The following is a 72,089-nucleotide window of genomic DNA, read 5'->3' as shown; positions in this document are numbered from 1 at the left end:
AGAATGTTGAAGCTCAATTAAAGAGGGATTGAGTGGAGGAAAAAAGGAATTTAAGTGTGAGTCAAGGCAATAAGACAAAAGCCCAGCTATCTGGAGAGAATAATCTTGTTGAAAATTCCAGGGAAGCTGCAATGTGATGGATATGAGGGAGCCTAGGGCTCAGTGCATTCTAGCATAAGGGGCTGCAGATAGGCCACCCCACTTAGAAACCCCTTGTGCCTCAGCAGTTGGTGCCAGAGCCATGTGGTGAGCAATGATCCAGTTTCAGCAAAACATCATCATCTCTCACATTAAATTAATGATGTTAATTTGAATGTTATTGCTTTTGTAAGCCTGCTTATAATTAATTTGTAAATTTGTTTTGGTTTTATAACTGTAAACGAGTACTGATCATAAGGAGTTTATACCTAATTTTATGTTTCTTTATATTTGAGTAGCAATGTGATAAAAAAAAAATAGAATCAACCCTGAGGGGGTCCCTTTGTTTTTTAAAAGTGGCTGTATTTTCCAATTCAGGCTGGAGAAGTGTTGCTCAAGTTTGATCTCACTGAGTTGGCTCTTGGGCCCTCAAGAGTGTACACACACACACACACACACACACACACACACACACACACACACACTCGTGCCCTGACTGACCTCATCTTATTAGGCTTTAGTCCTAACGATCTATTTCATTTCAATTCTGTCATCCAAAAGATTGCCTCCCTGCAAGTTTCATGCCTTGGTAGATTTGAAAAGCATGCTACCAGTCAATGTTCTTAGTTGCAAGCAATCAAATCAACTTTTGCTAAGTTCAGTAGAGAAGTAATTGCAAAGATTGGGGAAGGAGGCGGGCGTGCCTCAAAGGCTCAGGAGGAAGGCCATGGGTCCCTGGGCTGAGGCAGGGAAAGGGCAATATGAGCTGCCAGAAGGATGCCATCCCAATGCAGCCTGCACATCCTGAATGCGGAGGATGCCGTTGCCTCTTGTGCCTGGATGGCACAGCCGTCCAGGCCTCTAGCCCTGGCCTAGGGACACCTGCCCGGCAGTGCCTGCACTGCCCGGAAACACAGAGCTGCTGCCTTAGCCCATCTCCTGCCACCAGAGGAATTTGCCCCGGTCACTTTTCTAACTCCCTTCTTCTGGTTGAAAGTTGGCTGTGTATGAGCCTTATTAGCTGGGCCAAGGTCACCTGCCCACACCTTAGCCACAAGGAAGGCTGGGAACACAAGTGTTTGGTACTTTTTAGATCTAGTGGTGGAGGCAAGCTCTGTCTCCCATCATGACTTATTATGTTAGCAATTCTTTAAATATGAGGAGGAGGTTCGGATGCCAGGCAAGGGGGAAAAATTTACACTAGCCATGTGTTTTATGTCTGCATCCAAGTCATTGTCAAAAGTGTAAAATAAGACCAGGATGCTTCCTTGTGTTCTTTCATCTGGGTAGACACATTTCCAGAACCAGGTAAGTCAATGGCTGTTTTCATTATTGCAATAAAATCTGTCTTTGTACCTGACTCCCCAAGGACTTGGAACAGAAGCAGTTTCTACGTTAATACTTTGCCATATCAGGGCACAACGTCTTTGTTAAGATTGTTTGATCATTTCTCTTTTGATCTGCCATCCCAGTCTGCTGGGCCCTTCTATGGCAACCCCCCTGGGAAAGCCCTCTTAGGACCCAGAAAAGTTCCCCTGCAAGTATTTTTTAATTGTTTTTAGCCAACTTTGGCTCATGACTCAATCATGCTTTTCTCTATGGCAAATCTGCCAGGCTTTACAAGGCCAAAATGCACCGAAAGTCCAGGGGATGTTTGTCAACACACTTGTGTTTGAGCAACTGGGTGTAAGGCAAAGGTGGGAGGCTAGAGGATAATGAGGGGGAGGGAAATTATATCAGCAATCCCAGGTGGCCAGTAGCTGGTCAACTAGCACCAGGTTAGTTGCCCCTTTGGACCAGAGAAAGAGGGGAAGCCCAGGATATGCTATTTTCCTTCATGCTCAGGAAGATATGTTCAAGTAGCAGATGTAAAGGGATCCCAACAAGTGTTAATCAAATAAATGTATCTAGCAAGCTCTCTCTCTATTCTACAAACAGTAATAGATCGATGAGATTTATAAACAGCAACTGTAATCTTAGACCAAAATCCAGGCAATTGCTAACTTCCACATGGAATGAGTTATAAAAGCCAAAATCTAAATATGGTGGAGGAGGATCCTGAGAGAGCTAAATAATGTCATAAAATGCTTGAAAGATAGCTCTCCTGGGGCAGCTGCCAGTACCTGTGGCTTGGGCACGCCCAGATGGGCATCCTCCCTTCTCAAGGAGAGGACCCATCCTATCAATGGTAGCCCACAGAGCCTCAACCCTCAAGCCGAGATGCTCTGTTTCCCAAATATGAAAGTAAGGGAACAGGTCTGTCCCTTCCTCTTTTCACCCCAATCAGTTCTACTTACCCTGGAAAGGATGAAGAGTCAGCACGTGTCACTCAATGGATAAGATAAGGCAACTTCTAAGATGAAGTGGACCACAGTCTTTAGAGAGATGCCTTACCAGTGGCTAGTATTTAATTATCTGTGAATGTTAAAATGCTAACCCTAAAATATGATTTCTTAATTATTTTATATAGAAACTGTATTTGGATTAGTCCTTTCAATGTGAACAGAGGCTTTACTGGAAAATGCCTGGCCTTGTAAGCTGGATACAAAGGCACTCATCATCAAACACCAAGATACTTTGATAAGAAAGCTTTTTATCCATTCTTGTTTAATGGAATTGGAAGCAGAGAGATAGGAGAGCTGAGCCTACTCAGGGTCACAACTATCTGGTGTCTGGAAACTTGGATAATTAGAATGATGATTATTAAACACACTATAGGCAAATTAATCATGTGTAAGTGAAAACACATTTGTCACCTCTTCAAGGAGAAGCAAAATGAAAAAGTTCGACATTAGCTGATAAGAAGCTGAGCCAGAATTCTTTCTCCTGGTTATTTAGGCAGCTGTCTGTCCTGGGTCTGTGTATGTGCCTTTGTTCCTCTCATTCATTCTGGGCAGTGGAGATGGAGCTCAGAAGAACCCTTCCAGTGCAGGGTTGGTGAGATCTGGGCTTTTCCTGGTATTTATTCTCAACTGACCATGAACTTGCAGTCAGGGCATTCCCCTCTGCAGAGGACTCGTGGCATCCTGTCTAAGGCAGCAGTCTCAGATTGGAGTCCCATGTACTACTGAGTGGCTGTGGGCCCTCGAAAAGTTAGCTCCAAGTTTCCTCTATTATATTATGAGAACAGAAACAGTACCTACCCCATAGTGTTAATAAGAGAATCCACCTAGAACACTGGCCAGAGTGTATGGCACATACTAAATTCTTAATAAATATAATCTATTGTTATTTAAATTATCCTCCTTAGTGTGCCCTTTCCTTGGAAAAATTATTGAGAAGACATAGGTATATTAATGATCATACATTTGTGTCACGCATATGAATGGAAGAGTCTCAGATGTTTGATAAAAGGAATACTCAGTGCTGTTTTTTATGCCTCAATGTAGGGCAGAGTAGCATATTCTTCTTAAAAGCAATTCATGTTATATGATCACTGCAGATCATGTGTTTATGATGGAACTGAACTCTAGTTGTGTTGTTTAGGAGACTACTTTGTTACTTTAATTAAGCACAAATTCCAGTCAGTAATTTCCAGATAATACTTATGTACTATATCTGGGTATACTCTAGTCTGGATCTTCAAATTTTGATTCCAAAACATTTATTTTTCTTTCTTTATTGTTTCTTAATACCATGGCATTATAATTTTGAGTGGAAAGTTATCTTATCGTTTTCCAGAATACTTTTTATTTGAGAAATATTATTTTACCCCCAAAATACATTTTGATCAAAACAAAGAAAATAAGGATGAAAGTGTTATAAGGGGCGAGATGTTTTTACTTTTACTAATTTATTCCTCAATTTAAAAGTTGTTTTCAATTGCAGAAGTCATGCTTAATGTGGAAATAGTGAGAACTCTATCAATGGGACGGTTTTAGAAACATGCAATTTAAAAACATTTTTTTTAGCAACCACCACCACAACAATCGAACCCTCTGCTTAAAAACAAAGTGATGTGTTTTCATTTCTCAGTCTTTAGAACATCTGAGTCCATAACTTCAGGCACACTATTTCTTTTAGTCTTTCATTATACTCCAGAAATGTGTCTACCAAATTTCTAAATCTAGGGTCAAGTCTGTTTAGCACAGATCTTTGTAAGGATATCTTCCCAGATGGATTCTCTTAGCATGGATTTTAAGTTATGCATTTTAAGGATCTATTCAAAGGGATGGGGGTTCTGAACATGTATTTCCCCCAATTAATACAAAATTTTTTTCTAATTCATTCCCCCAAAATATTTTGATGGCTTCCAAAAAGCTTTTATTAGAGATATAATTAGGAAAGAGAAATGATTACCATAAGCTTGAGCTTAACAGCTTCTAATGGTTTTGATCTGAGCCTCCTCACAGAGAAAACAAAGAGGGAAATAAGATTAGTTACAATATTCACATTGTTTTAAAGCCTAATGCCCACTCATTGCTTTAAAGGAGCACATTTTGTCCTGGCCCTGAGGCCTGAGAGAAATTTCTCCCGCTGAGTCTCATAAAGAGAAAACTATGTAATAAAATTGTTTAAATGTTCAAAAAAGTCCCTAAAATGAATGCAATACTGGATTTTATATAATTGTCCTTATGATACAAAACCACAATTCAATAAAAATAATTCTACAAAAGGCCAAAGTCCAGATGAGTAATCTAAGACCCAGGGACCACGTAGGCCTGCCCTTCTTCCATTAGGGATCAAAATCTAATTCCAGGAACCCCTCACAGGTAAGGGGATGACGTACCCGATCCATAACAGGTCGGCATCAGTCAGAATAAAATGGGGCTTTCTTCCATTCACAATGACTTAGCAGAACTCCTGGCAAGTCTCATCAGATGCAGGGAATATGACACTTGCTAAAGCAGCACCGGCCAAGGAACTTCCTGTGGTGACAAGATCTATGTTCTGTGCTGTCCGATATGGCAGTCATGAGCCACATGAGACTATGGAGTAGGTGACATAGTGAAACTGAGGAACTGAGTTTTAAATTTTATTTGCATTTAATGACTTTAACTTTGAAAAGCCACAGTGACTCCTGGCTGCTTTATCAGATGATGTGGCTCTAGAGTACCATGAGGTGGGCACCAAACTCAGCTTATCCCTGCCCTGAGTCTGGGCCTCCTGTGTTGCCAGGTCTGGCAAAGAGAGGAAGACACAAATACTGAGTTTGTCTGGAGGGTGGTTGGAGCATGACTTGGTAATTGCCTCAGGCAAGGGTGGTAGGGAAGAAGAGATGTCAGGGCATGTGGCTGAGATGCCCTGACTGCCCCAAATGCCTGCAGTGGTGACTGGGTGTTAGAGCACTTGTAGCCCTCAAAGCCTTCAAGCATGGTTACTCCTGCTGCACCCACCTTGATGGCATGGAGACGGGTCTGGAATTGAGAGGGACTGAGGAGAACCAGGATGGAGTCCAACATGGGGGGTCCGGTGACTAGTCCAGGCTCAGCTGTGTGTCTCTTTCCCTTTATCCTTCTCAGGCAGCTGAGGAGCCACAGTGCCAATGAGTAACTATATGTTAATTCATTCTACTTATGCTGCTTATACTATAATTTAGAATTTTAAAATATAAAAAAGTTAAAAGAATACAATAGTAAGAGGTAATAAGAAGTAAATCTTACTTCCCAATATAAGGCCAGTTAAGGAAAGTAAAAATAGCCACATTCCACAGTGTCTTACTCAACAAGGAAATGTGTTTAAAGAGCAATGATATGACAAGTTGCTCCAGCATGTGACAGCATTTTCTGAAACTTTAACCTCCAAAATGTTACTCTTTGGTGATACAGAAATAATGAGGTCATATTTTGGAATGATAGCAGATGTTGCATTCATTATTTGAAAACTATAAATTTAAAATAAAAAAGAATGAAGCGTGTAACATTTTATTATTTTCTTCAAAAAGTTTTTTATGTGTAGGAAAAATTACAAGCTCAGAAATGGACCAGTGTAATGCAGTTCAAGTAGAAAGCTTCTTATCCATTGGCTTAAACTAGGGTTTCCCCTAAATATTTTCTGTGTTTTTTATAATGATTGTAAATATTAAGGTAAATGAAAAACTATGACTCTCTCTTTTGTATTAATATATTGTGTTAGCTATATAACAGGATTTCAGATTCAAGTCTAATTACTTCTGTTTCAATTCTGCTATTTTTCTATTTTCTTTATTGGTTTGTTGTCTGAGCTTTCAACCATTTATTAAAAGATGCAATATTTCTTTATCAAGTAGCAGCAGAAAAGATGTAAATAAATAATTCCCTACAAATTAAATGAAACCAGTCATAGAGTAGTGTAAAACAAATTATTACTCTGTTCTAACAGCAAGCTTATGGGGTAAATAAAAAGATCTTAAATAACAATAAGATTTACACTCTGGTCTTTCTGAGTCTAAGTCCTCTTGCTGATGATTGCATTCTCACATGGAAAAAAAAAAAAAGATGTTCAGGGCACTAGATTCCTCAAAGTGTCTAAGCAGTTTGATTTTATTTACATTTCTTACCACTTGCACTTTTTGGATAAGAGTCACACAGGTTTATCAGAGAGAAGAGCCCTTTGTCTTAAGTTTTTCCCCTTTTATTTATTTATTTATTTATTTTATTGCTTAAAGTATTACAAAGGGTATTACATATGTCTCCTTTTTTTCCCCCACCCTTGACAATCCCCTGGCTTCCCCTACCCCCCAGTGTCTTATGTCCATTGGTTATGCTTATATGCATGCATATAACTCCTTCGGTTGATCTCTTACTCCCCTCTTCTGCCCCCCTACCCTCCCCGGCCTTCCTGCTGCAGTTTGACAGTCTGTTTGAGGCAGCACTGCCTCTGTATCTATTTTTGTTCATAAGTTTATAATGGTCTTTATTATCCATGAATGAGTGAGATCATGTGGTATTTTTCCTTCATTGACTGGCTTATTTCACTTCAGTGCTCTCCAGTTCCATCCATGCCGTTGCAAATGGTAAGAGTTCCTTCTTTTTTATAGCAGCCTAGTATTCCATCGTGTAGATGTACCACAGTTTTCTAATCCAATCATTTACTGATGGACAATTAGGCTGTTTCCAGATCTTAGCTATGGTGAATTGTGCTGCTATGAACATATGGGTGCATATATCCTTTCTGATTGGTGTTTCTGGTTTCTTGGGATATATTCCTAGAAGAGGGATCACAGGGTCAAAAGGGAGTTCCATTTTTAGTTTTTCTGAGGAAACTCCATACTGTCTTCCATAGTGGCTGCACCAGTCTGCATTCCCACCAGCAGTGCATAAGTGTTCCTTTTTCTCCATATCCTCTCCAGCACTTGTCGTTTGTTGATTTGTTGATGATAGCCATTCCGACAGGTGTGAGATGATACCTCATTGTTGTTTTGATTTGCATCTCTCAGATGATTAGTGTCTTTGAGCATGTTTTCATATGTCTCTTGGCTTTCTGAATGTCCTCTTTTGAAAGGTGTCTATTTAGATCCTTTGCCCATTTTTTGATTGGATTGTTTATCTTCTTTTGTTAAGTTGTATGAGTTCCCTATAAATTTTGGAGATTAGGCCCTTATCAGATATGACATTGGCAAATATGTTTTCCCACGCAGTGGGCTTTCTTGTTGTTTTGTTGATGGTTTCTTTTGCTGTGCAGAAGCTTTTTATTTTGATGTAGTCCCATTCGTTCATTTTCTCTTTAGTTTCAAGTGCCCTAGGAGCTGTATCAGTGAAGACATTGCTTCGGCATATGTCTGAGATTTTGTTGCCTTTGGATTCTTCTAGTATTACAGCTATGAAAATTGATGTAATGAGGCAGCTTGCTACACAAGGGTTTTGAGAAAATGACATGCATTGAACTATATAAAGCACATAGCACAGTGTCAGGTACAGACTAGCTGCTCAATAAAAGTGGTCTTGCATGTTCGAATTGTATGAATTAATCGGGAGTCTGAAGGTTCACATGAGGTTTAGTATATAAGCCCTTTCTCCCTAGAGGGCACTTGGATTCAAAGGAAGAAACCTTACAGGAGAAATTTCTAGGATCAGCAATAATGGGGGAGATTTTTATTGGCAACAGAAGGAAAGACAAAAGGAGAGGGGAGGGCTGGGGTGGACAGAGCACCCTCCCAGACCTCCTCACATCCTCACATTCCCCAGGAAATCACTCTCATTACAACCCTGGGCAACCGTGCATCTCTGAGCCTTAATAGAGTGAGAGACTCATTCAAGAGCACATCATGACTCCTATAACACAGAGACTGACTGTCTTTGAAGATTACAATCCTTCCAGAATGTCCCCCACAGAGATTAAATGCTGAAAGAGGAAAAAGACAAGCATGTGGGGAAAGGGTAGGGTGAAAAGAGAGATGAAACAAAATCTAGGAATCGCTTCTCATGTCATCATTGTTGCAGTAACACCTGAATGGCTAATACACGTGCCCTGTGGCTTGCTAAAGGAGAAACTTCAAAGCATGTAAACATTTGTTTAAATGTGAATGCTTGACCCTAACAGTTGGTATTCTCAGGCAGACAGCAGCTGGCATACAGAGGTGCTAACAGGAAGTGAAGGAATAGTGTTAGATGTCAGAGAGCCCAAACCAACCAATTTCTGAGGGATCTTGAGCAAGGTACCTCAGGGACCTTCCCCCATCTACTACCTCACAGGTAAAAGCAGCGATGATGATAACAATAACTGCCTCAGTTTGGGGAAAATCAAATGATATAATTCATGGAACACTTTTAGCTTATTGCCTAGTGCCGTGGTCGGCAAACTGCGGCTCGTGAGCCACATGTGGCTCTTTGGCCCCTTGAGTGTGGCTCTTCCTAAGCCTTAGGAGTACCCTAATTAAGTTAATAACAATGTGCCTACCTATACAGTTTAAGTTTTAAAACTTTGGCTCTCAAAAGAAATTTCAATCGTTGTACTGTTGATATTTGGCTCTGTTGACTAATGAGTTTGCCAACCACTCTAGACAAGTCTCAACTGGGCTGACTGGGCACTTCAAGTCTCTGCCACGTATCTGTTCCATGCCAATAGGCTACCTCAGGAATGTCCTCATGGAGATGACAAAAACACAAGAAAGAGCAAGGCCTCTCGAGTTGTAGACTTAGAAGCACCATACTTGCACTTCTGCTTCATTCTATTACCCAAAGCCAGGCACATGGTCAAGTCCAGAGACAGAGGCAGAGGACACTTCAAAGTTAAATGCCCAAGGGGGTGGATGCAGAGAGCGTAAAAGATCATGCAACCCATCAGCAAGACCTATCAATTCTACCTTAGAAGTACTTTCCACACCTGTCCAATACTCCTTCTATCTTATTGCTACCCCACTTCAGTTCACCATGATCTCTCTTACCTATCACCACCTGACCGCTCTGTCCAAATCTTTCTTGTCCATTCCTTCTCAGACCATTGTCAATGCAGCAATGAGAATAAACTTAAAAAGAAAACCTGCTCTGACCACTCATTTAATTAAGTCTGCCAAAGGGTTTCCTATCGTTCTCAGGATAAAGGTGAAAATCCTGACTAAGGCCTGAATTGTATTCAATTTTTCAATTGAGGGGTTATGTTAAAGCAAATAGGTGAACCTGGTGAAAGGAAGAAAGAGAGTGAGGAGGGAGTGGGGGAAAGAGAGGCTTTGTAATGACTTCCATGTGAGGACAGCCTAGGACCCCTTTCTCCAACCTCATCTCCTTCCATCCTTTCTTTCACTTTATGTTTGGAACACATCATAATTCCCCAAGTTGTACACTATTTCAAGCCTCTGGGGTCTTATTTGGACTGCTCTATGTCTATGTAGAGTTCTTTTTCCCTCCTTTTGGTACGATTTCAAAACCCTCTGCCTTTCTCCTTTCCTCCTTCTAGGGAAAAGAAGAGAGAAGCACAGCCCTGAGTGCTTTGGCTCAGTGGATAGAGCTTCAGCCAAGTTCGATTCTGGTCAAGGGTATGTACTCTAGGATAGTCTTTCTAATTGCCTTTTCCTGTCTGTGCCAGGTCCTCTCCCCTGGGGCCCAGTGCTATCCTGTGCTTATCTCTGTCATGGTTCTAGTCATATTGGATGGAAATAATCACTCTGATCCTCTTTTCTAATTACAGTGCTTCTCAACCTTCCTAATGCCGTCACCCTTTAATGCAGCTCCTCAGGTTGTGGTGATCCCCAACCATGAAATTATTTTCCTTGCTACTTCATAACCGTAATTTTGCTACTGTTAGGAATTGTAATGTAAATATCTGATATGCAGAATGTATTTTCATTGTTTGCGACCCACAGGTTGAGAACCGCTGGTCAATAGAGGATCCAGAAATTGACCCAAGCCATTATACTCAATTAGTATTTGACAAAGGAGGCAAAAGCATACAATGGAGTCAAAACGGTCTCTTTAATAAATGGTGGTGGGAAATTTGGTTAGATACATGCAAAAAAAATGAAACTAGATCACCAACGTACACCATACACCAAAACAAACTCAAAATGGCTAAAGGACTTGAATGTAAGACGGGAAACCAGAAAAACCCTACAAGACTCTATAGGCCCCCAAATTGCAGACATATGTCGTAGCAATATCTTTACAGACACAGATCATAGGGCAAGAGAGACTAAGGAGAAAATAAACAAATGGGATACAGGAGCAGGCTTTTGGCCACCCATGTGTATTTAACTTCAAACTCCAAATGTATCCCATATTTAGTACTTTATCTTAAAGACACAGAGGGGGATGAAGAAAGTAAACATTGATGAATCGGTAAACACCATACAGAGAAAGTAGGATACTCACCCACTTTCTGAGAAAGAGATGGTCTCCCTCCCCAGGAACTCACTCTTTACCCTCTTCAGTATTCCTTTCTTCCCTGCTGTCAGCTTTGCTGACTGTCTTAACACTAATGACTTCCTCCCAGTTTGCCATTTCCCAAAGCCTGAAATTGGTTATATTTATTCTTTTCCTACCTCTTTCAAGTCCAGGCTGGTTGCTTGCTCTCAGGAAGGTTCTCCCAGACGGGCAGGAGTGGTGTTTACCTTCGCCCCCATTTCCCACAACCGCCTTGCTCTCCAACCTACAATATGAATGTCTCCACCTGATCTCCAACCTGATGTAACTGGAGGTGGGTGGATGCAGAGCAGAGTGAGGGGCCCTATCTAGATTTGATTTAAAATGTAAATGCTATTTGCCTCATGCTTCTAAATGTTTCAGAGTCCTATTGTGAGATTCACGCACACACTTCTTTCCATGTCTCTTGAGGGCAGGACCTTCACTTTTTTTAGGGTTTAATTTTTTTTAAATTGTTTAAAGTATTACATATGTCTCCTTTCCCCCCCATCAACCCCAGGACCTTCACTTTTAAGCAATGACATAATCTTATCCCATTATGGGAATGGTATGACTAAGAACTTGAACCGGTCTCGCCATTTCTGAGTGGATGCAATTAGCCCCAGAAAAAAATTGTCACCATCTTCTTTCCTAAATTCCTCCCCTACTTCCAACACTGAGACAGTGTGAGTGACAGTAAGGATGTGGGGTGGAGAGGAAACATCCTTGAAATTTAGGGAATGAGGTCAAAGTTGACAGGAGGCAGAGGAAATCTTACACTGCTTCCTTTTCCCACTTCCCATGCCTTATGCCCTTAATAGAAACCGTGAGAAGCAATACAATTGAGCAAAGCAAAGACTTTGAATAGTTCTTCTCATACTCATCAGAGACCAACACATTGAAAATCAAGTCGCAACCATCTTCATGACTGCACATTCCTTACCACCAAGAAGTAATCACCAACTTTTCATCTGTTCTTAAAAGCCTCCTTCTACAGTCAAACCTTGCATACTGACTCTGAAATATTTGGTTGAAAGCAGGTCCTACCCATTAAATAAGATGAGAACACCTATCTTACTAAGTGTGGCTAAAGACTAACGGGGACTTTAGGCCCAAAATGTAAGTTACTAATGTTTTCCTGTCATCACCATCTGCCTGTATACATGCAGACTTTTCTAAATCAGCAAAGATGGACACTGTCAAAAACATATGGAATGCCAACCAAGACATAATCAGCAAACCAAGGGGTAGTCTGAATGTACAGGCTGGTGATCACTCACAAAGACGCTGATGTCCTTATGTCTATTCATTTATCAGCTTAAATCAAAGGGTTAGAGGAGGAGGAGGGAGAGAAGGGGGAGGGAAGCCTACGCATGGTTAACAATAGGTGCAACACAGGATGAGCTGGATGAAACTGCTTCATATGCAAATTATACAAGTCTGATTGCATCAAAGCATGCACAGTTTAATGAATATAGCAGGATGCCGTTATCTCTGTTTGGATATGCTCCTAAAAGGAAGACTGTGCCCAGATAAAGCACAGTTATAAAGGAGATTTTTCATTGCAGAGCCAATGAGCATTTGCATATCTTTCCCTCAGCTTCAGGCCTCTCTCTGTGTGTTGTACTCAGTCTCTTTCCATCTCTTGCCCCTGGTTTTCCCTCCTTCTGTCAACCACCACCCCCCCGAGATCCCCCAACATCCACCCCCAGCCTCTCTCTCATCCACAGGGCTATTCTGATCCTCTTTTTCCCCCCATTGAAGTCAGTAAACATTTGCATGTTGTTGGCATATATTTTAGGAGCATGTATACTTAGTGCAAATTAAAGAGAGTCCTACACAGATGAGATTAGAATCTTTAAAACGTGACTTGAGCAATTATTTATCTCAGACGATTTTCACTTTAACATTGCCAAATTCTTTAATTGATTATTTAAATATGTTCTGGTGATTTACTATTTATGTTTTTTAGTTCTGTTTTTTATTTTCATCTCACTAAATTGCTATGTTAAGAGCACAGGCTTTGAGGTTTGAAGCCTTTCTCTACCTCCTACTAATATGTAATCTTAGATGAGTCACTTAACCTCTCTGCCCTCATTTTTCTCATCTAATGAAATGGTGACAATAATACTTATTCAAAGAATTATTTAGGATAACAGTATATAATGCATGTGAAGCAATCAGTACAAAGCTTGGCACATTACATGCATTCAGTAATTATTCTTCATAGAATAGCTTCTTCAAAAGTATTCAATGTACAACTATGTCTGATATATGCTACATATACATGTAATTATTTTGTGCGTGTGTGTGTATGTGTGTATGTTTGTGTATACACACAGAATGGTCTCTTGTGGACCAGGAAGGCAATTCTAGGACATGTTGTTTAGATTAGCTATATTGACACCAACTAAATCATACACACACCCATATGTACATGTATGTACATGTGTGTATATATCCATATGCACATATATACTTATGTGTGTATGTAAGATTTGGATTGCATCAATGCTGTTAAACTCAATTCCATGTCCTACAATTCCCTTCCTGGTCCACAAGAGACATTTTGCTCAAGATTTGGAAGATGAAAATGGAGCACCAACCCTCTTGCTTTCAGCTCCTGGAAGGTCAGAACAGAGCTTGGAGGTATCACAACTCACCCATGTTGTCGTTTATTTCCCGCCTTAATGGGTCGGCAAGAGGCTGACTTCCAGCTTGCTCAGCTTCTGGGCCACATGAGTGTTTCACTTCATACTGTAAGACAGCACTATCTTCAAAGTTACAGGCGTGGGGGTGGCGAGAGAACCCCATGGGTCCAACCTACCCCCATTTCCACTGTCTAGGCCAGTGATGGCGAACCTTTTGAGCTCGGCGTGCCAGCATTTTGAAAAACCCTAACTTAACCCTGGTGCCATGTCACGTATAGAAATTTTTTTATATTTGCAACCATAGTAAAACAAAGACTTATATATTTTTTAATAAATCTTTATTATTCAGATTATTACAGTTGTTCCCCCTTTTTCCCCCCATAGCTCCCCTCCACCCAGTTCCCACCCCACCCTCTGCCCTTACCCCCTCCACTGTCCTCATCCATAGGTGTACGCTTTTTGTTGCTGGGTCAAAGTTCATACACATGGAAAATGTAGCTATTTCCTTCCGCAACGTGTCCCTGTGTTCGGAAAGGTATCTCAGGACTTGTTCACACTCTACTCAGAAAGGGTATGGAGACATGTAACGGCTTTTTAAAATAATATGACCTCTTATGTTTAAAATGAGGATTTTGCTACCAAAAGTGAGGAGAAAGCAACACTACAGCTGCTCTCGCCCCTCTCGCCCTTTGGGTGATAGTTGTGCTTGGGGCTGCACACTGGTTCGCTGGCCGTCGACGAAGCCGTCTGGGCAGCTCATGTGGTTCCGCAGCTTCCCAGGGGCCATTTCAGCCTCGCAGGGGCCGTCTCAGCCTCACAGGGGCCGGTGCAGCCTCACAGGGGCCATCTCAGCCTCACAGGGGCCAGCGCAGCCTCACAGGGGCCGTCTCAGCCTTGCAGGGGCCGTTGCAGCCTCGCAGGGACCGTCTCAGCCTCGCAGGGAACGTCTCAGCCTCGTGCGGGCCAACGCAGCCTCTCGGGGCGCCGCATCCCACGTTGGGGGTGAAGGTGCGAGTCAGAAGCTCCTCTCGCTGTCTCTCCTGCTGCTCCCTTGCGTATCACCGATGCTGGAAGTTTCTGAGAGCAGTCTGCAGGTGCTGGACATCATACTTTAACTGGTCAACACAAAGTTTGGCATTCTGTCTTTTGTTCGGCGGCTCCTTGCTGGACAAAATCTCCAGGTGTTCTTGCTGGCTGAATATCAGGTATGCTTGCTTGGATTTTGTTTTTTACTAAGTGCACAGACTGCTTGTCTGCCCTCTCCTGGCGTCCCATGTGAGACTGGATCTGGTGGACCTGCTTATGCATTTGCTGGTACAGCGATTCCATGTTGCCGGCCCAGCCGGGTCCAGCTCCGGCTTCCTCCAAACCTGATTCTGCTTCTTGAGTGTGTCCCTTATGGTTGTGAGGAGTTGAAATCTGCAGTTTGTTGGGTTAAGCTGCAAAAGCACAGGTGGTTCCTTTTGTGCCACTGGCAGGCATGGGCGGGGATGTAAATTGAGTAGTGCAAGGTCTCAGGGAATCACCAGGGCGGAGCAAACAGCAATGGCATCTCCGCGACTCCTTGCCTCTCCACAACTCCACATCCCTGAGTGCCGGCGAGCAGCTCCACGAGAAAGCCACCCTCGCTCTCCAACCCGCTGCAAGGCCACCCCGCCTCTCCCCGTAGGGGTCTGGGACCTCAGAATCCCGCCCCAAACAAGCTCAGTGGATTCGAGAGTTTGTATCCCCTTCCGATTGAAAAAATTGCGCATCCAGGTGCAGCCCGCCATGCGCGCGACTCCGTACCTCTGCTCTGGGTGCCTCTTGCACATCCTACTCAGTCTCAGTGCTCTTCTTTCTTTCCTTCCAGTTGTAGAACTTCCACTTGGCCAGCTTTTCCATGGTTCTGAATGACAGCTGTTTGTCTTATAGTTGGTAGTTTCAATGTTGTTGTGGAAGGCAGCACGCACAGGTCTATACCTTACGCCGCCATCTTGGTTACTCAAGACTTATATTTTTGATATTTATTTTATATATTTAAATACCATTTAACAAAGAAAAATCAACCAAAAACATGAGTTCGCATGTCACTTCTGACACACGTGTCATAGGTTTGCCATCACTGGTAGGCCCACCTTCTCTTCCTGAACATGAACTGAGGACTGGACATAATAACAACAGTCTCATGTGGACTGTGTAAGCTGCTCCCACAATTGCATTTAGTCAAATTCCCACTTTATTTTTATATGTGTATCCCTTTGAAGTATAATTAATACCTTAGATTAAAAATAGCCTTTCCTCTCAAGTGAAATAATGCCGTGAAAATTAACATTTCATAGATGCTCAATCCTAGATAGAAGTTGCGTCTTTATGGTTTTTCAAAAACTGAAAGCTCAGTGAAAGCTAAACCAGGTTTGATTTTCATCAATTTTCTGCACCTAACACTGAGCCTAGTACTCTCTAAGTTTTTGATAAATAGCAATAATAATTAATAATAATAATAGTTACAACTGATATGTTAGGAAGTTTGTAGTGGTAGAATTTTTTCTGAAGGTTAGGTACAATTTTATTCCTTTGGATGTTGTTCTTGAGTTACTAAATTATTTTAAAATTTGATTGCATTCCAAAGAATTATTTCTGTGCTATGATCCTATCAGAGCTCACAAGCATACGGATGGTGTCAGTCTAGACAAGAAACATAAGAAACCAAATTTCTTAGCAAGAGCAACTGTGTTTTCTGGGCAAACCCTAACTCATAGCTTCATATCCAGGATGGAGTGAAGAGGAGCTATTGCATCCATTCATTTATTACACAAATTTTATTATTTTTCTGCATTTTAATAAAATTTCTAATGGAATTTTGACAGCTCCTCTAAATAATTTATTATATTTATGACCCAGGATGCTATGGTGCCCTCATCTCAGATTACTCTCTTCTCTCTGCCTTTTTGTGTTATTAGAACTACTTAGACAGTAAGCCTTCATTGGATGGGAATCAAGCATTATAATTCTTCTTAGTCTGTGCACATAGATACTTCTTAATTTATAAAGTGGCCATTGCCTTTTAAAATTAATTATTTTCTTAATGTTTTTAAGTCCTTTGGAAAACATACTACTCAAATAAGGACACCAACTTGGATCTCTGAACTCTTGTACCTGTGAACCAAAACAAAGATTCACACCCTTCTTAAGGGGAAGCAAAGGCAGTGAACAATCCTTACTGTAACAGCCCAAAGCTAAAATTCTCATTAACCTAATTTGGGGGCAACTATAGCCCTTTTAAGTGTTGTGAGTCTTCGTTAAGGTCCATGAAATATTTAGTAATTCCAAGATCTCTAGACAAGAGAAAGTAAAAATAAAATATGTTGCTTTTTGCATGTGATGTTATTCTTTTTATGATATTGTAGACAGCTATATAACTAATAAATCCTGGGCCCTTGCATGCCTGGTCTCTGTGTGGAATCTTAACCAAGACACATAGCCCAGCAGCCAAAGAGTAGACATTAAAAGAGAACTCTAATATTTACTTATGTTTCTATAAAAACATCAAAAGAGAACCAATGAATAATATACAACACGACTCAAATTCCTTTTCTTTTCCCCTTAATGCTCTTCCATGAAGCTTCTCAAATCCTAAAATCCATAACCGCCCCACGGTCCCAGCTATGATGATATCCTCCCTATGTTCCCATATTCTTCCATGTTAATAGTGAATCAGCACAGTTTCTCTCACTGTGTTCTTGTTCACTCTCTGGGCCTCTGTGGCCTTATCTTTCTCCTAACTCAACATCAGAGAAGACCTGGGGACCAGGCTAGAACAGCTTCTCCTTTAGTGGGAGGAAGGGGTAGGGGGAGGTACAAAAGACTTAACCATTAAAAATAATTACATCCCTATCACACCAACTTCAATGTAAGCGAATTCGGCAGCTTTGCAGATTTGAGCTACATGTGGCAAAAAATCAAGGTCTTAACAACGCAACAACTCAATTATTTGATACTTCAGTGATATTGATATTATTACCTTAGTTCCCCAACTCCAATCAATAATGTGACCTATCCCTAAATAGTTTAATTCAACATGAATACCTCACAAGCCTTTGTCCCCGGGGTCAGCAAATGACAGTGTACCTCATGTTTTGTGTGGCTCACAAGCAAGGATTGCATTTTACACTTTCACGTGGGTGGAAAAATCAGAAGAAGAATATTTTTGGCAAATGAAAATTAGACATAATTCAAATTTTGGTGTCCATACATGAAGGCTAACATGGGACAACAGCCACACCCATTCACCCACAGGTTGTCTCTGGGGCTGCTGCACCTGGCTGCAGAGGTGACGATTTGGCAGGAAATGGGGTGGTCCACAAAGCCAAAAATATTTACTACATGCCTTTTCACAGACAAAGCTTGCTGGCCCCCCTTATCTCATCACATTCTGGTCTTATTTGGTTTAGGAAGGTACCCTAATGTCTGCTTAATATTTAGACAGCAGAAGGTCATTGTATATATATCATCCAAGAACTTTTTCATCCTATAAAAAATAAAGCAGCACAGAATCATTTGCCCTAAAACATGTTACGCCTTCAAGTGGCTAGGTCTCTGAAGAAAGTGCAGATTTATAGGAGAAATAGAGCCTTTGGTGCTTGGATTCTGTTTTCATTTTTATTCAAACATGACCAAGGACTTTTTAAGTGGTTGTTGCTCTCCCAAATTAGTTAGTTGCTAAGCAAGCGTTTACTTGCATGAAGGACTGCCTTTACTACTTCAGTTGGGTCCCTAGTAGCTTACTTTCTGCTCCCCATTGAAGAAGGTATTCAATTATTTTCCATGAAACGGTGTTTCTGTTCTCCCCTGGAGATGGCTGCACCACATGGAGAGGTAACATTTATGGGAAAGAAAAGGACACATGGAACATCATCCACACTTTTCCAGAAGAAAAGCACTATGTAGCTGTGACTACATTAGAAAAATGAGAGGTTCTGTTGGTGTTCTAAGTATTGAAATGCTACATCATGTGCATCTTAAACTATTAAGTTATTCCACACTGTTTTTATTCACCCGCCTCACTTCTGCTTACTTCTTGTAATTTGAGTTTTGAATAACTCAAGCCCTGTCCTTGTTTCACGTAAAAGCTAAGCTCACTCTCTATGCACAACGTCCCCGCTCTCCTTGTCTCGGTAAGTCAACTTGCAAACATTCACTTACTCAGCCTTGCTCTGAGAACTTCAAGGTTATGGAATGCAAAAGCTGTCTTTTATTTGTTTCACAGTCAGCACACTGAGAGCACAGAATGGAAATTTCAATTGTACAGATCTGCCTGTGCTGAGAGGAAGCACACACAAAAGCAATAGAATTTTTTAAGACATTTTAAAAAATGGTATTTTGTTAATAGCCTTGTTTACACTACCAAAGCAGTCAGAAATGCACAGGTAAAACTGACTTAAAAACAATAAACAAAATAAGTCATTATAATTAATGTGTTTGGAAAGCTAAACCACTGATGAGCAGTCAGTTGTTGGTGTTGATGGGGAAATATTTGAAGTTATCAAAGGAAAAGTCTTTTTTTTTTAATTGTTTTATTGCTTAAAGTATTACAAAGAGGATTACATATCCCTCCTTTTTTTCCCGCCATTGACAATCCCCTGGCTTCCCCTACCCACCAGTGTCTTATGTCCATTGGTTATGCTTATATGCATGCATACAAGCCTTTGGTTGATCTCTTACCCCCCAACCCTCCCCGGCCTTCCCGCTGTAGTTTGACAGTCTGTTTGAGGCAGCATTGCCTCTGTATCTATTTTTGTTCATAAGTTTATAATGGTCTTTATTATCCATAAATGAGTGAGATCATGTGGTATTTTTCCTTCATTGACTGGCTTATTTCACTTAGCATAATGCTTTCCAGTTCCATCCATGTTGTTGCAAATGCTCAGAGTTCCTTCTTTTTTTATAGCAGCATAGTATTCCACCCTGTAGATGTACCACAGTTTTCTAATCCAATCGTCTACTGATGGGCACTTAGGCTGTTTCTAGATCTTAGCTATGGTGAATTGTGCTGCTATGAACATATGGGTGCATATATCCTTTCTGATTGGCGTTTCTGGTTTCTTGGGATATATTCCTGGAAGTGGGATCACTGGGTCAAAAGGGAATTCCATTTTTAGTTTTTTAAGGAAACTCCATACTGTCTTCCATAGTGGCTGCACCAGTCTGCATTCCCACCAGCAGTGCACGAGTGTTCCCTTTTCTCCACATCCTCTCCAGCACTTGTCGTTTGTGGATTTGTTGATGATAGCCATTCTGACAGGTGTGAGATGGTACCTCGTTGTTTTGATTTGCATTTCTCAGATGATTAGTGATTTTGAGCATGTTTTCATATGTCTCTTGGCTTTCTGAATGTCCTCTTTTGAAAGGTGTCTATTTAGGTCCTTTGCCCATTTTTTGACTGGATTGTTCATCTTCCTTTTGTTAAGTTGTATGAGTTCCCTATAAGTGTTGGAGATTAAACCCTTATCTGTGATAACATTGGCAAATATGTTTTCCCACGCAGTGGGCTTTCTTGTTGTTTTGTTGATGGTTTCTTTTGCTGTGCAGAAGCTTTTTATTTTGATGTAGTCCCATTTGTTCATTTTCTCTTTAATTTCAAGTGCCCTAGGAGCTGTATCAGTGAAGAAATTGCTTCGGCATATGTCTGAGATTTTGTTGCCTTTGGATTCTTCTAGTATTTTTATGGTTTCCCGTCGTACATTTAAGTCCTTTATCCATTTTGAGTTTATTTTTGTGTATGGTGTAAGTTGGTGGTCTAGTTTCATTTTTTTGCATGTATCTGTCCAATTTTCCCAACACCATTTATTGAAGAGACTATCTTGACTCCATTGTATGTTCTTGCCTCCTTTTTCAAATATTAATTGAGCATATTGGTTCGGGCCAATTTCTGGGCTCTCTATTCTATTCCATTGATCTATATGTCTGTTCTTGTGCCAGTACCAGGCATTTTTGAGAACAGTGGCTTTGTAATACAGCTTTATATCTGGTATTGAGATCCCACCTACTTTGTTCTTTCTCGGGATCGCTGCAACTTTCGGGGTCTTTTTTTATTCCAGGTGAATTTTTGGAGAGTTCGTTCTAGGTCTGTGAAATACGCTGTTGGTATTTTAATGGGAAGTGTGTTGAATTTATAGATTGCTTTGGGTAGTATGGACATTTTAATGATGTTGATTCTACCAATCCAAGAACATGGTATGTTCTTCCATCTGTTTATGTCTTCCTCTATCTCTTTTTTCAATGTCCTGTAGTTTTACTTGATATACAATACTGTGTAAGGTTAAGGTGTAAACGTGTTGATTTGATACAGGTATATGTTGCAATATGATTACCACCAAAGCATTAGATGACACCTCTATGCCATCACTTAATGGCCACTTCTTTTTTTGTGGTTGGAACAATTAAGATCTAGTCTCTTAGCAACTTTGAGGTTTCTAATACAGTATTGTTGCCTATAATCACTCTGCTCTTGGGACTTATTTATCTGCCCATCCCAAGTTTGTACACTTAACATCTTCCCAATTCCCCCACTCCCTTACTCCCCAACCTCTGATAACCACTGATCTACTTTATCCATAGCAGTCACAACATTAAAGATTATATTCCTGAAGTCCTTTATTCATATTTTCTTTTCCAGATGGAAAGTCCTAATCTTTTTTGCATTAATTCAGGGAGGGTACTGTGGCTTCTAACATTTCTTGAGTAGTTGGAACATTGGAGAAATAAAGATTTGGAAACTATTTTTGCATGATGGAGGTCTCAGCTTTAAGAGAAGGCCAATAGGTGCTGTTTGCCTGGTAGTTTGATCGGTACCAGGTTAATATTTATAAAGCCACGTAGTGCAAGCCTTGCTTCTGGACAGGCCTGGATTCGAATCCTGGTTCTGCCACTGTGTACTCTGGGGAGTAGCTTAACCCTGCCCTTCTTCCAATTCCTCATGTATAAAATGAAGCTACTTGCCTCATAAACGAGGTTTTCATTGGGTAGGATGCGAACAACCCTGGCTGTAGCAATTGGTCACTCAATGAATGACAGCCCTGTGGTCCTGGGCTGAAGTGAGGTGACCACTCCAGGGGGACAGAGCAGCACACAGCAAACAGGGTGGCCTCTCCTTCCCAAGTGCAGTTCTGAGCAGACTAGTTCAGAAAGCGATGGCTGGATGACTATAGAGTCCTTGGTTTTTTGCCTGGTTGAGACAGTCTGTGGCCTTTTTACATGAAGAACACTTGGCTTCTTATACAATGCTGGTGCCATGCTCTCTCTCCTTCAGAATGCCACTGGCATTGCCCACTAGAGTCTGACACCGACGGTGGAGGACACATCAATGCCAGCCTGGTCTCCTTCCCTTCCCTCCCCTCCCCTACGTAATATATTTTCTTCTTCTGCCTGGATCCCTATATGATTCTTTAGCTGAAATTGAGGTCCTGTAAATTTACCCAAATGTGTCTTGGTGTTGACCATTCTCTATCACACATTTTTTGCATGATGGAGGTCTCAGTGTTAAATGTTGTATTGAATGATTGAATTCATTCAGCAAATATATATTAAGTACCTACCAAGTGCCAGGCAGTATTCTGGGTGCTGTGGATATGTCAGTGAACAAAACAGACAAAAGCCTTGCCCTTACAGGCATTATATTCTCATGGAGGGAGATGATCAGAAAACATAATATAAAGAATGAGTTATAAAGTGTAAGGAGAGATAATCAGTGTTCTAGAAGGGGGTAAAGCACCTGTAGAATAGAGGTGGGTTGCAACTTTAAATAGGCTGCTTTGGTTAAGGCCTGAATTGGAAGAGACCTATGAGCAGAGTTGAAGGAGGAGGGAGGGTCTAGCAGAAGGAGGCTGGTGTGGTGGGGACTGCTGAGTGAGAGGGGAGAGGAGAAGTGAGGCTGGAGAATGCCGGGGGGCCAGGTCTTGCAGGACCCTGGAAACACGGGGGCCTTTGGCTGCTCTCTGCGTGACGTGGGAGCCAATGCAGGGTTTTGAGCGAAGAAGAGACCTGACCTGACTTATGCTGTGAGAGGAACATTCTGGCAGCTATATTAAGAACAGACCAGGGTGGAGGAAAATTCTGTTTTTTCCTTCAGAAACACTTTAAAAATATACAAGTCCATCTATCTTTGGTTGCTTTTGTTCAATTTATCCTGGTGTTTTCTTCAGAAATAAGAGTTGCACATATCTTGGACCTCTGGCTCGGTACCTCACATGTACCATCTATCACTTTTACAGATCTCTGCTTCCCAACATTTTGGTAAGAGTTCCTCAAATGTGTTCTCTGTTTACTTATTCAACAGATAGTTATTAAGTGTTTTGAGTGTGTTAATCACTGTTCCACAACTGAAGGTACAGAGGTGAGCAGATGGCAAAAGCCCCTGCTTCACAGACACTGACAGACTAGGGAGGAGACAGACAGCACACCACATACACAAATAAGCACACGTGGTGATTTCATACAGCAGCAGTGTTATAAAAAGCATAACAGGGGAGTGTTCGAGACGGGGTGGAAAGGGGCACTAGCTACTTGGGTCAAAGGAGGTCTCCCTGAAGTGAACTCTGAACTGAGACCTGAGTGATAAGGAGAAACCAGCCAGGTTCCCAGTCAGGGAGAGATCCACATAGAAAGCAGCAAGCACCAGGACCTGAGAGATGAGAGTGAGCTCTGGATGTCTGAGGAAGGAAGAGAAGGTGGCCCGGAGAGAGCGAGGGAGCAGGTGGGCAGTAAGGTCAGAGCCGTAGGCAAGGAAGGCAATTGGATTTCATATTCCGGGCAGAGAGAGTCATGGGAGGCTTTGGAGCAGGACATGGATGTGTCTGATTTACATTGCTCAAAGGCCAGGGTAGGGCAGGATTTCTCAAACAAGACAAAAAGAAAATCACAAAGGAGATATATAAATCTTCCACTGAAACAAAAATTCTATTATCAAAAAAACATGATTTAAAAAGTGAAGCAACAAACAAGCATAAAACCAGCCAATGATTTGTATCCAGAAGGTATAATTCTTTCCCCCTATAAACCAATAGGAAGGAAAAAAGCCAATAGAAAAATGAATGGAAAAATAGAAATCAAACATGTAACATGTGCTCACTATAACTGGTATTCAGATTTAAAGAGTTACAAGTACTATTTCACAATCATCAGATTGGTAAAATGATTAGATTTACAATGTAAAGTGTTGGAAAGTATATAGAGCAATAGGAGCTCTCACACTGTGGGGGGATGGTGAATTGGTAAAAAGTTTTGGCGAATGGTTGGGTAATATCAAGAAAAGTTAAAATGCTCATCTCTTTTTTTAAATATATTTTATTGATTTTTTACAGAGAGGAAGGGAGAGGGATAGAGAGTTAGAAACATGGATGAGAGAGAAACATCGATCAGCTGCCTCCTGCACACCCCCCACTGGGGACGTGCCCACAACCAAGGTACATGCCCTTGACCAGAATCGAACCTGGGACCCTTGAGTCCGCAGGCTGACGCTCTATCCACTGAGCCAAACTGGTAAGGGCAAAATGCTCATCTCTTCAACCCAGAAATTTCACCACAGAATATACACCTTAGATAAATTCTTGCACATGTATGCAAGGAAATGTCTCTGAGACGTTTGTAGGAGTTAGCTGATATAATATAGTAGTTCGGTCTGCTATAACAAAGTGCCATAGACTACATGGCTTGTAGAAGATAGGCATTTATTTCTCACAGTTCTGGAAGCTGCAGTCAGAGACCAGGGTGCCAGCATGCTCAGGTTCTGGTGAGAGCCCTGTTCTAGGTTGCAGGCTGCTGACTTGTTGCTATATCTTCACATAGCAGAAGGGACAGGGGAACTCACTGGGGTCTAATTTATAAGAACAATAATCACATTCATGAGGGCTCCACCCTTATGACTCAATCACTTCCCAAAGGCCCCACCTCCAAATACTATCACATTGGGGAGTAGGTTTCAACATATGACTTTTGCCATACGTTGACACAAACATTTATTTAATAGCAGTAAGAACACAAAATTTAATAGCAGTAAGAACACAAACATTTATTTAATAGCAGTAAGTAGCATTGTTTGTAATAACAAAATGAAACAAACTAAATATCAACAGGAAATGAATAAATTTTTTATATATTCAGAATACCATACAGTGGTAAAAATGAGGGAGTATGAATCATAGATATTAAAATGGATTAATCTTACAAACAGTGTGGAGTGAAAGAAAATTGTAGAAAATATTCTTAATATGATACTCATAAATAAATGTTTAAAACACAAAAATTACATATCGTTTAAAAAATTGGACAAAAGGTTAAAAATATATAGAAACACATTTTAATGACAAACAAAATTCAATTAATACTTACCTTTGATAGGAAGGAAATGAAACATAATGAGGGAAGACTACCCAAGGGCTTTCACTAGTTTGTAATACATTATTTCTTAAACTGCATTGTGAGTATATGGTTATAGAATTGGGTTTTTTTGCCACTGTTGTTTTCACATTACAAAATATTATTATGAAATATTTAAGATTTAGAAACAGGCATTAAAAAGATCCCTTAATCTGCTTATGGAAAATGACAAACAAAAATGAAGGCAGAGCTCCCCAGTGGAGGGTTGACTAAGGCATTGATCCAGACAAAAGATGGTGGAGGTGGAAAAGTCATGTGGTGGTGTCAACCAGACTTGGAGACAAATCCATGGCGTGAGTTGAAGAGAGGAATCAAGTATGACTCCTGGAATACTGACTTGAGGAATATAATGAATGTAGGGCTATTTGTGAGATGAAGAAGACCATGAAATAAATATGTTTGGGAGTGGGAGGAGGTCATGAAGGTTAGTTCAGAATATATTAATTTGAGATTATTAGACGTCCAAGTCAAAATGTCAAGTTGACAGTTAGATATGAGTAAAGCGCTCAAGGAAAGTTATATGAATTTGAAGTGCCAATAACAGGTAAATGGCATGAGAATATCTGGAGAAAGAAGGTAGGTAAAATAGACCAAACCCAGGATGTTCCACGGGCATTCTGCTATTGGCTGAGGAGTAACTAAGACAGAAACTTCAAAAGGAGTCAAGTGACATCAGAAGCCAAGTGCCAGAATGACTTCAATAAGAAGAGAGGGCTCATTCCTGCTGAAGTCAAGTAAGCTGTGGATGGAAGAGTGTCAGCACAGAAGTTGTTGGATGTCATAATATCTTTTGTCATGAGCGTTGTAGTTAGGGCAAAATACACATTGGATTAAGCTCACAAGGAAATGGGAGGAAATGGGAATGGATTAGTGAACCTATAAAAAGTAGATAAAATACAAATATAACTGAAGCCCTTTTTTATTGTTGACAGTATTACAAATTTCCCCCAACCTTCCTTATTTCCCTCCCATCTCAGAGCGAATCACAGTTTTGACGTTGGTAAATATCCTCTCCATCATGTTTATATTTCCACTACATATGCACATGTGCCTAATTAAAATGCTTTATGTTTTTAAAGTTTGTACAAATGCTGCCATGTTTGACATGCCAATGGTTTGGGAATGACACAGATGACATAGAGCAAGAGATCTACAGAAGTAGAGAAAAACAGTAACAGTGGGATGCAGCGTGTCCATCTTCAAGAAGACGAGGCAGGAAAGTCAATGGCATTAGGCAGGTCTGTGGAGAGAGCACAGTGAAGCTCCAGAGACTCAGGCCTTGGGAATGGAGGAGGAAAATAAGCTAGAGCTCTAGAACTCAGAGGAGCTGAGGCAGCTTCCCAGGGCCCCAATGCTAAGTTTAAGAGTAGGAGGCACAGGGAGATCGCTGGGCTGGGCCAAGATTGACCTCAGTACATATTAGAGCCAGAGCACCCTGGCAGCAGAGTGACTCGGGTGTAGCCCCCCAAGTCTAACCTATAACCTTTTTGGATTTGGACGGGTCCTGGGGAGATGAGGATGGCCTTTCTTTCAGGTGGGAACCCGCAGGTCGCAGCTGTGTCCGGGAAGGGATGCCATGGCTGACAGGGGTCAGGTGGAGAATGACTCAGCTTCAGGGCCTCCCAGACCTTCATCCCAATCCTCCGTCCTGCCCATGAAAGAAGGCATTTTTGGAGTTGAGAGAAGCAGTAAAAGGAGACAAATGTGAGTAAGAAGAGCAAATACGTTAGTATCTATGATTGAAGGTAGCTAAGTAGAAAATGTTGGAAGGCAAATTATTTTTAAAAACAGTTTGCAATGTTTATATATGCTGCCACATCTTGTGGTTGTTTCCAAATATTGTGCGTTGGCCAATGTAGATCTAAATATGAATCAGATGTCAAACTTCTTAAAATATAAAAAGAGGGACAGTATGTAGGATCTGTTGATAATTGCACAAATGTAGTGAAATACTGACAAGTTCTTTGTTCATGTCAGGACGCCATGCTGCCTTGGATAGTCATTTCAAGATTTTAATTGACCTTAGAGTAAACTAAATTGAGATCACTAGATAAAAGCTTACTAAAGGAACACTGTCTATGGGTTGTATCAGCCACAGACTTCTTAGAGGTCCTGGCAGCTTCTTTTACCAGCACCCCATAAAGGCTGGAATAGATGCCATATTAAATGGGGAATGTTTGCTGGGGATTATAATAGGGCTTTTAGCATATGTGAGCCCTTTTGCTTCTTTCTGCAGTTCAGGCATTTCAATGACTTTAAATAATAATAGTAATTATAGTCTATGTCTAGACAGCAACTTTCCCCCTTTGTGTGATGATAGCTATAAAAGTCTTTTGGCTCACAATTTTTCCAGAAATAAGAGGAAATATTGGTTGCCATGCAGAGGTTCTCGTGTCTCTGGGTGGAGGAGGGGGAGGCAGAGAGGTAGCTTGTCTCCCGATTGGACAGCTGTGTTGGGGTCTGGATGTCCTGTACCAGTGATGTGAGACACTGCCCCTTTGCCCACGCACTTCTTTGCATCTGCAAAGTTGCTTAAGATGCTACCAACTGTAGAATGCACTGTTATTTTATGCACCAGCTTAAAAAGTTGCTGCCAGTTCTAATTGAAACAATCTATTGACGCTAAAGCACGCCCTGCTTTCAGAGATGTGACCATGTGAAAATGGGAAGAAGTGAAAATGCATCTTAGAGCAGATGAAAAATAGTACTTATGTTATTCTATGGTGCCTCTGGAAGAAAATGGGCAGGGACTTTAGCACAGCGTGAGCAATCAAAAACAAAAATAAAAATTGCTAGAAAAGGCACATTTCTGTAAAAGCCCATAAGAGCCCCAAGGAAGGAGGACTCACCAGATGGATGGAAGAATCTGGAGAAATGCCCTAAGAAGGCTCCAGGGTCAGCACAGGGGCCTGGTGCCTCCCGGTGCGCATGGGCAGATAAACCTGCGTGAACTGAAAGGGATGCAGTGCGGGGGCTGGGGCTGGCCAGCGTGCCCCTGTTTCTCTCCAGGACGTGTAAGAATGGCCTTCGTAGGCTGGGTGGGGCGGGAGCTCAACCGCATGCCTGGGCTGGTGGCATGGCTTGTCACTTCCTAGGCAGGGGTGGGAGGCCACATGTTTGAGAACCTTGGATTTATTTGGCTGGATTATTCCCTACTCCAGGAAAAGCTGGGATTCTTGCTTAAGGGTGGGTACAGACCTGGCCATTTGAAGACACATGGAAATCCATCTTCATCTATGCTTATGTGGGATGAGGAAGAAACCAACTAGTCCCATTCTGATAAAGGAGGAGCCATAGAGATGTTGGAACAAACCCAAGTGCACTGACAATGATATTAGTAACAGAATTTGGCCAGGAGCAACAGTCTACCCAGGATTCTGATTACTGATATGGGACAATGGGAAAGCACTCCACATTTTGTCCCCCAGCTAGTGGCAGAGTTCATTAGGCAAAGGGGAGTCTTCTCACTCAAGGACAGTGTTCAGAGGTGGTCTGGCTTCCTCAGTGGCTCACCATGCTGTCTAATCCTGGTTAGCTATGATTCGTTTGCACTCATGCTTGTGTGGCGAGAACAGAGATCTACAGACATGGCAAGTATGCTTCTTTCCTGGGGGCAGTGATGACTAGTGGGTTTTCTTAGTAAAATTTGGGTCTGTTGGTAGAATTCAAGAGATACTATGGGGAGAGGAAGAAGTCTGATATACCTCTCAGTGAAATTCCAAAGGAGTTATTGGAGAAAATGGGGGAAAGGAAATATCTGAAAAATCATTGATGGATAATTTTTCAAAAGCGATAAAGCTGCATATAAATTAGAAGGTGCAATATGTAAACTAATAGAAAAACTAAAATGAAGGGGAAGGGAGAGTACTCTCTAACAATGCAAAAGCCAGAAAGGGGGGAAAAAAGCAATCTAGAAAGTTAAGACAAACAGAATGTACAAAATAAAATGGTAGCAATGGATTCAAATATATAAGCATTCACCATCGATGAGAATGCACTACATTTCTGCCAGATTAAGATTTTAAAATCCCCAGCTATAGGTTACTTATAGGTCCATATCTATTAGACGGGCCTTCAGAAAGATTTATTGAACCAGGGCATTTCACACAGATCTGAACAAAACATAGATGAGGGAAACAATGTGCATGGTTTGGGGAAGTACATGCACTTTGGTATCACTTTGCAGGAAGTGCAGAGGGATGTCTGAGAACTGGTTTTGCAGTCAGAGTACCCTAGTGTGCCAGGTTTTAATGAGTAAACCTTGTTACATTGGAATTATGTTTCCCAGAAGGCTCGACCTAGAGTGGCTTTGAATTTTTAGATACCCTATTTTTTCTGTAGTCCTGTGTTAATATTCTCCACTAACTTGTATTAATAGCTGAGCAGCGTGAGATCTCAGGTTTCTAATTCCTAGACAGCACTGTGTTCTGCCTGAGATTTCTGCTCTCCACAAAGGACCTGGGCAAGCAAGCCTCCCACCACCAGAGAGAAAGAGGGAAAGATGTGCAACTTCCCAAGATTAAGCCTGGAGTTTAAGGCAAATGGTTAGCCCACTTATTTCCTTTGATCTTTCAGCCTAGGAAGGTGACCTCAATGCTCAAGGGCTCCTTCATGCTGCTCATATCATTGGCAATCTTATTCCGGAAGTCTGTCTGCGTATTTCATCTGTCTGGCCCCAGGTACTCACCTCCACATGCAACTCCTGAAGCTGTTACCCTAGCTTTCTTCTTTCATTTACTCACCTTTGTTTTCTCCCTCAAGTTTGGGCAAGAGGTAAACTGGTTAAGGGGGTAAACTCAAAATACCTCATAATTTTTCTTAAGGAGACAACATTTCTCCAACTGCAAAACAACAATTCAATCAATTTTGGTTGGGAATCTACTGTGTAGAAAACAACATACCAGATGTTGCTGATTGAAAGATAAACGAGACGTTCTAGCCTCTGTTGTTGAGGCCCTGGAGCCTAGTGGATGAGATAAACAAGTAAACACATGATTTCACCATCATCCTGTTATCCTAACAGTAAAGCAGACACAGGCATTCCTGACACTGCAGGGTCAGGGAAGGTTTTTGGGAGAAATCATCCGGAGAAGGATTCTGAGGGGTGAGTAGGAATTAATTGGAGATGAAGGGCATTTCACACAGATCTGAACAAAACACAGATGAGGAAAACAATGTGCATGGTTTGCGGAAGTGCCTGCACTTTGGTATCACTTTGCACGAAGCACAGAGGAAGTGTCTGAGAACTGGTTATGAAGCCCTTGAACGTCTTGAGAATGTAGAAAGTTGGGGTAAAAATAACCAAGAGCTGGCAATTGAAGAGAGATTCTCTTCTGAGGATGTTGAGGTGTCCTGAGTCCTTCAGACACCCTTCGAAAGGACACGAGGTGCTTGCTCCTCACTTCAAACCCAGAGGGCAATGCTACATTGGAACCCTCTAGAGAACTTGCATGACAGTGGAACTTGAATGTTTAGTCCACTGGTTTCTGACTCAGGCCTGAAAAGCCCAAAGGATGAGAGGCTTTGTCTGGCCAGCTGCCATGAGAGCAGAGCCAAGTGGTGTGAGTTCACTGGCTCTGTCCCTATGTGGCTGCAAGTCCAGAGTTTGTCAGCGTTGGGCGGGGGGGGGGAGGGCTCATGAGAGTTTTCCTGGGGTCAGTTGTGGGGGGAGGGAGAGAGAGAGAGAAAGAGAGAGAGAGAGAGAGAGAGAGAGAGAGGTTGAGAGACAGAGAGAGCACTAAATTGGGTTTGTCGGTTTCAGATCCTGTCCAGAGTGCTTCCTGGAGAAGTGACGTCAGACCAGCAGAGAAGCTGACGATGGCTGAGAGATTCCCCAGCAATGCTGGGGGAGGAGACAGGTTCTCTGAAGAACCCATAAAAATGCTCCATGAAAAAGAGTCAAGCCAGAGCAGCAAGGATACCGGCCCATCCTAGTAGTCATCAGATAAGACCTCTTTTGCAACTTTCTTTATGGCCTTTTTGGCACAGTGGCTGTGTGCTCTCTTTAGCACCGAGGCCTGGGCAAGGCGATGGCTCACTACTAAGTGAAGGTGGAAACAAACATCAAACCCCAAACAACAGACCCTTTATCCCCAAATGAAAACCCCCGGGCTCTATCTCCATGAGGTTCCATTAGTTCTTTCTCAGGGAGTCGGTGCTCTGAGCCTGGGAAGGAGCTGCATGGACTCCTGGGAAAAGAATGAGAAAGGGCCATAGCCATAGCCTGCAGAGAGCCAGGCAGGGCCCCATAGTGTGAGTGGTGATTTTGAGGTCAGAAAGTTTTGGCTTCAGATCTGAACTCTGCTGCCTCCTGCCTGAGAAGTGCTTGGCAAGCTACTTTAATCTCTCTGAACCTTAGTTTCCCCTACTGTAGGGATTATATTAGATAACTTACTCTGAGAGCTGACTGTAGCCAGGTGTTATGCTGCAATATAAGTATTATCATTGCTCTCATTTCAAAAGGAGGATCTGAGGCACAGGGAAGGTCAATAACTGTCCTAGTCACTAGTTACTCTGACTTGGTTACTGGACAGGGACTGGGCCTGGAGCAGGTCTGCCTCAGGCCGGCCTGTGTTGTGTGGGTTCTCAACTTTGTGCAGGAAGGACTTCACAATATGAGTCCAGGTGATTTTGAGGGTATGCTTATTAAAGTTGGAGACAGTGAAATAAGAAATAAGGGATGGACTTAGAGTAGAAGGAGCAACAGGAGAGCGCCTAGGACAGCCGTGGGCAAACTATGGCCCACGGACTGGATCCAGCCCGTTTGAAATGAATAAAACTAAAAAAAAAAAAAAAAAAAAAAAAAAGACCATACCCTTTTATGTAATGATGTTTACTTTGAATTTATATTGGTTCACACAAACACTCCATCCATGCTTTTGTTCCAGCCCTCCCATCCAGTTTAAGAACCCATTGTGGCCCTCGAGTCAAAAAGTTTGCCCACCCCTGGCCTAGGAGGTGCTGCCTTGGCTCCTAGAAATGATATAGGAGAGAAGTGAGCCACGTGAGGCTGCAGTTAGCTCACTGGCCAGTCAGAGAAAAAGAGGGCCTTGGAGATAGGATTGGGTTAGCCCCAGATAAGGTGACACTGCCTGCTGCTCCCCTGGTTATAAGTCTCATGGGGACCCTTAGAGTTTAGGAAGAAGTAAAAGTTCATGCCTGAGAAGGGACATGGGTGTGCTCTAGCACATGCCCACCCCAGGACTTTGTCATGAGGGTTTTTATCTTTCTTCTGTGGGTGAGAATCTTACGGAAAATTTCAATAGAATATTCATTAGGTGTGTTTTTAATATGTTGATGCATCAAAATGAGCATATAGGGGAGTTTGGGATTATCATTTGGTCTGCTTTACTGTTTTACTTTTATCTTGGTTCTTTTTGGCTCTAATTAGATTTTTTGTTATTTATTCCCCTGGCTTCATCTGCCCTTCGGTTTGGCTGGCACAAATGGCATTAACTGGATCTCTGCCCTTTATCTCCCTGAGCAGGGTGATTTAAGCTATACAGTCTCTGGTTAGGGAGGAGAGGTATAAACCATTTGCTCTCGAGTGTCCTTAGTTAGGGAAGATAACGTTTTGTGATTCACTAGCTGGCTTTAAGTTGTTCAAATTGTTTGGCCTTGTTTAATTATTTTGTCTCAGTTTCCCCATTCTACTTGCCCAGGAATTTTCTTAGCCCTTACTATCCTGCCTCATCCAGTTTGTGCTTTGGAAAAGTATAGCACCCACCACATAGGGCGGAAGTGAAACGGATACCAGCAGGTAGCTGAGAGAGGGTGGCTATGACCCATACCAAAAGCTGTCCCCACCCCCACCAGTGGCCAGTCCCTTCTTTTGACCGATGGCGGTGTTTGAGGGAAGCAAGGAGCTGTTAGCACTGGACATCAGAAGAGCTTCCTCTTGATTATCTGTAATGAATCAAAGGTGTCACTGAGTTATGGCATGCAGTTTAGATTCCATTTACACTGCTGAAAAACGACGCATTGTGAAGCTGCTCACAGTCACATTCTCTCCTGTATGGATAAGGAGTTATTAATTTCCTTATCCTGTCTGGTACTCATACACTGGATGTAGCTACTTTGGCCATATAGAAAGCATCTTTGAGAGGCAGGTATTTCCTTCTTCTGATATAAGCTGACACTCTATTTTGTCTTTAAAAATTATTTTCCTTGTGAGTAGCTCTTAAGAGTATGATGTGAAATGAAGCCAGGCAGCAGCGAGACTGGCAGCCCAGATATCTGTGGAGAATTAACTTGTCAAAATACAGTCCAATTATTAGACACACTCCTTTGTTTCCCTCTTTTGTCTTTGAGTCATTACAAATTTAGACCAAATCAGGAAACATGAAAGGGAGATGACGGGTGATATATAGCCAAGTTGGGAACGAAAAAGTCTATCTTATTCATTGATAAACATTTGAAACTCTTTTTTTTTTTTTTTTTTTTTTTTTTTTACTAAATAGCTAAAATAAAAGTCACTTTTATTTTGGGTGTATGTTCTGTGTAAAAACAAAACAAAATAATACAAATACATAGAAAGCCTATGACACTCAACTATAGTGTAGGGTTTGTTCTTTGGGTGGTTTTGACAACACACAAAGGGAGGGATATTTCCTGAATTTAAAAAACTATAACTGCCCAGCTGGCATGGCTCAGTGATTGAGCGTTGACCTATGCACCAGGAAATCATGGTTTGATTCCTGGTCAGGGCACATGCCTGGGTTGCAGGCTCTTTACCCTGTATGGGGTATGCAAGAGGCAGCCGATCAATGATTATCTCTCATCATTGATGTTTCTTTTTTTTCTTTTTTTCTTAATAAATCTTTATTGTTCAGATTATTACAGATGTTCCTCTTTTTCCCCCCATATCTCCCCTCCACCTGGTTCCCATCCTACCCCATGCCCTTACCCCCTGCCACTGTCCTCATCCATAGGTGTAATATTTTTGTCCAATCTCTTCCCGCACCCCCCACACCCCCTTCCCCCCAAGAATTGTCAGTCCACTCTCTTTCTATGCCCCTGCTTCTATTATATTCACCAGTTTATTCTGATTTAATTTTTAGGTTCACTTGTTGATAGGTATTTATTTATTGTCACTTTGTCATTCATAATTTTTATCTTTACCTTTTTCTTCTTCCTCCTCTTCTTAAAGAATATCCTTTAGCATTTCATATATTCCTGGTTTGGTGGTGATGAACTCCTTTAGCTTTTTCTTGTCTGTGAAGCTCTTTATCTGACCTTCAATTCTGCATGATAGCTTTGCTGGGCAGAGTAATCTTGGTTGTAGGTTCTTGCTATTCATCACTTTGAATATTTCTTGCCACTCCCTTCTGGCCTGCATGGTTTCTGTTGAGAAATCAGCTGACTGTCATATGGGTACTCCCTTGTAGGTAACTAACTGTTTTTCTCTTGCTGCTTTTAAGATTCTCTCTTTGTCTTTAGCCCTTAGAATTTTAATTATGATGTGTCTTGGTGTGGTCCTCTTTGGATTCCTCTTGTTTGGGGTTCTCTTCGCTTCCTGGACTTGTAAGTCTATTTCTTTCATTAGGTAGGGGAAGTTTTCTGTCATGATTTCTTCTAATATGCTTTCAGTATCTTGCTCTCTCTCTTCTTCTGGCACCCTGATTATTTGGATGTTGGTACGTTTGAAGCTGTCCCAGAGGCTCCGTACACTATCTTCATATTTTTGGATTCTTTTTTCGTTTTGCTTTTCCGGTTGGGTGTTTTTTGCTTCTTCGTATTTCAAATATTTGACTTGATTCTTGGGATCCTCTCGTCTGCTGTTGGATCTCTGTATTTTATTTTTAATTTCAGTCAGTGTATGTTTAATTTCTGACTGGTCTTTTCCATTTCTTTTGGCATTCTCATTAAGATCCTTGAAGGTCTCACTAAGTTCCTCAGAGGTTCATAGAAGATTCTTGAGTAACCTTATAACTGTGGTTTTGAACTCTATGTCCTCCATTAGTTTGCTTTCCTCCATTTCTTTAATTTGTGACATGTTTCTTTGTCTCCGCATTTTTGGCTGACTGCGAAGACCTGTTGTGTCTATAGTGGAAGAGCTGCTTTGCTGGAGACACCCTTATGGGGCAGGACTTGCTTCAGTGGGGCTTTGGTGCTCACTGAGTCTGCTTCTTGAGTGTGTCCCTTATGGATCTGAGGAGTTGAAATCTGGTATCTGATCAGGGGTACCCTGGCTCCTGGATCTCCAAGTCAACCACCCAGAAGGAGCTACAGTGATATCAACAGATTTCTCCTCTTTGTTTGGGATTTGGAAGTTTTGGAGCTCTCTGACCCAGCTGCAGTTTGTTGGGTTAGGCTGCAAAAGCACTGGTGATTCCTTTGCGCTACTGGCACAGCTTGGGTGGGGATGTAAATTGAGTGGGGCGGGGTCTCAGAGAATCACCAGGATGTAGCAAACAGCAATGGTAGTCATCAGCATCTCCTCAACTCCTCTCATCTCCACGACTCCAACTCCACGTCGCTGCGTCCCAGAGTGCTGCGCCCCCACAGCAACAATGATCCCGCAAGCAGCTCTGCGAGAAGGCCACCCTTGCTTTCCGACTCGCTGCAAGACAGTCCAGTTTCTCCCTGTAGGAGTCTGGGACCTCAGAATCTCGCCTTAAATGAGCTCAGTGCATTTGAGAGCTTGTATCCCCTTCTGATTGAAAAAAACCACGCACCCAGGTGCAGCCCAGCCTGCCTCACGCGCGCCTTTGTACCTCTGTTCTTGGCGCCTCTGCACCTCCTACTCAGTCTGAATGCGCTTCTTTCTTTCCTTCTAGTTGTTGAACTTCCACTCAGCCAGCTTTCCCATGGTTCTGGATGATAGCTCTTTTGTCTTATAGTTGTAGTTTCAATGTTGTTGTGGGAGGCAGCATGCACAGGTTTATACCTTATGCCGCCATCTTGGTTCTCCTCACCATTGATGTTTCTATCTCTCTCTCTCCCTCCCTCTTCCTTCCTCTCTGAAATCAATAAAAATATACTTAAAAAATTATAACCAACTATGTTCATATGGTTATATTTTCAAATAAACAATTAGATGATTCAGTTTGATTTCTGTGAGCTTAAGAACTTTTCCACCAGCTTTTAGATGTTCATTCTTGTAAGTCAAACATCATTTATTCTTTACATATTCCTATCAATATATTCTGCTAAAATTTTTATTGAGGTATAATTGACATATAAAGCAACTCTTTAACTCTTGCTGCACATGTTCATTGGTCACACTTGAGCCCTGCCTCCAGTCCCCTGATGGAGTCTCAGTGCTCAGCCAAACCAAGCTGCCCCTCTCCATAGTGTGTGTGCACTTCCCAGCTCTAGGCTGGAGTCCAGCTCACTGACTGGGCCCCTGGTAAACGCATTTGGCCAGAGGGACCTGTGCTCAGCAATGTCACCACAGAATGTGAATGACTGTAATTTCCCAAACTAGAAGCCAAGCAGTTCACTAAATTCCCCAGAGAAAATCACATTTACTCAACCACATGTCTTTCATCTGACAAAATATATATCACCAATTTCATCTAATTACTTAAATATTTATCACTTGTTGAATTTGAATAATTTAAAACCAGCCCTAACAAAATGATACCATCCCCCAATAAGTTTATTATTAGTATTATATAAACAGAAGGAAAAAAATGGAATATGCTGCAATCATGAAGAACATCACAACCACATAGTTTTAGAAACTGTGTCTGGGGTGTTTTGTTTTTTTGGTTTTCAAACCCTTTGGTATTTAAACCCTTTGTCCAAAATTCAAGTCCCTGCTCTATTTCCTGGAGGCATGGATATGTACTTCCTCAGCCCTGCTTCCCTGGAGTGAGAAAACTGGTCAGCATCCAAACAAAATATAAAATAATAAGGATTTTAGATCAAAAAACAATATGCACCATCCTGATTGTGTTAAAGATGTCGACTGTGAAGGTGCTAACAGGAGGCAACAGCACCGGAGAGTCCCTCCTCCTTGCAAGCTGCCTGCAGAAGCCACGTGTCCCAGCCTTGGCGTCTCAGTTGCCCCAAAAACCAACAACAAAGATTCGTCTGCATGGCAAAGCTGACAAGCAAGTGAGCTCCAGAAAAGAAGTCTTCCTTCCGTGATCCAGTGTTTGCTTACTCTTCCTTTCAAACCATAGAATAGGAAGCAAAATGTTTCTGCACATACCTCCCAGGAGGAGCCTTCTCCTTCCTTCCCGCCCGAGCACGGGCCCCTGAGTATCACCTTATTTTATCACCCCCTGTTTGGACGAAATGTGTTCCGCTTCTCCATGGCAGGATCTTTCCCCACATGCCGCAGATGAGTACCCGAGACTGCTCTGTGCACCTAGGTTCTTTCAGAGCAGACAGAGTAATGAGCCTTGTACAGATTTGGGAGAACCGTCCCCTTTTGCCCAGTGGGAGACTGATGACCTGTTTATAACTGACATCCGTGAGGAGCATTTTTCATTATGGAACAAGCAGCTGACATTGTGCTACTGGTGTTTGCACAGGGAAATAAGAAGGTAACAAAGGAAGAGACTATCACATCAGATGGACGATACAATTCTGCTCTCACTTTTATCTCTTGGCAAAAATGTACTGCTGAAAGCCCTCTCCGTGCTGTTTTAGAAACTCTGAATAATGGCATATCTGGGAATGTTGGTACCATTTTCTGTGGTTGAATCCAGTCTGTATTATTTTTCAATCTATTCACGCTGACTTTGTGTCCCACTTCATTCCTGCAACGTGTTCCAAAACTTGTATTTATTTCTCTCATTTCTAAAACACAGTTTGAATGTCTTTGTAGGAGCTTTAGTATTTAGAGTCTGGTTGAAGCAAAATGAAACTGCATCATGCTGGCTAGAGTTCAGCGTTTAACATTTTAGAAAAAGTCTTTAGAGAGAGCACAGCTGAAATAGACAGGAATCTACATTCATATGGCCGCCAAAGGACCACAGCGAGCCGGAGGGTCAGGAGGGCCCCATGTGCTGCCTGGGCCTCAGAAGAAATACTGATGATCCTCAGGAACAGGGGCCCCAGAGAGAAAAGCTTTCTGGAAGCTACTGTTCCAGAATTTTTCACCGGTGTATAAAGGGACAAGAGAAGCTGCTCACCAACAGGGACACTGCTACAGCGAACCCAGCTTCAGGAGGCTGCTCACCGTGGTCTCTGCTGCTCCTTGTGGCCTGGTGCACATGCTGTGTGGTGGGAGGGAGCGTGGAGATGGCTCCAGCCCGACCCGGCCTGCAGTGCTGGAACAGAGCAAGCAATAGACGTCTAGGGTCTTAGAAAGGAAAATGGTGCCTATGTGGTCCACGCTAGTGAAACGCCAGGATGCCTGGCACACATAACAGAGCAATGGAACAGTGAAGGGCACTCCGGCCAGGTGCCCCAGCTGTTGCAGGCTGCCCGTTTGCCTGCTGCCTGCCCACCACTGGGCAGGAGGTGAGCTCACAGCTCTGAGAAGGCTAATGAGGAGTGGGCCTCCCTGCTGCTGTGCTGTCGCACAGGCTTGTGGCTGCCACGCTGAGGAAGGGCACAGAGGCCACAGGCTGATGACACAGGTAACATTCAGCTCCCACACACGTCTGCAGGGAGCAGGTGAGGCAGGAGCAAACATCGCCCACCAACAGAACGAAACACAGGGGCTGCCGGGGGAAGATGCCCGGCTCCCCAGTGGGGATGACACAGGACAGGCAAGGACATTTTTACTGATGTGCTCAAGAAGAGATTTGACAATTCTTGGCAAGTAACTAAATATTAAAGAAAGTGGATTTAAATATCAATTATTTTAAAAGGTAAAATTAGCTGACCTCTTAGGGAGGAATTGAGATGAGATAGGAAGATGCCCACTTATTTAGAGAATGTGCTGGAAAATATTTCAAAGAACTGTTGTGTTTTTGTTTCCAGTAATAACAGCTCCAACAAAAGCAATGTAGACCATGAATAGAAATAATCATTGTATGTAGTAATCCAGCCGCAGGAGAAATGTTGAAAGCTCATAGTCCCATTTCTTTTCTTTTTTGGGTGCAATTTAGATTTTCCTATAAAAGAGAAACAACAGGGATTGTGGTAAAAACTGTTTTTCTCTCCTCTTTTTACAAACATTTAATCCATAATTAGAATTTTTGATCCATGCTAATGAAGTGATACAGATGCAGGGATATTTGAAAATCACAACTAATTCATAAATATTACCTTGCCAAGAATTTCAGCCTCTCCCCCACTAGAACTTTCTACATAGACACTGGAAGTAAGCAAACCCGTTTTGGGTTTGGATGGGTTAGCTTTTTGGTGCCTGATTTCCGCTGACCTGATGCAGAGGCACATTCAGCAGGGTCATGGCTGGAGGCAGGCTCAGCTGGGGATTGTTCGGGGTGTTGAAGTGTTTGCTGGGCCTAACTAGAAGCTGAGGCCTAGCGCCAGTTGCTGGGAAACCTGGGAGCGTGGAGCTGTAGGCACGTCTAGAGAGGTCGGCAACATTCTAATTAAACACCTATTTCCAAAGGAGGTTGTAATCAAAGGGGAAGTAGGGCAGTGGCCTTAGAGTTCTGACATAAGGCTCAGTGTGCACGGGTGTATTGACCACGTTTTCTAATTTATTCTTTATGCTCTGCCATTTGGGGCCTTGATCCTGGAGGGGATGCCTTTTCCTGGGCTGACCCATTCCTAGAGCTAGCAAACAATGCCCCGGCAAGCACACCTTTGCGTTATAAACTATGCAATCCAGAGTCCATATCCTCAGCTATCTCTTTCATCAAACTCTCACCAGTACAATACACCAAGCCAGTGTTCCCTCTTCCCTAAATCACTCAGGGTTAAGTACAAAACAACCAAGGACCACCCTATAGCTCAGGACCCACCAACATTATTTACACTATTCAAAGCTAAATTCACTCCATGTACCTACCCTGCCTTTTCCCCTTTGCCTGAGAAAACCCTAATAAGGGCTTTGGGCCATGCTCTTTTTCCTCCTCTCCTGTTTCCTGATGGGCCCTGGTGCTTCCCCCGGTGGCCCTGTGTGGCTTGGTGTGAGTCTTGATTCTAGGAACCTGTGAGTATAAATATCTTTCTTCATGCCAACCATTTCCATGTCTGCTGTCTTATTATGCCTGGTTAAAACAAATCCCAGTACAGGTTTAACACAACAGGGTTACTGACCCTGTGAGACTGATGGTGGCCCATGACTTTCCCTTTCCTGAGCAATGTCTGTGGAGAGGGTTAGGTTTGCAGACCCCTGAGCTGCAGCTCCAGGCAGGGGGGTTGGGGGCTGGGACAACCAGGAATATGCATGTAATTCTGCTTCAGAGGGTCTGATATCAGAACTGACGAACACAGGACTTGGGAAATCCAGCCATGGGCAGCACAACTGGTAGAGCCAGGGTAAGAAGAGAGCTCTCACTCTAAAATGTACTTACTTTTTGATGCAACAATTCCAATTCTGGAAATTTGTTATCAGAAAATAACAAGATATGCAAAAATATCCTTGGAAATCTTTTTATATTGTACATTATTTATAAACAAAAGAAATCATCCTAAATAGGAAGATTTAAGTATATAATGATACAGTCATAAGATGCATCACTTAGCAGTCATCTGGCATAGTGTTTCATGGCATGTAAGATATCATTAATTTTAAAAATCAGTTAATAAAGCAGCATTATGATATAAATAAAATAGACATTGACACGTACGCAGAGATTAAAAACTGGGGTTATCTCTGGGTCATGCCATTACATTTGTTGTATGTGCATGTTTATTTTTCTGCCTTTTCCAAATTCTATACAGTGAACATGTATTAATAATTTAACTTAGTGATTCTCTGGCATACAGGCTGGGTTGATCCTAGAGCAGGATAGAGAAACCCTGAGAGGCCAAGAGATTCCTGTAGAGAGAATATGGATAAGGAGGGCTTTGTAAGTAGTCAGGGTTCAATCAGCCCTAGGCAGTTTGGCCTCAGCACAAAGCTTTGCAGAAGTTTATTTCCAAGCACCAACTGCTAGTGTATCTGAGTTTCTGATACTGAGCACCCTGGCTCTGTGATGCGGCCTGGTGTCTCCAGGTGACAGGAGGCTCCCCAGCCACAGGGGTGTTATTAGTTAGACCTGGGCAAGGACGGCGATGCTGCGGTGATGCTCCAGTTGGTGTAGAGAACTCATAATTAGCAACAGCAGGAACCCGAAAGAGAAAGGAGGAGAAATAACCTGCCAGCAAAAGCGAAGAATAATTTCCTCATGAGATCATCAATCCCTTAATAACCAAGGGATGATAGTAATTACATTAAATACACATAAGAAGAATGAATGCAAAGACTACGATCACAATACAATAATGTGCCAAAAGGATAAACACGAGAGCATACAGTAGTTCATCCCTCTACAAGGAAAGGAAATCAATATTGATTAATTCATTTTAAGATCGCTGTTTTTATTAGGAAGCCATTATTTCTCAAAGTAAGGATGAGGGTAGCAGCACCTGTCACTTTTCAATCCCTCAGGACGCTCAGCGGAAAAACTGGCAAACTCACGTGCATTTGAAATAAATGCTCAGAAAATACTTGTTGCATATAATTAAGATCTGGTAGTATTTTTATAATTATAAAAAATTATAATTAAAATGCGCACCCCCCAAATTTTAAGCCTGCAATATTCACAAGGCAGCCTCTTTCTGACAGATAACCTGTGACAATTTCATAATAGAGGGTTCAGAAACCTCATTAGACCACACGCGTGGTGCAGCTGAAGCACTCAACGGTTTCCGAGGGTTTGTCAAAATCTAATTAGGCAAACCACAGGCATCTGCAAATGTGGAGCTTTTGCTCCAGACGGGTGGAATCTCAGGGTGCCCCAGAGCTTTCACGGGGTCGATTTGCTCTCAGTGTCAGTGACTCGAACACTCACCTAGGATGGTCTTTTTGCTCTTGCAGGAGAAAGTATTGCCCAATGCATGTATTCACTGATGTATAACTCCCAAGTTTGGTGATATCCCTATATACGCTACCAAATGTCCATGGGGGTTGGGACACCCAAAGTCCATTTTTGATCTACAAAATGGGTTCATGATCCTGGACTCTTGCAAGATATGTCTATAGAATTGGCTGAAGGTCCCAAGCAGACAATACATCTGTTCCGCATGGAGCTAAATCTCACTGCTCCACCCCATGCATGCTCCTCCGTGGAAGCAGCGAGTTGGCCACTCTGACAGCATCAGTAGTGAGCCCTTCAATGGATGTTAAATCTGCAAACTGGTGAAGAAAATGGTAATGGGAGAAGGCAGATGAGATCTGGACAGTATCTCTGAAAGAAAAATGTCCTGTCAAGGAAACCATTGCAATGTGCTATAGTGGAAAAAACACAGGCTTTGGAATCTGGCAGATCTGAGCCTGGGCTCTGGATAAATACCTTTGTGATCTTTAACATGCTATTTAGGATCTCTAAGCATTAGTTTCTCTTCCGCTGCACTTCTGTGTCCTGGTGCTCTGGATCTGTGGTCAGTAGGGGTGCCACTGTCCCTCAGGAGTCCTGTTTCAACCCAAACTTCTTTCTCTTCAGCTTCTCTCTGCTAACCATGGGCCAGGGTCTTCATTGTTCATCCTGCACAGCACAGCACACACAAGAGGATGTGAGCTGCATAGTCACAAAGCGTGTAAACATGAAACTTTACTTCTCTGTAACTGAACCTAGTTCTTGAGCTCCTATTTCTGCTGATGGCAGAGGACTTGTTATTGCCAATTGAATTATAAACTATGTTACTAAGTAGTTCTTGCTCTGTTTTGGGCAAATAGTTCAGGATGTTTTCCTTTCCTTTCTCATTATCTCTCCCCATGGGTAATCTAGGAATCAACTAGGAATTCGTGGAAGGGAGCATCTATCTCTCTTTATCTGGCTCAGTTCAATATTGTCTCTACTGCTGATTTTCATTGAATTCAACCATGTTCATCTACTGCTGAATGTCCCATGTCCCTGCAGTGCTTTGTGCTTTATCTGTCACCCGGTGTCCTCTTAGCCCTGTCTGTAACCACAAGGCCTCTTCAAGGCCCCCTGCCCATCAGTCCTTCCCTGGCCTTCTCGGGGGCTTGGAATGCTTTTAGATGGGCATCCCCGAATAGCTTTTGACAAAGAACCCCTCCCCTAAAATCTCAGTGGCTTCCAATAATATAGGTTCATTCCCACATTACACATCCATCCTCTGTGGCTTTGCTCAATGACCTGCTATTATAGGGAATCCAGGTAGAAGCAGCAGCTTCTAAGGGAACAAATATTTGGAACAAATAATACAATCTACTGTGCTCACTCACCACTCAGGACTTGGGAGAGACTTGGCACAGAGAAGAGGTAGATGTTCAGTTTCTCTCTGCTAAAAACACCCTACTCCCATTTCTACAAGCCGCCTCCCTTTCTTGGTAGGCTGATAAACGGGTGGTCCTTTACTTCCAGACCAGCTGCCCAGCTGATTTCTCAGGCTCTACCTCTGTGCCCCTGCCCACCTTAGAGGGTTGGACATTATCTTTTCCCCTGGAGCTTCGGCTAGGGGTTTCAGAGAGTAGGGACCTTCCTTGGTCACTCATGAACATATGTGCCCTGGTCATGATTCCTCTAGAACTTTTCTCCCCATCAAATCCTTGAACTTTTTCTTCTATTGGGTGAGAACACTGGGAAGATGTCACCATGGGTTTTGTCTCACTCATCCCAGCCTTTGGGGTTCTCAAACCCTTCTCTCCCTCTAAAAACCTAACTCTTGCAATAGAAATCATCAGCTTTCAGCATCTTGATTGTCAGTTTAAAAAAACAACACTATATTCAAACACTCAGTTGACATCTTTGTTCTTGGTGTGTCTGCCCTTCCCTGAAGCAGTGGGGATCACTGATGTAATGGGTAGAGGGTCTATACAACAGAAGATGATGTGGGGGAAACAGTTAAGATTTTTTTCAGAATATTATCCTTCCACACTATTGATCAGGCTTTATTAAAAAACAACAGAAGAGAATGAAATTAAGAGAATAACTTATACCAGACTCCAACTTCCTCTGCCCTCACTGCCTAGTCATAGTCTCCCTGCCTCTCCTCACCACCTAAAGTGTCCCACACATCCGCTCACCTCATCACAACATCAGAATGCTCCTGACACCAGAGATGAGGGCTTTTGTATTTTCCTTTTAGTCCTGTATTTACTTCTCCAATCCACATTTTCTGCCCTGGGATGGGATAGGCCTCTTTCGTGGTAAATGACAGCAAGACCATCAATTCTGTTAGGTGGAAACCCTTCAACCTCCCCTCCCCACCTCCTCACCCCATTGTTCTGCCCCTGTGGTGCTAACAACACACTCAAACTAATCTGATAGAAGGACTGGCTTCAAAGTCTGGATTGTTAAGTCTTAAATAAGTAGCAACACATACGAGACATCCACAGCCCAGTCGACTTTGGCTGCATAAGGGCTCAGACTAGTTTCTTTTTAGTTTTTCCCCATCAGCATTTCAATAACCCTCAGAATCTAGCCTCACCTAGAGTTATTTTGTTATTATTTTAAAAAGCTTCACAGCCACCTCTGGACCAAGTCCACCTACTGTCACCCCAGTCATTTATCTTCCCTCATCTGCTGTACTCATCCAAAAGGTCTTGTCTTCTTAAAAATTAAGTTGTGGTTGTGGAGCTGTGTGACTGTTTTCAGTGTACTGTGTGTGATGACCCCTTTGTAAGTGCCCTCATCTATGAACACTGAAATTTGTAAAGGCTCCTAACTATTCTTCATAAAACCATGGTAGAGAACATTTTTTTCCTCTCTTCTGAGAAAAAAAAAAAGCAACTAAGAAATAATTAGTGGAAAATTAGCCAAGCAAGTGACCTCTGGGGCTGAGCATAATTTTTCTGTCCTCACGGGTTCCCAATAGCAATTGAATAAGAATTATTCTAATTATCATTCTGGAGAGACCATAGCCCTTGGACAAGGAACCAGAAGATGACATCTGATGCCTGGACTGCTACTATGCCCTGCGTGCCACTTCCCTGGAAGCTAACAATAGATGAGATTGTTTTTTACTCTCACCCAAGGGTTTCATGAGGAATAACCAGTCACCTTTATAATGGGGTGATGGCATTGGCATGCTCAGCCACAAGTGGTTGATCCTCAACTACCAGTTCCTCTTCCTTTATACCCATTTTACAGAGTCATGTGAGCCTTCAGTTCTTAATCACAAGTGAGATGTAACTCATCTATAATTCTTTACAGATTCATGTCAGAGTACTTTTATTCTACTCAAATTTAATATTATTCTTTTACTGAAAATCCAATGAAAGCTTTTGGAAGGGACAAAAAAAAATAGTCATTCATTGTTAGCGTATTTTATTACATCTTAGAGAGACTTCTTTTTGGAACACCAATAACTGATTTTGAATACGTCTGCTCTACTGGACCGTATAGAGGAAATTAATGTCAAGTATGACAGCCAATCCCTGGGCCATTTCCGTTTTTAATATTCTCCAAGTGTAATCATTTTTCAAGATTCTATTCATAAAGAAGATTTTAGAGTGCTGATGTCCATGTAATTCTTATAGACTAGTGGTCTTTAAAGTGTCACTCAGCAGTCTCTCATCTGTTCCTGTAGCTTTCTTGTGACACAGGTAGAGGTATCTTTCCTGTCACCCAGCTAGGCCACACCGAGCTGATTCGTAGATAATATAAGGTTTAATGAAGGGCCAGACCTTAACTAGAACTCAGCTCTTTGAATTATAGTCCAATTACTTTATCACACATGCTGAAAAGCGCATCAGTTTTGGTGTCAGATTGGCTTTAGACCTGGATTCACACATGTGACTGCTTATTTCACTGGGTAGTTGTGCACTAAGTGAGCACATGAGTGTAATAACATCACACAAATGTGGGCTCGTGTTCACTTGTGAATCTAGAGGGCCTGGTCACATGGAGGGCTTGGAAAACTTCCTTCCACATGGGAGATGATGTCATAGTTTTAATGTGGTGTTTCTACTTCAGTGGTTCCCAGCTGGGAGGGGTGATTTCTGGAGGCAGTTCTGATTGTCACAAATGGAGGGGACTAAGTGCTACTGGCATCTAGTGAGTAGAGGCTGGCATGCCACTGAATATCCTGCAGTTCACAGGACAGCCCCACAACAAAGCATTTTCCAGCCTCTAAGTCAATAGCCAACGTTGAGAACTCTTGCTCTAGAGTAGGGCTTCTTAATCTGACAATATAAGCTGTGAGGATCCCGGAACCCACCCTGGTCTACTTGGGACAAGTGTGCCTGTTTCTGGGAAGGGTTCATGACTTTTCAGTTATTGGTTTTCAAAGAGGTCTGTAATTTCAGCATGGCCACCATCCTTGTCCTACCTGTGCCTTAACACCCAGTGAAACTGCTGCTTTCACAAAGTTTTGAGTCTTCAAATATTTTGGGGGAGCAGAAATGACATATCACATAAGTAAATAAACAAACCATAATGTTGTTTTGACCTCAACTAAGTAATGAAAGAGACAAAGAAAGATGCATTGGAAGATCTAGTAGATGATGGGTCACCATTGCTGGGGCCAGGCAGAACGTGGGTAGTGCTGGGAGGAGAACATCATTTTCTTCTGTGTGCTTCACAATTCCCTGAGAAGTTTACTTATGTTGTCTCACTTGAGATTATTCTATGCCCACTGCATAGCTTATTCACCTCAGATCCAGGTCTGAGTCTCTTCCTAGAAGAATTTGGAAACTCTAGTGGAATCTAACTGTCACATTCAGACATCCTGGCTAAGTGACCACCAGGCACATGTTCTCATAGTGTGAAAAATTCAACACCTTGTTAGAGCAATGATTCATGACTGTATTATAACCATTGACGTGAGCCTGATGAAGCTATGAACTCTCTTCTCAGAAAATTGCTCATGTGCCTCAAACACACCTGATATTGACTTTTCAAAATGACAAGGGTTCCTATTCTCTTTGATACACAAATGATGACATCTTGATTGGAGCACAGACACAATTCTCTGTCCCTGGACCATGTAATATTTATTTCATAAGGTCTTGAATCAACGTTAGTCCTCCTCTAGCTTAACTTTCTAAATTACTCTCCTCAATTTTTTGGCAGTCATGGGAAATAAGATAGAGGAGATAGTTGAGACCGACTTTCAGACAGAATACTTTATTTTAATGGCTATGAACTGCTAAATTGTAATACATTTTTCTTCTCTAATCTCTATGCATTGAACATGTCCAAAATACAAATAGTTATTGCTGGTGTTATTGCCCAGTTCATATTGTTTCCAGCGGAGCATGAATTTTGTGGGAGAAAATAACCTGTTCGTCTTTCTCTATATCTTGACCATTACTCAAAAAAGTCCTGGAGGTAGATTATAATCCTTACCTTCTATTTCCTTCTGGATTATTTTGCTCTAAATCCAAACCTCATTTCCAGAACATAAATGAAGTTTACTGCAAATCAGACAGTTATAAAACTTTTAAAAAGACAGTCTTAATGTGAAGATAATTCTTTAAGAAAAAATAAAAAAGCTAACCATACTCTCATATGGAAAATGGGTAAAATCGAGAAGCACTAATGCGTTATAGAATTTATCACCTGTGGCTCACATGGTCCAATTCTATCATAGCTGAAAGTAATCACATTGTTTTAGCACCACTCTGCTGCCTGTATGGCCTCAGCCCAGCTCCTAATTCAAGTGTCTGTGTTACAAAAGCTATTGTGAGTGGCCATTGGCTCAGGAGGGAGCAGTCAGGAAGCTGAGCTCTCTCCCTTTCTCTGAGTGAGCACTTCAGGGCAGGGTTTTGGCTCATTAGTTGTAACAGAGTATGGCTCAAGCCACACAGTTCCCTTGTAAGTGTAAACTGAAGAAACTTGTTTCTCCAGAGGTTTCAATACAGCATCTATCTTCGGAGCCAAATTCATTCACAGACTCAGAAAGGAAAGCAAGTCATCTTCCATTAGTATGAGTTGGTAATCCAGGTAAAAGTAAGGGCTCCCCACAGCATGAGAAATATGGTCACAGCCTGAAGTGTATCATTAGTTGTCTTTTACAGCCTAACTTCTTCAGATTGATCAATTCGAACTGTGCTGGAGACTCAGACAAAGACAGTTAAAGGAGCAGAGAACTGACATTCTGAAAGTAATATTTCCAAAATATCAGAGCATTTGCAGTAAACATTCTGGAAGCAGGGAAACCAGTCTGATCATGAGCCATGTGGAACAGAATAAGATTAGTCATGTTTTAACTAGAGGCCCGGTGCACGAAATTCGTGCATGGGTAGGGTCCCTAGGTCTAGTCAGTGATCAGGACCAATCTGTGGGGCAACCATCAGGGCAATCGGGGGAGTGGGGGGCGCTAGCACCCGCCTTGGCTGGTCTGGGGCCTGCGGGCTAGGGCAGCTCCTGCATTGAGCATCTGCCCCCTGGTGGTCAGTGAGCATCATAGCAACCAGTCGTGCCAATCATTCTGCCGTTTGGTCGATTTGCATATTAGGCTTTTATTATATAGAGAATATAAAATAAATATGTAGTATTGCCTTTCTGAGATGAGAGTTAGTGTACATATGATTAACTGTACATGTACTGCAAGCAGACCAGTGGGGTTTGAATTCTGGGTCTTTCACCTATGGATGTGTGATCTAGAGCAAATTACTCCTCTCTGACTAGTGTTCTCATCTGTGCACTGGGGTGTACTCAGTATCTGTGTTATTCTAATTGTTGAAATTTAAGTGAAATAATATATATAAAGTATTAGAACCTATGAACAGTGCTTGAAACAATCAATCAACAAGTATTTACTGTGTGCCAATTATGGGCAAGGTGCTGTTCTTGGCACTTGGGCAACAGCAATGGATCAAAGAGACAAAAATTACAAACACATACACATCCTGAAAATTCACAGAGGTCATATTTCACAGCAAACACTCAATAATTAGTTAGTGCTGTGAAAAGTCTAATTGACTGTTTTCATCACAAATGGAACATGCATTCCAGGAAGCCCAAATCCTGTTTATCCAGGCACATTGCTCAGAGAATATGGCTACTTGAGGAGAATTTTCCTGGTTTTCTAATGAACCCCTCTCTGTCTTGATATTTTTAATATTGCTTAAAATATGGCCTCCCCTGTAGCCAAGGAGCTGAGATTGTGCACATAGTTTCTTAGCCATCTCTCTCAGCGCAGAGCCCAGCTCCTCAGGGCAGGGAGGCCCTGCCAGCATGGCGATCTGCTCTGATTACTGTCGTTGTAGCAGGTACAAGTTTTTGGCTTCAGTGTGACACTTGAGCCCATCTGTCTTGATAGCCACAGCCCCTGTTGACCTTTAGCGTGTCCTCACCCCCTACTTAGTGTGTGGAAGCTGTGAATAAAGGCATTGTTGGCGCTTCTGTTTGTCTGCCTTGGAGCATGCTGGCTGGTGCAGGCTCAGCCCATTGTCTGTCTCCAACAAATCACAGAGGTAAGAGGTGTTCGTTAAAGAGACCCGACACCTGAGACATTGCCATCCCTCGTCCCCTGGGTAATGGACTGAGCAAAGTTGCTGACCTCTCTTTCACTACCGTTAATCTTTTCCACATTTAAGATTGCATGTACAACTCTGCAAATTAGCAGAGGCTTATAAACTCAGGATCTGAAAAAAATTGAGCTGATCTAAGATGAATTGATGGACAAGTAAGGGCTTAACTAAAAATTTAGAACACATTCCACAGCCCTGGAGGAATATTTCTGCCTACCATCAGGTAAAGAACTGTTAAACAAAGATGATAGATAAAAAGATGTAGATGTATCTATATCTTGTATAAAAGATAGCTTTAAGCCACCTGTGAAGTATAGCAATATTATAATATAGTATATATTACATCACATTATATCTGTATCTATACACATATATACATTATACATATATCTATACATACAGGGTGTCCCCAAAATGTATAAACACAGTATTTAGTAAAATACATTTCATTTTCAAAATTGAGCCATCAGCTGTTAAAGTGTGTATACATTTTTTGGGACACCCTGTATACATGTATATACACATCTGTGTGAGTTACTGAAATGATGCACAACTTTGCTACATGAGCGCAATCTGTACTAATATGAGCTTTTTAAAAATAAAATCTATGTGGCTAGCTTTTGAGGATGATGTATTCATGGTAACTTGGAAATGAGATAGAAATAAATAAAATTATAGATTTGTAGAGCTGAGATGCAAATCAAATAATTATCAGGAGAGCTGAGTGGTAGCGGGTCTGGTGAGGTTTCACACACCTGAAGAGAATGTCAGGACGCAGCATTTACAAGCTAAGCAGCAGCCCCAGCCAGAGTGATTCCCCCCCAAGAAGCCCAGATAATTCAGGCCAAGATGAGAAGAGCGGCCCAGGATGTCAAAAAAAAAAGAAAAATAAAAGAGAAGGTCTCCAGGAAGCATCAGTATGAGATTAAGAATTGTTGCCCACCTGTATTTTCAGTCCTTGCATTATCACTGAAACACCCACAAAGAAATAGGACAAGTGACTTCTTTTGTAATTTTTAAATTACAGATTTAAAAATCTTTGTATTAATCCTTCACCTTTTCCTGAGTTAAGCTGGGGATGTTCAAAGGATGTTTGGCTCAACATGTTAAAGAAAGAGCCCCAATACGTTCACAACAAACATTTTGAAGTTCTGCGTTCTGACTGGGAACCACAGGTGAGGTCCGTGGTTCTGGGCTGATTTTAGAGGTATGTGAAGTATGCACACTTCACAGGGAAACGTTTTATCCTGTGCAAGACTTTTTGTTGGGTTTATGTTGACACAAAGAGATATAAATAAAAACATGCTTCAACCCATTGGAATGACCTCATGATTTATTGCTCCCAAACTTGAGGAAATCTATGCTCCTAAGCTCCAAGAGTTTGCTTATGTCACAGATGGTGCTGCCAGGGAAGAGGTTATGTTAAGGATGAAACTCAGCAAAGGCCTTAAAATGGGGACTTTTGTCTTGTAACAATCATCTCTTGGCTAAATCTCTTCCTCCAGGCTGATGCTCTTAAAGATGCCCCTAAGGTTCTTCTGCCTCAGTATTCATTAGAGTTCCAGGGCGGAATCCTGGCTGCGACTGCCTCGGGCAATGTTTCCTCACTGAGGTCCTCAAGAAAGCCTCAGGTTCGGAGAGGGACAGCGTTTCTGAATGTATAGATTGGATGGTGTAGTAAAAAGTACACCATCCAATGAGTCCAGGGAGCTGGAGATTTTTAAGAAGATTTCTATGGAAGACAGACGCAGTATCCAGACTCATGCACATGATCCGGCTATGCTGGGTGAAGTAACTTATGTAAATACCTTCAGGAAGGGGGCACAGTTGCCGCCAGTGTGCAATGAAGGCATTATGACACCACCAAAGGGCGCTGAAAGGTCACCAGGGAACACTGAGGACATTAACTAGGCATTCAAGTAGTCACCGGTGATTGGGTAGAATTTCCTAAAAATGAACTACTAACGTTTTACAGGAAAATAGTGCTGGCTGTCCTAGCCAATTCAGAAATTCCACTGCCATTCTTTGATTTTTTTTTTTTAAATCCATCACTTAAAATTGGCACTCTGGGGAGATTTATTTCATTCCTATGTTAGCGGTTTAAAGAAACTGCAGGACTTGTTTACAGAGATGAATTCATTCCCAAGGTGACTAGATAGAAGCCAGCCATGATTTACACCATAATTTTTTTTTATTTGGTGTTACAACATCTGGATAAACCAGAAATTTTATCATTTAAGTTTTAGACTAGATAAGTGCTACTTTAAAGGGTGCATTAAGTGATATAGTACTTTGAAACTAGTTTTTAGATTCTCAAAATTCATATCGTCTTGCTTAGTGCAATTTAGTTCCTGAAAATAAAATTTAAACTTGTTTACAACGGTTTAGTTTTGTAATAAAGTGGCTAATTTATCTGCAGCTGCTGTAGCAAGCTATTATAAAACTTGAATTTTCACAAATGGTGAACTTTAATCTGTTTTTCAACTAGTTTATTTGCTTTGCCATACAAAACATTTTTAACCAGGAAGGCTTAGAAAAACATGGTGTTTAAACTGTGCTCTAAACAGTGGAAATACTAAAGAAATTTATGAACAGGATAAAATCAATGGCTCTTATGTGGGGCTTTGACATACAGGTTGCTTTATAATCATTTTTTGTGCATTACAATTTGGTGAAAAATCTTGAGTACCCTTTCAAAATATTTACATGAGAAAGTCATTTTATTGCTCTAAGGTAGCCCTAAGAATTTTTTTTTTAATTTAGTGTGACTAAAGCTTTATTTGTTTGCAACATTTTTAAGCTCCTTTTTAAATTCCTACATGAGTTAAGGATATTGTGAAAATGACAAAGCTTTAACACCTGACCTAAACTTCTAATAAGGTGGAAAAGTATTAAATATATGCTAACTCCTAGCAATCTGTTTTTAAAAAAAGTAAACTTCACATAAGAGCTTCCTCTAGCCCTGGCTGGTGTTTGTCAGTGGTTAGAGTGCCAACTGTCAGGTTCAAATCCAGGTCAAGGGTACTTACCTGGGTTGTAGGTTAATTCCCCACCCCATGTGGGGAGGCAACCAGTCCATGTGTCTCTCTCACATCAGTGTTTCTCTTTCTCTCTTTCCCTCTTCCACGCTCTCTGAAAAGCAATTGAAAAAATATCCTCAGGAGAAGATTAACAACAACAAAAAGAGCTTGCTCTATATAGACTAGCTAATTCTACATAAATATTTTTTAAAAATGAAATTTCAGCCTCAGAGTGGATTTCATTAGAAAACAAATTATACTAGGTTATTAGTTTATTCTCTTTTTTTAAAAAAAAAAATATATTTTATTGATTTTTTACAGAGAGGAAGAGAGAGGGATAGAGAGTCAGAAACATAGATCAGCTGCCTCCCACACCCCCCTCCCCCCCCACTGGAGATGTGCCCACAACCAAGGTACATGCCCTTGACCAGAATTGAACCCGGGATCCCCCAGTCCGCAGGCTCTATCCATTGAGCCAAACTGGCTAGGGCTGTTAGTTTATTCTCTTACTAAACATGACATGAAGTCTTCTGTATAGTTTTTGTTTTTAAATTGTTTCGGTATTTTAGCTGAAAACACCACTAAATGTGCATACATGTATTATATATAAACTTCATCTTTTAATACTGTTTATATTTAACCTATTGTTTAAAAATAAAAGTTTGCCGGAACCGGTTTGGCTCAGTGGATAGAGCATCGGCCTGCGGACTCAAGGGTCCCAGGTTCGATTCCGGTCAAGGGCATGTACCTGGGTTGCGGGCACATCCCCAGTAGGAGATGTGCAGGAGGCAGCTGATCGATGTTTCTCTCTCATCGATGTTTCTAACTCTCTATCTCTCTCCCTTCCTCTCTGTAAAAAATCAATAAAATATATTTTTTAAAAAAATAAAATAAATAAAAATAAAAATAAAAGTTAAAGAATTTTAACTAAATGCTTAAAAGTAAAGTTTTGCCATTGCTTGAGGGGGAAATGATCACTTTGTTTCAGGTTCAGAAATTATTCCCATGTTCCAAAATTATGTTAGAAAATATTCAACATTGGCCCTGGCTGGTGTGGCTCAGTTGATTGAAGCATCGTCCCATACACTGAAAGGTTGCAAGTTTGATCCCCTGTCAGGGCACGTGCTTAGGTTTCAGGCTCAATCTCCAGTCAGGTCTCATTCTGGAGGCAACTGATCAGTGTTTATCTCTCTCCCCTACCCTTCCTCTCTCTCTAAAATAAAATTTAAAAACTCTTAACAAAGGAAAATATTCAACTTTTTTTGCAGTTAAAATATATCTTCTCATTGTCTTAGTTTGCTGAGTGGGTAAAATAAAATAAAAAACAAAAAAACATTATGTCATTTAGATTTGGTTTATACAGAGACCAAAAAAACTCATGTGACTTCTTTTAGTTCCATTACAAATACCAAAAATCCACAAAGTCTATTATAATGAAAAGAGTCAAGTTGTAAAATGGACTTACTTGGTCTTAATTTGCAGTATCATTGGTTAATCATAAAAAGGGAGGAAATGATGTAATCCACACACTGGGTCAGAAACCCCCAAAGAGCTGAGTTGAATATTTGCAAGATTCAAGACTCCATAGTTAGAAACTGTGTAAGAGTTAGAAGAAATTGTAGAATTATCTTTGTAAAAGCAGAAAAGTGCTTTTGAAGTTTGACTTGCCCCTCCTCTGAATATTGTTCTTATGAAAAGAAAAGTAGATGTTATAACCTTAGTTATAACTTTAATTATAACTCAACTTGAAATGCTACTACAATTACCTGTATGGGTAATCTGTTTGGAATAGATATTCAGAAAGGGCTCAAATTTTTTCTGCTTTTATTTCTAGTTGCTAAGATAAGTGTTAAAAATTATAATTTTTAATATTAATTGGTTTCAAAGTCTTCTTAAATAAAGGTGACTCAGCAGCGGAGTTAAAATATTATAGTCTCACCTGGCCAGTGTGTCTCAGTAGTTAGAGCATCAGGTACTGAAGGGTCTCAGGTTCTATTCCTGGTCAAGGGTATGTACTGGAGTTGTAGATTCTATGGCCGGCTCTGGTTGGGGCATGTGAGGGAGGCAGCCAATTCATGTGTCTCTCTCACTTCTCTCTCTCTCTCTCTCTCTCTCTCTCTCTCTCTCTCTCTCCCTCTCGCTCTCTCTTTCCCTCCTCTCTCCCTTTCAATCTCTCTAAAAATCAATGGGGAAAAAAAATCAATGGGTGAGGATTAACAACAACAACAAAAATTATAGTCTTAAAGGAAAAGTAAACATAATACTTCCTCCAAGAAAATAGCATTTTTCTAAGTATAGAGACATTAATGTTGTTTGCCTTTTATGTATTGTTCTCTTTGTTCTCAAAGTAATGTAACATGATAGAATTATTAAAATGAAGGTTAAAAAGAGCCAAGAAAGACAATTGAACTATGGTTGTGCCAGACAATTGAGGGAAAGGATCATTTTTGCAAGAGATATGGAGTGTAATAAAATATTTCTTTTACATATTTTTGGCTCTCTGTTTTTGTTCCAATTGCCTAACTTGACTTATAACCACCCATGATCACTTATTTATGACTCAGCATGGATTTGTAGACCTGGGAGAGTCTTTAGACATCAGTTAGTCCTGCTTTCTCACTTTACCTGAGAAGTGAGAGAGACTGGGAAAGCAGAATCACTTACCTGAAACCACACAGGAAAAAACCACCTGACTCAGTCCAATGTTTTCCCAAACCCACCCAATACGCACACTTACACTAACTCTTCTAGCTACCAAATGTGCGTTGTCCAATATACCAGAGGGGAGAGATGGGATGTACCTGGTCTTCCCATTGTACCTCTTTTCTCAAATGCTCAGCACTACCTGTCCTATCTGTCCCTATTTGGCATTAGGAAAATGAAAACGACAAAGTATACCTTTGTGAATTAGTACTTGTAAATGACATAGGTACTGGAAGGGCTATCAAAATAACCCGAAAAGGTCTTCACCCCTGTGGCCATCTTTTACTCATCACCAGAAGTAGAAACAAACAAATTTCTGGCTTAAAAAATTCTGGGAAAAACAGGTGAGTGAGGGGTAGTCGCCTGTGGCTGCGGGTAGAGGGAGGGATGCGCTACAGGCAGGAGGAATCTTTGGAGGGGATGAAAATATTCTATATCTTAGTTGTGGTGGTGGTTTCTCAGATGTATATAATTGTCAAAACTCATAGAATTGTACATTTTACGTGGATTCAGTTTTTATACATAAATATTTTCTCCATAGAATTGAGTTTAAGAAAACTATGTCAGGAATCCTATGATAAAAATGTCTAAAATATTATTTCTCTTGATATCTAATGAATAAAAAAGACTCTATTCTTGTATTATAAGATTATCATAAGGTACTTTTAAGAAAGCGAAACTACCTACCTATATAATATGGGTAACCAAAGATTTCTGAGTATCAACACAATTTGAAATATAAGATTATGTAAAAAAAAAAAAAAGGTGAATTTCTTCTCTTCCTCACCCAGGAAAGGACTGGAAACTAAATTCCTTGGATGTGAGAAGGAAGAAGCCGTATCTTTTTACCTTTTTGCTGACCGGGGTGTCCACCTCAGTTTACAGGCAAAGAAGAAATACCTTTTAAAAGCTGACTGCTTTCTTTACTTACTTTCCATTTGACCTAATATCTAAAAATATACAGCTATGCAATAGGCTCCCTTTCTCCATCACAGCAGATAATAAATCTACAATTCTGGTCAACTCTCTTAAGTCTGCCAATTAACTTCTATCTTTAAGCAGGCCATTTCACATTGCCTCTGCCAGAGTCTCCAGGGAGAATGTCTAAATGCAGTGCCCTATTTTCATGCAACTTAATGCTCTTAAACCTGATACTATCTCTTGGATCTTGAATGAGGGCTGGTGTAGGAGGCACAGAGTCAGAGCAGCTGAAAAGGCCTAAATACTTCTGTAATGCCATGGGAAGTAGATGGTGCTATCTCTGCCCTATGAGACAAATGAAAGAATTAGAGGTTTAGTGCATTAACTGGGCGAAACGTTGCACAGCATATTGTTAAGTAAGACCAATTAGGACCATTGCCAATGAAGTTGAATCTTTAAATAACAGGGCAGAATGCCCTCTGGGGAAGAGACTGTGTACATGCAGAAATAGCCCTGGGATGGGCAAGGAAGAGGGTCTCACTCACCTGACACATTCCTATGAGAGTCCCCACACCTCATGCTCTGGCTTCCTCAGCTCTTCTGTTGGCCAGAGAGGCCTTCCCTTCTGTCCTGCCTCAGTTTTTATTTTTTTATTTTTCCTATAGAGGCTTCCCTATTTGTAAACGTGACTCACAAGAATTCAGGATGATAAGTAATTAATGATCAGAAATTAGGAAAACAAGCTAGATATTTCTCTCTCTGAAGCCCTTCCCCTAAGGTTATTGACTCTTTGCAGAGTGGTTTTATTTTCTCCTTTGCTCTGGTATCTTTGTGATGAAGCCTGGAGGACACAGCATGGCTTTGGAGTCAAAAGACCTGGTTACGGGAAAAAGTACCACCATACTAGTGGGATGACCGAGGAAAAGAGGATATTCGCTTTGCTTTTAATAATAAGATGGTGTGTTCTTAACCCACACTGTATAAAAACAGAATTTTGAAGTATAGGTTTGGTTTTTAAGAAACCGTTAATTCCAAACTAAACAATAACAGCTGTTTATAATTCAGTGACATCTGAGTTGACAACTTAGAATCAGAAGCTAAAATATAGAAGTGGAAAGGGGGATGAAGATGCCGTAGGAGGAACATCAGACGTGTAACCCGGAGGAAAAGAAAAGAGTGGGAAACAATGCGCATCCCCACAAAGGGAACGCGACTATGCGTGAGGCGCGTGTAGAAAAAGACCTGGGTTAAGTAAACAAGGACGCTGCCCATGAAAAATACAAGTGTGTGGTTGACCCAGGGCCACAGTAAAGCCTGGAGCGCTGGGCCAGTGGCACTACGTGTAAAATTCATGAGTGGGGAACAAATTGGCTGAATGTTTGGGATTTAAACAGTTTGCTTTACAATTGAAAAACCAAACCGAACCATATTCAGAGATTGTAGTAAATAAGTCCCAGTGGACAGGAAACACATGAACAATGGAGAGATGCGGTGGGAAGACTCAGAAAGCAGCGGCTCAGGCTAATGAGCGTGGTTTTCCTCAGCGAGCCTGTGTGCTCAGGGATGCAGTTTCATAGTCACTGCCTATACTATAGTCACATGTTCTGCCGCAGGGACTGCAGTAGTTAACATTTGTGGAATGCTTACTATGTGCCCAGCACTGGACTAAGTGCTTTCTATGCAAACCTCCTGAGCATCCAAAGATAGAGACAGGGTTTGATTCCCACTTCAGGAAGGAAGACCTTGAATGGGCAGTGGTCAGGTAATGTGCACAAGTCACACAACAGGCAGGCGTTAGGGGTGTGAGCCCGTGCCTCTCACTCCAGAGGCTGGGCTCTTCATTTCTCTCCAGCTTTTCACATCCAAGCTGGGAATGGTAAGGCCAGTCTCCTCTTACTCACATGGGGGGGTGCTGGGAGAAGTTTATAAAAGGAGATATGTGGAAATGCAATGTAAAACATAAACTATCTGACCAACATGCATCACAGGCTGACTAGTGCTAATTATATGGCAACTGACAACAAGTTCAAACCTTTTTGGAGATTCGAACACATTATCATTTCAAAACATTAATTAAAATATTTCCATAGATTTGTATGGGCCTAAGGTAGCTTATTTAAATCAAACAAATAATTAACATTGATAAACTGTGAACAGTTACCAGTGTGAATAGATCTCAAAGATATACTATTGAGCACACACACACATCTACACCTACACATACACACACACACACACACACAAAAAAATGAGTTGTGAAATGAAATTAAAAAAATGAGTTGAGGGTGTTTTAAAAAGTGTATACATATTTTAACAGCTGATAGCTCAATTTTGAAAATAAAATGTATTTTAATAAACATTGTCTTTGTAATTATTCAAAGGGTGCATATATATTTTGGGGGGACACCCTATATTATTTTTTAACCATTTGTTCAAATTTTCAAAATTTTGAAATACATAGTGGTACTATGTATTGCATATAAATAAATACTCATTTAATAAAATTATAAAATCATGGATCATATTGAAAATCATATACCACCAGCCACTCTAACAGATAATCCCTGATATTTAATGGCTTTAATGTAATAAATGCTTATTTATTCTCATTTACATCACAGTCTAATATAGGTGTTCCTGATATTACATGGCCACTCAAGGAACCTGGCAATTTCCATTGTGTGGACCTTGGGCCCTCTCTCTTCAGGTGGCAGATGTCATGTACAAGGCATATCTACAAGTCAGGTACAAGGCATATCTACAAGTCCCTACTTGGGCACAGAAGTGACATAGTTCCACCCACATTCCAGGGGCCAGCATTCGGTCATGTGTCCACACCTAAATGCACAAATGTCTGGGAACTGTAGTTTCACGTTGGGTCTGAGGAGAAAGAACTGATTTTGGTGAATGGCCATGGGGAGGGGGTTGAGAGTACACAGTAACTTCTGGATAGTTGCTATGTGTAGTCAGGAAAAGAGGAAAACTAAAGTAAATATGTAAAATTTGATATTTTTATGGCTGGGTGAAAACTACGAATTATATCACCATTCATACTTTTCTTCATGTTTAAATGTTTTACAGTCTTAAAAAGAAAAATGTGGTGCAAATGGGAAACTTTTCTTAATGCTCCATATTAAACTGCCTGTCTTTAACCAAAACAGAGTTGGCAAGCTAAGGTCCGCAAGCTAAGTTTTTACATTTTTCAAGAATTGTAAAAACAAACAAATAAATAAATAAAGGAGAAGAATATATAACAGAGACTGTGTATGGTCCACAAAGCCTAAATTATTTACTATCTGGCCTGCAATAAATAAATAAATAAGCAAGTAAATAAGTAAATAAATAAGAGGTCAACCACTGTGCTAGAACAAAAGAAAATATGATTTATGTCTGAAAAACGTAAGTTAAAACTCACATATGCCAGGCACTGTGCTCACACATGAATTTTTTTAAATAACAAAAAATTTATAACAGTACTATTGCATGGGTAAATAGGAATTTGAAGTACAGAGAGCTAAAGTAATTTGCACAAAGCCACACAGCTATTAAATGAAATCTTGTGGAATTGAACCCCTGGCAGTCTGATCCCAGAGTGTAATATTCTTCACTCCCATACCATTCTTTCTTCCTAGTTTACATTTTAACCTTTCATATTTATAAGTATTTTCTCTATCTTAATAATGAACTGATGAAATTACAGTTTATATTTAAAGTCACATGTTTGCATTGTATTTGACATTTAACCATACATACGAATACAAACATATATAGAAGGCATCTTCAGGATAATAAAGAGAGCATTACAAAATACTTGTTATTGAAGGAGTGTCAGTTTACTGGTTTGGGAACTGCTGCCGTGGAGTGGGAAAGAGAACTGAGTCTGCCACTCCAGGAAACGCTAAGAATTACAGGATGGGAAAAGGAGGAGAGTGTAGTAACAAGGAAATCAAGGGAGCAGAGATTTGCAAGGCACAAGGTATCCTAGTTGGTTCCCTAGAAACAGCCTGAGGTGGAGCTTCTTTGGGAGGTTTATTTATAAAGTCCTCTTAAGAAAAACCTATAAAAATGTGAGGGGCAAAGGAATGAGCAGGGGAAGAGGATAAGTGAAGATGGGGGTGTAGTTGGCCTCTGGCTTGAGTCTGACCCATGGGGCACTCTGGAGCATAACCAGCCCCACAGCATTGAGGCAGGTGTCACCTGTGAGCTCCCATCGGCTGAAGGTTGTTCTCTGGGGAGAGGCTGTGCTGTGAGCCCTTAGCAGTCAATTCTTGAAGCACCTAGAAGATGGATATATGCCCCGATGAAGGGGGTTTGGGGGGCATGAACAACGTTACTGTGGCTTCTGCTGCAGTCCCAACACCTGGGAAGGTCTAGACTGCAGAGTGTTCACTGGATTAATCAAACACAAGCCTACCCCAAGCCTTGGCAAGAATGAGCAAGCTCTCCAGCAGTTGGGAGGGAGTCTTGATTGAGCTGGGTTGAAGGATGGAGGTGGGGACAGCAAGTTTCAATCACTCTTTTGGAAAACTTGGATTGAAAAGAGAATCTGAAAAATCAGCTAGAGGCAGATGTGAAGATAATTCTATTACGTTATAAATACCTCCCAAGACTCTTCTGAGCCTATTCTCTACCTCTAAGTCTCCATGTCTTATCCCAGCTCTGGCCACATGTGACTGGATCAGAAATGAGTTGGTGTCTAATCTATATAAGCCTGGCAATAGCCTGGCAAAAGAGTCTTGCTGATGGAAAGTGATGAATGGTCAAACCAATAGGATCTTTCATTTGAGGGAAATGGAATGTGAGGCTCACTTTGTAGAAGCAGAGAGGGGGCAGCTGAGTCATGAGCTGGCACCAGAGTTGCTCCTGGGCCATCAGCACCGCGCTGTGTGGAATCATTAGAGCTCCTGCCGCTCACCAATGAGCCATAACCTTGCAGTTCTGTGGGCAGGGGCACCGCTGAGGCCCTTTCCTCTGTCTGTGGCAGCTTATACTAAATCCTCATTAACTAAGATATCCAAGTGATCCTGTTTTTCTGACAACCTCAAGAGCCCACCCCAAGGCAGGTGGTATGGTGGTGGGGTTGGGGGGGGGGTGGAGAAGGGGGACAAAGAAGGGCCTTGCTTTGTATTGTGTCTGATCTAAGATGTCATCAGCTATAAGGCACACCACTGTTTATGTTCCAAGAAAGAAGAAAAAATGTTCAGTGAAATTATAAAGGGCCTTCCTTGTAAGAAACACCCTGATTTTAGAGATGTTAAATGTGAAAAAACGTAAGTCTTAGGATTGATGAGATACAGTATATTCAGAAAGGGAGAGTGTGAGATGTTTCTAGATTGAGTGGAGGAAACTATTGGTCAGACAGAAAAATGAAGATACCTCAGGAGGGAGAGTGGGATGATAATGGAGCTAGGTTTGGGCAGAGCGGGAGGGACCAGCTCAAGGACACAGAGGAAAGCTTCATCCTCATGAACTGGACGATGGGCCATGCTCAAGCACATAAAAATACATATGTCGGCGAGAGAAGCGATGGTGAGAAAGCTCAGGCCTTGGGACTCACTTTCCTCAGTTATTAGGTGGCAATTTTGTGTTTCATTTGGAATTATTTCAGGACGTTTTTTATGAGTTCCTTTATAAGCTCAGGCTTTTGTTTCTGGGTGTTAACTGCATTTTACCAATAGTTTTAAGAGCTGGCTGAGAGCATAAGGGTGCAGAATTTAGTGTTTAATAAAAGGACAAATAAGCTCCAATACAAGAGGGCTACTTCTGGGATCATGCTACACTTCAGCAGAACTGCAGACAACTCTTTTCTTATGAGATTGCCAAGTGATGCCATCGCAGATTAGGATGCTAGTGAACATACTGCAAGCTTGAAGTACAATCCAGAGAAGCTTGTGTGCGTGTAAGGTGTTCATCACCAAAGGCCCATGTTTATCTACAAAGGCCTGCAAGCTCAGGTGAAACCATCACTGGACTTACAGATGAGACAGTGGGGCCAGCAGGTGACATTCTACCCAGAGTCACGCAGGTGTGTGGAAGCAGGACTCAGAGCTTCTCCACCTGCAATGGGGAGGTGCCTCCGCACCACTCTCTTACTCACTTGGCATTTTTATAAATTCTCTCTCCAGATTAAATGTTTTCATTTGTTTTGGAACAAGTTTAGTGTGTTCACGGTTTGCTTTTCACAAAGACAACCATTTCACTAACATTCAACTCCAGACGAAGAGATTCTTGAGCTTGGGATTTGGCACTCAGTGCCATGATGCTGCATGGTTTCCGTATGTCCTCCATGGACATAAGCTCATCAAGGGCAAAGGTTGTTCTGTGCAGTTTTTAACTGTGTTCTGTGTAGGGTCTTCACTCAGGCCCCACCTGTGCTTAGACCTAACTGAGTGCTGCTTTCTACAAGGCTGAGCACTCAGATGTCCTACCATCTCAGGTGTGGCCAGCCTTCCCAGGCAGCTTTGGGGGACCTCAGAATTGGACAAGGATGAGCTTCCCTCCATGTTCTCCACCGGCTGTACCCACTGCTCAGGTTACTCGATCATGTGCTGTTACATGGACCTCTCTTTGTTCATGCTAATCTCTCAAGCTGGAAGCATTTCTACCTGTCAACCTTTTCAAATGCATCTCCAGCCACAGAACTGCGGTCAGTGTCTAGCTCCAACCCTTTCCAGCTGGGGCCTAGGGCAAGTGACTCTACCCCTTCGTGCCTCACACTCAATATTTGTTTTTTTATCACATGGTTTGATTTTTGATAGCCATTAGGCAAATAATCAGGTACATCAATTAAGTCTAGATATATATTTAGAGGTGAAAGGGTTACGCCTTTCTTTAAATACTATTCCTTTGTAAATTTTAACATATGTAATAACTGTCTTTCACAACCAGAAAGTACTGGTTTCCACAGCAGAGACAGCCAGAGGAGCATTGGAGGGGATCTAAGGAGGGGATTGCAACCTGGGTCCCTTAGAGCCCTGGATCTGAGGCCAGGACTCAGGGCTTGTTGGTTGCCTGGGATTTCAGTGTCGTGGCTGTGGTCTCAGCTAGGCTCTCCCACCTTTATGGATGCCACAAGCACCTTAGGCACCATATCTGACTCTCTGGGGAATGGCCCTTCTTGTCATAAAGCCCTCGTGTTCTTGTGTGCCTATGTATTTCATCAACATTCCAATTGCTTTACCCAGGGGCCTGGCTTGAATGTGCACTGTAAAATGTTGTTTGCTTACTTAACTTATTAACCTCATCCTGTCAGCTTCTGTCCGGCCTCTCCAGCAGGGGCCTTCTGTGGCCTGGTTGAATGCATAGTGGATCAAGGTTCTGTGATCTGGAGGACCTCCAAAACCCCTTTTGTTGAAAGTGCCATTCTTGAACTGGAGACTAAGCTGAAAATGACCAGGACATGGGTGCAGGGGCATCAGCAGCGATGGCTCAGTGTAGGGTGGGCCCTGTTAAACTACGCCATGCCCAGTGTCCAGTGGACCACAGGGAGACATATGACCATTATTCTACCCAGACAGTAGGAATTCGGTTACATTTACTTTTCTAAAATTAATGCAGCTGGGTTGAGAGTTTTAGTAAATGTTAAGTATGTGTAATTAATGGCAAATATTTTGCTCAGAGACTCTCAACAGATCATTTGCAATTAATCAGTTGATTCTGAAGGTTAATCAAATAAAATAGCCACATTTTCCTAGTCTATATCCTCAAAGCACACACACGTGCACACACTCATGGGCATGCTTTCATGGGTACACACTGGCATATCACACATGAAGTCCTAAAGGGAATAATGCTTGCCAACTTTGCCACTTCAAATGTTTCTTGAAATTGTAGTTATTTCCACCTTCTCCATTCCCACTTACCAAACTACCCGTGTTCTCCTCTTATCAAACATCAAATCCTATATAATAAAAGGCTAATATGCAAATTGACTGAACAGCAGAACAACTGGTCACTATGATGTATGCTGACCACGAGAGGGCAGACGGTCAATGCAGGAGCTGGCCCCTGGTGGTCAGTGCGCTCCAACAGGGGGAACGCAGCTCAGCCAAAAGTCAGGCTCATGGCTGGCAAGCACGGCAGCGGTGGTGGTGGTGGTGACAGGAGCCTCTCCCACCTCTGTGGCAGTGGGACATCCCCCCAAGGGCTCTGGGACTGCAAGAGGGCGCAGGACTGGCTGAAGGACCCTCTCCTAAGTGCACAAATTTTGTGCATCAAGCCTCTAGTATAAATATATTTGAAAATGCAGTTTTATGTTACTCATAACTTGCACATCCCAACAGTATGTGTCAGGCCTCAGTGCAGAGATGTCTTTGGTCCTGACACACAGTGTTCTTGTCTAGGCTAAAAGCAGGCTGTGTGGAGGTGGAGAGGATGAAAAGCACCATTGAATCTGTTTGGATGATTAAAACAATAGGATCCATCTTAAGCCAACAGTTCTTGCTGACCCATGGACATGACCATAAACTCATAGCCCTAAAATTATTTTACAAATATGTTAGACTCAAAAAGAAAAATGACTAAATTAGTCTTTTTACTTTAATAAAAGTTAAAGTCTCTTTTAAAAGTAGCATCATACATTTTAGTAAATGTTGTGTCCTTCCCTATTGTAAGGCAACTGTAAAATAAAATAAAGTGGTAGCAAAACCTATGGGGACCCTTAAGGAGAGCCTCAGAGCTCTGGCTGTGGGGGTTGGCAGATCTGGAAGAGCTGGCTCACAGCAGCAGAATAATAAACCCCACTCTCCCTCTCTGCTTTCACCTTCAGCCTGGTCCCTGAAGCAACTGAAGTCATGTGCTGCTTACAAACTGAGTGCTCTCAGACATCCAATCATATTTAAGGTTTCTGAAAAACTCCTTAGAGTTTGCGGTTGGTTTTAAAAAGTGGACTTTTAAACTAAGCAGGAAAATAATTTTCTTTGGAGCTTTGAAAGCTTTGAAATAAAATATAAATACTTGGGCTTTGAACTAAATATCTGTGACGAAAATGACAACTACAAAGCTCTCCATCCTTATCTGATTGTTCTGGAAAATTTTGGAAGCATTGTCAACAATTTTTACCTTATATAATAGCCTTTCAGTATAATTTCACCTCTTTTAATATTGAAGCCAAAATAAAAATTAAAATAGCAATAAAATAAGATAAAAATATGAATAAAAAAATGTCAATAGGTACTGTACATACTGATCAATAATCACTTTAAATGTAAATAGATTAAATGCTCTAAAAGACATCAGGTGGCCAAATGAGTAAGAAAAAAAGACATATATATATATATATATATATATATATATATATATATATATATATATATATATATACAACCCTAATATGCAAATAGATTGAATTGCAACCAAACTCAACAACCAGTCACTATGACGTGCGCTGACCACCAGGGGGTGCAAGTGGGACATGGTGGGCATCAGCAGCAGGTGTCAGAGCGTGGAACATGGCAGGCACTGACCATGGCGGGATGGTGGAACAGGTGAGTGGGTTGCCAGACCAAGGTGGGGTGCTGGTGGCTGTCATTGGGGTGAACCGCTGGTGGTTACTGAAAATTCTTTGCTCCCAAGCACTGCAGTGCCACCAGGCACCTGCTGCTGCCGGTGCCCGGCACTGTCAGTGGGTGGGAGCGGTGGCTGCCTGCCCCGATTGCCCCTCAGGGCTTCTCTACCTCCCCCTGCTCCTGAGGTACGATTGGGGCCAGCAGTTGCCCCTCGCACTCGCTGCCAGCGACGGCCCCGCTTGCACCCACTGCTGGTGCTGGCCCCAGTCGCTCCACACGGTCCGCTGGTGTGAGCGGGGCTGGCGCTGTCAGCACGTGGGAGCCTCTGCAGGAGGGGAAGCCTGCAGACAGGGCATTGGGGGCCACCGTGGAAGGGGCTGGGCGGGGCGTGGAGGATGGGCTGAGACCCGCCTCTGTGGCCACCACAGCCTTGTGGATTCATGCACTGGGCCCCTAGTTCTTTTATAAGAGATCCACTTCAGGTTGAAAGTGAGATGTTAGAGAGGTGGAGTTAGATTAGCTGGGGGTGGTTACCAAAGAGCAAGGGCCTTATAGGCTATCATAAGTACTATTTTTTTTCTCATAGTGAATTGGGATACTTCAGAGTACAGAGAGCAGAAATGGTGTGATCTGATTTGATCTTTAAAAGGGCCCTCCTGGTCATAGTGCTGAATATAAATATGGGTGGGTGGGTGTGCAATTTTGGAAACACAGGGACCAACTAAAAGGAAGGGTATTGCAATAATCCACGTGAGAAACAATGGTGTCCGGACCAGTGTAGTAGAGGAGAAGGTGGCGAGAAGTGGGATGATGCGAGATGGAATTGGGAGTTTCCTAGAAGCTCTTCCTGTTGGGAACTGGTGTACTCCCTTTGGGACTTCCTTTGGTCTTCACAGAAGAAACCGGGGATGGTACTCAATGCAGAAACACACAGGCCGGCTGGAGAGGAATAGGGAGAAGGAGCTCTCAGCTTCTATTAAAGAGTGCATCTCAATATTTATAAGGCCAGCAAATGAATCCATTTTTCAACCCTGAGTCCTACACGCTGATCAAGACAGAGTGGCTACTGCACCCGCCCTCTCAGCCTCCTCCCCCTGCACTTGTGCAGGTCCAAGTTACAGCAGCCCTTCCTAAGAGGGGCTGCCTATCCTCCCATCGAAGTGCCATGGCCACTCATTTCACGAGACACTGTCACATTACCTCCCCCCAGACTATGTATTTTTTATCTTCTAATTCTAAGCAATCTTTGCGAAGGCTCCTGTCTGAGGATTCCCTCAGCATTTTTTCGTGTACCGTAAATCACTGCATCTCTACGCTGCCTGACGGTTTCTAATAAGAACTTCCCCGAGGCCTCAAGAGGACTCTCCCGGGGACAAGTCAGCGTCTGCTCATCTTCTGTCTTCCCAGAGTCTCAGGGACACCAGGTTTGCTGTAAGGGGGGCATGTCTTGTTCCTTCTGTATCAACCAAAAATGATAGGATGAAAGGTCTTGGAAATGCCACAAGCACAATTCTGGTAGTTGCATCCCTGAGAGTTTACAAGGTGAAGAGACAAACCTTTCTAAGCCTGTGGGCTCAGGTGGGGAGTGTTTCTGCAGAGGGCATGCGGATGTGTGAACCCCGCCTTTGTAATATTAAAAAAAAAAAGTGCTCTGTATGGAGTCTGGGTGATGTTGTATTTCCCCGGGGAACTGTTTCTAGGGATAGATGCTCTGTTTTTCTTTATTCTTCTCTGCTCTCTCCTTCTCTCCTCCTTCACCCCTTGCCACTTCCCTCACTCTTCCTTCTTCTTTCTCCTTCTTCTTCTTTTCACCAGATATTTCCCGAATGCCTCCAAGGTACCAGCCACCCTGCCAGGCTCATTAGATGCAATAGTGAATAAAACATCAAAATGAAAACATTCGTGCAGTGAAAAACCTTGTCAAGAGGACAAAAAGACAAGCTATAGACCTGAAGAAAACCTTTGGAAACCACTAACTGGCAAAGGACTCAGAATGCATAAAGAACACTCAAATTTTCCCAGTGAAAAAGCAAGCAGTCCAGTTAGAAAATGGGCAAAAGATATAAACTGACATTTCACCAAAGAAACTATCCAGGTGGTATGTTCAACATCACTAACTATTAGGAAAATGCAAATTAAAGCTATGATGAGATGTCCCTATGTCTACTCGAACATGTAAAATAAAGAGTGACAATCCCAAATGCTGGTGAGGATGCAGAGAAACTGCTTCTCTCGTGTATTGCTGGTGGGAATGTAAACTGGTACTGCCCCTCTGAAGAAGAATTTGGCAATTTCTTATTTTATTTTATTTTGTTTTGTATCTTCATTGTTGAAAGTATTACATAGGTCCTCCTTTCCCCCCATTAACCTCTTCCACCTGCTCTCGTCCCCCCACTTGGAGCCCTCGCCAGGCCCTCACCACCCATTGTCTGGGTCCATGGGTTTTGCATATGTGTATACAAGTTCATTGGTTGATCTCTTCCTACCCACCCTCCCCTGCCTTCCCTCTAAGGCTCAACAGTCTGTTCAAGCTTCTGTGTTTCTGGGTCTATTTTTGGTCATCAGTTTATTTGGTTCATTAGATTCCACATATGAGTGAGATCATGTGATACTTGTCTTTCTCTGACTGACTTATTTCTCTCAGCATAATGCTCTCCAGGTCCCTCCCTGCTGTTGTAATTGGTAAGAGTTCTTTCTTTTTTATTGCCACATAGTATTTCATTGTGTAGATGTACCACAGTTTTTTTATCCACTCATCTGTTAATGTGCACTTAGGCTGTTTCAAGTCTTAGCTTTTGTAAATTGTGATGCTGTGAACATATATTGGCAATTTCTTTAAAAACTAAACATATTTAGCATAAGAACCAGAAATCTAATTTCTGATCATTTATCCCAGAGAAATGAAAATGTATATCCACACACACACAAAATATTTCATGAATATTCCCAGTATCTTTATCTGCAATAAAGACTACAGATTTGGAAATACCCCGCATTTTCTTCAATGAGTGACTGGCGAAACAAACTGTGGTACAGCCATACCCGTGGCACACTACTCAGCAATAAAAAGGAACAACTTGCAATTTGGGTGGAACTCGAGGGAATTATGCCGAGTGGGAAAAAAGCCAGTCTCAAAAGGCTACATGCTATTATTCCATGTATATAACATTCTTGAGATGACCATATCACAGAGATGGGAATAGAGAACTGATCTAAGTTGGAAACAAGGCTGGGGGTGTTGACTATCAAAACAGAGTATGAGGGCCTGACTGGTGTGGCTTAGTTGGAGCATCATCCCATACATCAAAAGGTGGCAAGTTCGATTCCTGGTCAGGACACCTACCCAGGTTATGGGTTCCATCCCTGCTTGGGACGTATGAGGGAAGCAGTTGATTGTTTCTCTCTCTCTCTCTCCCTTTCTCTTTCTAAAATCAATTAAAATTTTTAAATAGAGTCTGAGGAATCTTTGTGGTGATGGAATTGTTCTATATCTCAATTTTTGTAGTCATTGCACGAATCTGCATGTGGTAAAATCACATAGAACGTTGTACACACACTCAAATAAGTGCACGCAAATAGGAGAACTCTGAATAAGGTCTGTGAGTTGTATTGATGTTAATTTCCTGGTTTTGATATCATCCTATAATTATGTTACTATTGCTATTGCCATTGGAAGAATGGTGTCAAGTATACACAGGACCTCTCTGTACTATTTTCACAACTTCTTGTAAATCTAGAATTATTTCAAAACAAAACGTTAAAAAAATACTAAGCAAAAATAATGAAATAAAGTAACTCACTCCCCAATACTCTGCCCTCAATATGACTTAGTTTTTTATTTAATCATCTTTTGTTTGTATGTGTGTGTAAAAATGATTATATTTGCAAAAGGGGCTTATAATGTTCATAGTATATTGCTATCAATTTTTAAATTTAAAAATATGTCAAAAATAGGTTTCCATGTTTTAAATTGTTTTCTGTAATATTCTTTAATGTCTTATTGGTATTAAATAAATGAAAATAGCCCATTCATTTGCCAACTTCCTTAAATAGCAGAAGCTTCTTTCTTTAAAAGTGGGATTATGGAGAAATAAAGGTGGGGCTGCTCCTTGTAGAGTTCAGAGCAGGAGGCTCAGTGACATTTCCTGGGGCCTCCCCAGTCATTCACTGTGCTATCAGGGTCCCTGACACATCTCCAGCAGATCTTAAGGCTCTGCAGGTGGAAAATTGTGTCTATTTTTAAAAAGACAATGACGAAAATGCTATATCAAATATGTTCAATGATAAATTTTTCATTGTACTCAACTCTGTTCCTAGCCTTTATCGGATGTGGTAATTACCTCAGCTTCATATTTTGACTTTGTAAGAAAATGAAAAACATAAATATTTGAGAGTTTCGCATTAGTGATAAAACAGAGTGAGGAGGATGGGATACTTGACCTTTCCCATGCCTCCCAAAACTTTTCATTTACAATTCCTACTTTCCTAAGGAGTGTCATGATAGACCCAGGCCATCTGTTTTGACAGCTAAGGTGGTTCTCAACCTTCTGGCCCTTTAAATACAGTTCCTCATGTTGTGACCCAACCATAAAATTATTTTTGTTGCTACTTCATAACTCTAATGTTGCTACTGTTATGAATCATAATGTAAATATCTGATATGCAGGATGGTCTTAGGCAACCCCTGTGAAAGGGTCATTTGACCTCCAAAGGGGTCGAGACCCACAGGTTGAGAACCTCTGGTTTATACAGTCATATATTTTCATCTATAGAAATTAGTTATTGGCATACCACTCCTAGCAAGGGTGAATTTTTCTTATTGAAATTGAAAATATGTCAAGACCTCCAAAATCTTTCTGGCAGTAATTAACCTAAGCATGCCCTATATGCTTTGTGCTAGTATAGATAATATGTAAATATTGCACAATGTCTTTAAAAGTTTAAGCACTTAATAATAGTCAACTCTGATATATAGATTCAGCTACATATCATACTAAAAATTATATGTATACTGCCAGTTCCTAAGAAAACAATTAATGTTCCATATCCAGTAACACATACTTCTGCCAAAATTGAATGAAAGTCAATGTTACCTCAGTGAGACATGCCTTTGGCAATTCACCCCATTTGTAGAAGTCTCGAGTGCCAAATTTGTTGCTAATCAGGTTTTCTATCTCAATTGACAGTCCTGGTAGAGTGCCATGCTTTTATTTTCTTGTGATATTTAATATTATGATTCAGAACTTCAGAGAAAGTGGATTATCCCTTTGCCCGTGTACAATGGAAAAAGGCAACCAGATTATTGATGTCCCTCATTTTCTGGGAAAACAATCCTATATAATAAAAGCCTAATATGCAAATTGTCCCCTCTACTGGCAGTTCGACCAGGGGGTGGGACTGGCTGGCCAACTGCCCTTGGCCCCTCCCCCCTGGCCAGTCGGACCCCACCCATGCACGAATTCATACACCAGGCCTCTAGTTATTGATATAAATCTTAAAACTTGTTCCCAGCCCGACTGGCATGGCTCAGTGGTTGAGTGTTGACCTTTGAATCAGGAGGTCACGGTTTCTTTCCCAGTCAGGGCACAAGCTCAGGTTGTGGGCTCAATCCCCAGGGTGGGGCATGCTGGAGGCAGCTGATCAATAGTTCTCATCTGTGAGAACTATCTCTCTCTATCTCTATCTCTCTCTCTCCCTCTCCTTTTCTCTCTGAAATCTGTAAAAATATATCTCAAAAAAATAACCATTCCCAAAGGACTCTAACAATTAGGCAAATTTTAGGGTAATCACAGCAATCATCACCCTCCCTACTCGAACTTATTGGAACCATTAGTCACTGTGAAAAGCTCAAGTACCTTGCCACCTGCACTAAAATGCAGTTCCATGGGGGTCCCAGAGTTCCAGGATGGACACAAAGGCATTTCAACTTCATTAGTGTTTCTTGTGAATTTCCATGAATCGTGTTCCATTTCTATGACTATCACAAATGTTTTCTGAGAAGCAGCCATAATGCAATGAACAAAACTGAAGCTTTGATGCAGCATCTTTCTGTGAGATCTCGATTGGTGAAAGCAGTGAACTCGGAAAGGAGACTGAGCAAAGAGATAGCATACACGTGGCTGGGCTTGGATGGAATTGCAGTTGCTTCTCCTGTGCACATCATGCTTTTTTTTTCCCTGTGAAAATGCTGGAAAAAGACACTGTACCCTTCTGTATGAAGCTTATTCATGTGGTGTTGGAAGTCTACCTTTAATGCATAGGGACCTTCATTTTCCCATAAGGCAGACAGTAATGGAGCCATTTTCCATTTGAGAGATATGGGTTCCTAGGGTATAGTTTCATTCATAAGCAAGATTCATGCTGGGTAATCTGGTTTACACAAACCACGCTTGGATTTGCTTGTTGGGGGCCAGGCCATATTGTATGAATGTGATTCAGATTGTTGCCTCCTTCTGAGCTCCCCATGATCTACAATACCTGGTTATCAATTTACAACCAGCACATCATGTATTCTG

At 41.7% G+C, this 72,089-nt stretch overlaps 1 pseudogene; it reads left to right on the top strand.

Annotated features, from left to right (window-relative positions):
• The first annotated feature begins 36,865 nt into the window (after window positions 1-36,865).
• Window positions 36,866-51,335, top strand: LOC132239074 (G1/S-specific cyclin-E2-like; annotated as a pseudogene).
• The last annotated feature ends 20,754 nt before the right edge of the window (window positions 51,336-72,089 follow it).

This window comes from Myotis daubentonii, chromosome 8 (genome assembly GCF_963259705.1).
Source record: "Myotis daubentonii chromosome 8, mMyoDau2.1, whole genome shotgun sequence".
Taxonomy (NCBI): domain Eukaryota; kingdom Metazoa; phylum Chordata; class Mammalia; order Chiroptera; family Vespertilionidae; genus Myotis; species Myotis daubentonii.
Note: the sequence above shows the minus strand (reverse complement) of the source record. Positions and strands in the feature narration are given on the sequence as shown.